At 37.9% G+C, this 72,089-nt stretch overlaps 1 protein-coding gene across 1 annotated transcript; it reads right to left on the bottom strand.

Moving 5' to 3' along the window:
- Positions 1-27,963: 27,963 nt before the first annotated feature.
- LOC139037539 (complement factor H-like) lies at positions 27,964-67,560 on the bottom strand. The gene is made up of 8 exons (XM_070474535.1): positions 67,314-67,560; positions 65,532-65,708; positions 60,744-60,920; positions 59,768-59,953; positions 59,478-59,657; positions 56,935-57,114; positions 50,050-50,232; positions 27,964-28,376 (listed from the first exon to the last, which is right to left on the bottom strand). The coding sequence occupies exons 1-8, from the start codon at positions 67,543-67,545 to the stop codon at positions 28,180-28,182; spliced, it is 1,512 nt and encodes a 503-aa protein (XP_070330636.1). The 5' UTR covers positions 67,546-67,560; the 3' UTR covers positions 27,964-28,179.
- Between the last annotated feature and the right edge of the window lie 4,529 nt (positions 67,561-72,089).

Below are 72,089 nucleotides of genomic sequence, written 5' to 3'. Positions count from 1 at the left end.
TCGCCTTCTCCCAGAGTCCACAAGTCTGTTCTATACATCTGAGTCTCTTTTTCTGTTTTGCATATAGGGTTATCGTTACCATCTTTCTAAAGTCCATATATATGTGTTAGTATACTGTAATGGTCTTTATCTTTCTGGCTTACTTCACTCTGTATAATGGGCTCCAGTTTCATCCATCTCATTAGAACTGATTCAAATGAATTCTTTTTAATGGCTGAGTAATATTCCATGGTGTATATGTACCACAGCTTCCTCATCCATTCGTCTGCTGGTGGGCATCTGGGTTGCTTCCATGTCCTGGCTATTATAAACAGTGCTGCGATGAACATTGGGGTGCACGTGTCTCTTTCGGATCTGGTTTCCTCAGTGTGTATGCCCAGAAGTGGGATTGCTGGGTCATATGGCAGTTCTATTTCCAGCTTTTTAAGAAATCTCCACACTGTTTTCCATAGTGGCTGTACTAATTTGCATTCCCACCAACAGTGTAAGAGGGTTCCCTTTTCTCCACACCTTCTCCAGCATTTATTGCTTGTAGACTTTTGGATAGCAGCCATCCTGACTGGCGTATAATGGTACCTCATTGTGGTTTTGATTTGCGTTTCTCTGATAATGAGTGATGCTGAGCATCTTTTCATGTGTTTGTTAGCCATCTGTATGTCTTCCTCGGAGAAATGTCTGTTGAGTTCTTTGGCCCATTTTATGATTGGGTCATTTATTTTTTTGGAGTTGAGCTGGAGGAGTTGCTTGTATATTTTTGAGATTAATCCTTTGTCTGTTGCTTCGTTTGTTATTATTTTCTCCCAGTCTGAGGGCTGTCTTTTCACCTTGCTTATAGTTTCCTTTGTTGTGAAAAAGCTTTTAAGTTTCATTAGGTCCCATTTGTTTATTTTTGCTTTTATTTCTAAAATTCTGGGATGTGGGTCATAGAGGATCCTGCTGTGATTTATGTCGGAGAGTGTTTTGCCTATGTTCTCCTCTAGGAGTTTGATAGTTTCTGGTCTTACATTTAGATCTTTAATCCATGTTGAGTTTATTTTTGTGTATGGTGTTAGAAAGTGTTCTAGTTTCATTCTTTTACAGGTGGTTGACCAGTTTTCCCAGCACCACTTGTTAAAGAGGTTATCTTTTTTCCATTGTATATCCTTGCCTCCTTTGTCGAAGATAAGGTGACCATAGGTTCGTGGATTGATCTCTGGGCTTTCTATTCTGTTCCATTGATCTATATTTCTGTCTTTGTGCCAGTACCATACTGTCTTGATGACTGTGGCTTTGTAGTAGAGTCTGAAGTCAGGCAGATTGATTCCTCCAGTTCCATTCTTCTTTCTCAAGATTGCTTTGGCTATTTGAGGTTTTTTGTATTTCCATACAAATTGTGAAATTATTTGTTCTAGTTCTGTGAAAAATACCGTTGGTAGTTTGATAGGGATTGCATTGAATCTATAGATTACTTTGGGTAGTATAGCCATTTTGACAATATTGATTCTTCCAATCCATGAACACGGTATATTTCTCCATCTGTTTGTGTCCTCTTTGATTTCTTTCATCAGTGTTTTATAGTTTTCTATGTATAGGTCTTTTGTTTCTTTAGGTAGATATGCTCCTAAGTATTTTATTCTTTTTGTTGCAATGGTGAATGGTATTGTTTCCTTAATTTCTCTTTCTGTTTTCTCATTGTTAGTGTATAGGAATGCAAGAGATTTCTGTGTGTTAATTTTATATCCTGCAACTTTACTGTATTCGTTGATTAGCTCTAGTAATTTTCTGGTAGGTCTTAGGTTTCTATGTAGAGGATCAGTCATCTGCAAACAGAGAGATTATTTCACTTCTTTTTATCCAATACTGTTCCTTTGTTATCTCTGTTTCTGCTTTGATTATGATGGCATGAAGTGACAAAATTAATGAGAGAAATAAAGTAGTGGTGATACTGAATCACTCTGTCCAGCACGTCTTGATTTATCTTCACATTGAGGTTTAGGGAACCATCCAAATGGTTACACTGAATGAATATGCTCCGACCATATATACTTGTCTCATGAATTCAGCACATCTCTAACTTAAATGGTCTTTCTGGGATAGCTATAAATATATTCTATTTCTGAATTCTGCATCTCTTTTTATAAAAAAGAAAATAATTTGTAAGAATTAATCATTGCAAAATAGATACTATTGTGTTGTGTAAAATGAGGGTCGGGGTACCGCATACACAGAAGGACAGCACATTAATGCTCTTCCTTGAAAAATATTACATATTAGGTTTTATAAACCCTCTCACTCATCAGGGACTGCTTGATAAGTATTAAGTCATTGAACAGCAACATATATGTCCCAATAATTCATTTATAAAGTCAACTTGTTAATATTGGATGCAATTTTATCACTGACATTTACAAAACATAATGGTACTTTTTTTGTCTCAAAATGTAAAAATATTCTTTCAGAATTAAAAAAAAAGAATGTAATAATTTAAAAAATGCTATTTTAAATAATATAATTGGGAAGCTAGAACACTGAGACACATTTTTCTTTGAGTCATAGTAACATTAAAAATCACTTAATTTTATCTACAAGTGTAGAAATCAAATTGAAACATGAAACAAAATGAGTAAACATATTCAAGATCACATAGGCTTATTTTAGGTGTCTTCATTACATATATGATATACACACATCTTATCTTACTTTACCTATAAATGATCTTAAATATTATTATATGTTTAATTATTCTGATTCATTTTAAAAATGTGTAAACTTATCATTGAACGTTTGTAAAATCTATGAAATTTGTGACATTGCTTAATGTGTGTTAGTCACTCAGTCCTGTCTGATGCTTTGTGACCTTATGGAATGTAGCCAGCCAGACTCCTCTGTCCATTTGAATTCTCCAGGCAAGAATACTGGAAAGGGTAGCCATTCCTTTCTCCAGGGGATCTTACTAAACCAGGGATCAAACCTGGCTCTCCCACATTTCAGGCAGATTCTTTTCATCTCAGTCACCAAAGATTGCTACATATTATCAAAAATTGCACTATTCTTATTTGGAATGTTCCTATTTTGGTAAGTAATTTGAAAAATTCAGAATTGGAATTTAAGAATTAGAACCTCACCAAAAAGAAAGATCATACTATCTAAAAGTCTAAACCTTATCATAAAAGTATATATAAGCTAACTAGTTTTAAAAGTGATGCCACCAAAAACAAACAAACAAACCACTCAATAAATTTGGTTCGGCTTTAGGTCAACTGTTGAGCTTTGTAACTTAGCTGAGAGATTACTCTTGATGAGAACCTTTGGGATTCCTTTCCTAAAATTCTATTCCAAACTTCCACATAACAATAATTTTATTGTTATGTGATTTAGTTTACATATTTTTGGCTTATATAATATTCCTATTTTAGCATATTGTGTAAAATGGTGCTTTAAAAACAACAAAAGATCTTAGCCTTAGGCTATTTTCCAACTGCTGTCTTAACAGAGTGACTGTAAAAAGCCCGTTTGCATCTTAAAAGCCTTTTCTTTTACTTAGAATTGTTAGTTGCTTAATCCTGTGTCCGAATCTTTGCCACCTCATGGACTGCAGCCCTCCAAAATTCCATGGAATTCTTCAGAAAAGAATATTGCTGTGGGTAGCCATTCCCTTCTCCAAGGGTTCTTCCTGACTCAGGAATCCCATCCAGGTCTCCTGCATTGCATGTGGAGCTCAGAATTCTGAGCATAGGCAGCTCAGAATTTTTGGAAGTGAAAGTGTAGAGTCTCAGTGTGGCTGACTCTCTCCCATGGTAGCCCGCCTGGCTCCTCTGTTCACGGAGTTCTCCAGGCAAGAATACTGCAGTGGGTTGCCATTCCCTTCTCCAGGAGATATTTCAAACCCAGGGATCAAACCTGGTTCTCCTGCATTTCATGTAGACTCGTTAACGTGTGAGCTTTTTTAATATAGGCCAATTTCTTTGCTGCCTTGGCTGCTGCAAAGGCACCGTTTCTCTGCTGATGAATGGTTCCCAGCCCATTTGTTTGTTTGTTTGCACACACGTCTTCCTACATGAATGTGAGCCTCAGTTCTTTCTATTTTCTAACTAATTGAATTCTTTTGTTCTTTGAATACACTTATTTGAAAAACATAATAGAAATATTTTTACTTTTTGGTTCATTATTTGCCTTAATTTATTATTATTATTTTTTTCCCCATACCAGAATGAAAGGTCTTAAAAGGCATTCCCCCTTTCCCGTGCTTGCATCTTTCACCATTCTCTCTTAGTCTTCTTCTGGCACATATTAGGTCTTTGCTGACAGCCTGAAAAGTGAAATTTAGCTGGACTCTGGACACTATTGCACAGAAAACTAATCAAACTGATCACATGGACCACAGCTTTGTCTAACTCCATGAAACTATGAGCCATGCCTTGTAGGGCCACCCAAGACGGACAGGTCGTGGCAGAGAGTTCTGACAAAATGTGGTCCACTGGAGAGGAGAATAGCAAACCACTTTAGTATTGTTGCCTTGAGAAGCCCATAAACATTATGAAAAGGGAAAAAGATAGGACACTGAAAGATGAACTCCCCAGGTTGGTAGGTGCCCAATATGCTACTGGAGAAGAGTGGAGAAATAACCCCAGAAAGAATGAAGGGATGGAACCAAAGCAAAAACAACACCCAGTTGTGAATGTGACATATGACTGGTGATGGAAGTAAAGTCTGATTCTGTAAAGAACATTGCATGGAAACCTGGAATGTTAGGTCCATGAATCAAGGCAAATTGGAACTGGTCAAACAGGAGATGACAAGAGTGAACATCGACATTTTAGGAAATTAGTGAACTAAAATGGACTGGAATGGGTGAATTTAACTCAGATGACCATTATATCTACTACTGTGGGCAAGAATTCTTTAAAAGAATTGGAGGAGCCATCGTAGTCAACAAAAGAGTCTGAAATGCAGTACTTGGATGCAATCTCAAAAGCGACAGAGTCATCTTTGTTTGTTTCCAAGGCAAACCATTCAATTTCACAGTAATCCAAGTCTATGCCCTGACCAGTAATGCTGAAGAAGCTGAAGCTGAATGGTTGTATGAAGACCTACAAGACCTTCTAGAGCTAACACCCAAAAAAGATATCCATTTCATTATAGCGGAATGGAATGCAGAAGTGGAGAGATACCTGGAGTAATAGCAAATTTGGCCTTGGAGTACAAAACGAAGCAGGCTAAAGGCTAACAGAGTTTTGCCAAGAGGATGCACTGGTCATAGTAAACACCTCCTTCCAACAACACAAGAGAAGACTCTACACATGGACATCACCAGATGGCCAATACCGAAATTAGATTGATTATATTCTTTGCAGCCAACGATGGAGAAGCTCTAGTCAGCAAAAACAAGACCGGGAGCTGACTGTGGCTCAGGTCATGAACTCCTTATTGCCAAATTCAGACTTAAATTGAAGAAAGAAAGGAAAACCACTAGACCATTCAGGTATGACCTAAATCAAATCCCTTATGATTATACAGTGGACGTGAGAAATAGATTTAAGGGACTAGATGCGACAGACAGAATGCCTGAATAACTACGGATGGAGGTTGGTAATTTTGTTCAGAAGGCAGTGATCAAGACCATCCCCAGAAAAAGAAATGTAAAAAGGCAAAATGGTTGTCTGAAGAGGACTTAAAAGAGTCCAGAAAAGAAGAGACACTAAAGGCAAAGGAGAAAAGAAAAGATAAACCCATTTAAATGCAGAGTTCCAAAGAATAGCAAGGAGAGATAAGAAAGCTTCTCAGTGATCAATGCAAAGAAACAAATGAAAACAATAGAACGGGAAAGACTGGAGATCTCTTCAAGAAAATTAGAGTTACCAAGGGAACATTTCATGCAAAGATGGGCACAATAAAGAACAGAAATGGTATGGACCTAATGGAAGCAGAAGATATAAGAAGAGGTGGCAAAAATACACAGTAGAACTATAGAAAAAGGATCTCGATGACCCAGATAACCATGATGGTGTGATCACCCACTTATTGGCTTGTTGTCAAAGCTTTGCACATAACTCTTCCCTTGACTTAGGACACTCAACATCTACTCAGCTTACCAAAGACAGAAGCCCTGCTTTTAATCCTGGAAATAACACAGCTGACTGGAAAACAGAAAACAGATCCATGTTATTGCCCTCAGAACTTGTCAACGTCAGAAAAGAAAAGCTCCTGTCAGGACCTGCGAAAATTAACATTCTAGGTAGAAGGTATAAACAGAAACTCAGGAACAAAATAGTTGAAGAGGTTGTAAGACTCTGTCTTTTTTGTACTGAATGAGTCTTTGGACTTTAAAACTTCCCCTCCTTCCATTTTACATTAAAGTAAAAGGAAGCATTATTCTTTAAAGATGACTCTAGATAAGTCAGATTTGGTAAAACAAACAACCAACCAACACCCCCACCCCCCCCCCAAAAAAAAAAGAACCAGCACACTTCTGACAATTACAGTGAATTTTTTATCTTGTGGAAAAGAGCACTCACCATAACATTCAGGTTTCTCAGACCAGCCGTCTTTACCACACACTCTGGGGCCTGTGGTGTGTCCATTTCTGTTCTCATACCCATTGAGACATTCATATTCCAGCCTGTTATTCAGTCTGAACTACTTGCCATCATTTTTACCTCTGGCATTCTCAAATACTGGTCTGTCACCGTATTCTAAGGGATAATGGGACCAAGATTTCATTTAATTTTATTCAGTGGGCAAACTGCTTGAGGCTCATCTCAAAGAAAAAGTGGCTTCACCAATTGCTATGTGCTAACAATAAAAAGAATAGCAAGGAGAGGTAAGAAAGACTTCCTCAGTAATCAATGCAAAGAAATAGAGCAAAACAATAGAATTGGAAAGACTAGAGATCTCTTCAAGAAAATTAGAGATAGCAAGGGAACATTTCATGCAAAGATGGGCTCAATAAAGGACAGAAATGGTAGGGACCTAACAGAAGTGGAAGATATTAAGAAGAGGTGGCAAGAATACACATAAGGACTGTACAAAAAAAAGCTTCATGACCCAAATAATCACGATGGTGTGATCACTCACCTAGACCCAGACATCCTGGAATGTGAAGTCAAGTGGGCCTTAGGAAGCATCACTACAAACAAAGCTAGTGGAGGTGGAATTCCAGTTGAGATATTTCAAATCCTGAAAGATGATGCTGTGAAAGTGCTGCACTCATTATGTCAACAAATATGGAAAACAGCAGTGGCCACAGGACTGGAAAAGGTCAGTTCTCATTCCAATCCCAAAGAAAGGCAATCCCAAAGAATGCTCAAACTACTGCACAATTGCACTCATCTCACATGCTAGTTCAGTAATGCCCAAAATTCTCCAAGCCAGGCTTCAGCAATATGTGAACCGTGAACTTTCAGATGTTCAAGGTGGTTTTAGAAAAGGCAGAGGAACCAGAGATCAAATTGCATACATCCTCTGGATCATCAAAAAATCAAGAGTGTTTCAGAAAAACATCTATTTCTGCTTTATTGACTATGCCAAAGCCTTGAATGTGTGGATCACAATAAGCTGTGGAAAATTCTGAAGGAGATGGGAACACCAGACCACCTGACCTGCCTCTTGAGAAACCTGTATGCAGGTCAGGAAGCAACAGTTAGAACTGGACATGGAACAACAGACTGGTTCAAAATAGGGAAAGGAGTATGTCAAGGCTGTATATTGTCACCCTGCTTATTTAACTTATATGCAGAGTGCATCATGAGAGACACTGGGCTGGAAGAAGCACAAGCTGAAATCAAGACTTCCAAGAGAAATATCAATAACTTCAGATATGCAGATGACACCACCCTTATGGCAGAAAGTGAAGGACTAAAGAGCCTCTTGATGAAAGTGAAAGAGGAGAGTGAACAAGTTGTCTTAAAGCTCAACATTCTGAAAACTGAGATCATGGCATCCAGTCCCATCACTTCATGGCAAATAGATGGGGGAAACAGTGGAAACAGTGACTTTATTTTGGGGGGCTCCAAAATCACTGCAGATGGTGACTGCAGCCATGAAATTAAAAAACGCTTACTCCCTGGAAGAAAAGTTATGACCAACCTAGACAGCATATTAAAAAGCAGAGATATTACTCTGCAAACAAAGGTTCATCTAGTCAAGGTTATGTTTTTTCCTATAGTCATGTATGGATGTGAGTGTTGGACTATGAATAAATCTGAGCTCTGAAGAATTGATGCTTTTGAACAGTGGTGTTGGAGAACACTCCTGAGATTCCCTTAGACTGCAAGGATATCCAACCAGTCCATCCTAAAGAGATCAGTCCTGGGTGTTCATTGGAAGGACTGATGTTGACGCTGAAACTCCAATATTTTGGCCACCTGATGCGAAGAGCTGACTCATTTGAAAAGACCCTGATGCTGGCAAAGATGGAAGGCAGGAGGAGAAGGGGACAAAAGAGGATGAGGTGGTTGGATGGCATCACCAACTCAGTGGACACGAGTTTGGGTGAACTCCAGGATTTGCTGATGTCTAGGGAGGCCTGGTGTGCTGCAGTTCATGTCTCAAAGAGTTGGACAGGACTGAGTGACTGAACTGAACTGAAGTGAATGATAAAAAAATAAGCTAAGAATACCAGTGATGTATCACTGTCCCAAAATAATTACTCAAGATAAGAAAAGGTGTATTTCTACACAGCATTTTTCTCAACCATTAATGTCTCTGAATTATTTATTTTATGAACATTTTCCTGAATTTAGCTATACTTATGCATTTTTCTGATACTAGTGATAAAATACACAATTACAGATGTACTCTCCTCATAACAGCATTTTCTGAATTAATATGCCAAACTTATTAGCAGTTGTGGCATATTTATCAGAGAAAATGTAATTGAAGAAAAGAGTAATTTTCAACAAGAGTAAATTTTTAAAGACTCTGTAAAATTTTTAAGTTCACATGCAGATTGTCCTTTCCCAACTATATTTCTGATGACTGCATAGCCTTTTGTTCTTATCAAAGTTGAATGCAGATGTAATTCTATTATTTATAACTATTTACAAGAAAATAAATATTAATGAACAATATCAGTTTTCACTAACACCATAAGAGTACTGTTAATAAAGTTTTAAACATTTTACCTCAAATTTCATAATGTGTTTTAAACAAAACTATGCTAGTAAATAATAATAATAGAGACCTTTTTCATAAAAAGAGTGTTAGAATGGATAACTATAATATATTAATATAAAATGAGTCTGATATTGGGCAACTTTTATCACTTTGGAAGTATAGTGCTTGTAGCAAACATAGACATTGGAAAAAATAAAATGAAACAGCAGAAATGAACGTCTTAAATATCTACTTCAAGTTAAGTGAATACACAAAATATCACTTCCAAAATATCACTGTGTGGCTTTGGGATGAATAGAATAAACTCAGCAAATTGTTCTTAGAAAATCTTCATAAACCTCTGTGTGGTGCTACAGGAAAAACTTTCAGAACAGAAGAATTTGGTTCCTTCTAGAAGTGTTTCTGTCTCCACTGACTAGATGTTCATGAAGATTTTCTAAAAGAGAATTTTTCACAAGTGTATCTACCCTAAAGTTTCACACATATAAATTCTAGGTCATATTATTTGAAGTTTATGCACTATGGACTCATATCTTTGCTTAAAAACAACTTTTATGTTTAGTAGGAAAGACTCTAGCATAAGTCTCCTAAAATAAAAGCAAATGCAATCATCATAAAAGTCTCAAGTAAGAACAAATGAGTTTATCCCAGAATACAGGTAAGGCTCCTAGCAAAATTAGGTTTTAGTCATGGGATGATTTAAAGTGAAAAATCCTTGAACTAAAGGGTACAGTGACATTCTACTCTACTAGTAATTAATCATAAAAGGGAGAAAATGATACACATTTTCCAAAGTTTTGTAATTGATCCTTTCACACAGTCATGGAACCACATCAACACTTCATATGACTCTGTCCCAGCAAAAAAGAAAAAAGAAAGGATAAAAAGAACAAAGTTAAAGAATACTTCCTTACAATTATCATGAGAATAAAGAAGGCTAAGATAATGAATTTCTTCTTAATGCATACAGGTTGAGTTGACCATCCATTTTGCAGACATGTAATTAATCCTGATGTCTTACCATCTGTTGTTACATATCCTGGATAACACTTATATTCTGTTTTGTTTATTTAGGGTATATGTAAAGGCAGATTCAGAAAAAAAAAATCCATTCTCAATTCATATCTTGTATTTTGAACATGTTTCTAAAAGGGAGAAAGCATAAAGACAAGGTGAGCATATATTTAAAACACATTTCATGAGGACACAAATAACATAATGATACAGAAAAAGAAAGCATTTTACAAATGTAAACCAAGAAAAATTCTAACCATCTGAGTCCTTCTGCAAGGGAAAAAAAACTATGAGTTTCAAATGATATTAAAAGAAGACATTTTATTTCTATTTTTTAGAACAAAGCAAGATTTAAAGTACTCAGAATCCCCCTAGGAAATTATTAGAAATCTGTCTGTCTAAATAATCTGTAGTCCCACAGCATGCCAGAGCTCTACCAGCAATGGGTTTCCTTTCCTGGGACTTGTTGAAAGTATTCCCTAGTCTAGATCTCTTAAGGAACCCAGAGCACACATCGGGTGATGATTACGGAATCTCCTCTATTTAGCTCTGAAAATTTGAAATGTTGTCATCAAAACTGAGTGCTTAAAGCCATATAAGTACTTGAAGTTCAATGAAGACGGGAAACATCAATACCTGGATTCATTCTACTAAAGACAAAATGATGATCCTTCAAACTATGAATAAAGAAGCTTAGAAAAGTACATTTCTACCACCTACTAGATCTCTTCATAGAACTCAGCTTAATTTATTAAATAATTCATGGGTAAAGATGAAATCAAAAGAGAAAACTTTGAATATTTTGAATTGAATGAAAATAAAACCATGATAAGTAAAGTTTTATAAGATTTATGAGATGACACAAGAGTGTACTGAAGGGAATTTTAAAATTACATAGCAATAGTAGAAAATGATACTGAAAATGAATAATTGTTTTTACTCAAAATTAAGAATAGAAAAGCAAGCAAGCCCAACACATGTAACTTTGAAACAATGCAGCAATATTAGCAAGATAGTGGAATAGGCCACCTTGACCTCTCCTTATCTCCACAGACACAATGAATTAACAGATGTATGTCTATCAGCTCCTTTTATCCAAAATATAAACACTAGATGAGAAGCTCCTGCATTCAAGGCAACTGAGAAAATGCCAAAATCCTAACTGGTAGGGAAAACTAAGACACACCCTCACAGTAAAATCCATCCAGCAGAACACCATACAATCTGAAGAGAACACTCAACTCCCAGCTTCTCCTGGAGGAGCAAAGAGTTTAATCCACAGTCTAGGCTCCAGTTTTCCAACTGCTAGTCCCGGGTTCAGCATCCAACTTGCCTGCCTGTGGGAGGCCCAGCATTTCCAGTCTCCTGGGATTACAGAAATGAAGAGGCAGTTATGAATTGTTGTGCCATCATTTCTTATAGGTTGTCCCCTAGCTTAATGCAGTGTGTGCAACAGCCAGTTTTCTCCATGGAAGGAGTCAGATGGCACATCTGGACCTTCACCTTTTCCAGCTGCTCCTTGGGGAATTGGCTTCTAACTAACCTGTCCCTGAGAACTGATGAAGCCCAAAATTTGCATGGTGCCTGCAGACTACAGAGAGCTAAATCATGGTTCAGAAGGCACAGGGTTTGAAGTAGAATGAAGGCATTTACCACAGCTCTTCTTCCCCGCTTATGGCAGAGTGAGTGAAGTGATAACCTCTAGTTCCCATCTTCACCAACTATTCTGACTTGTAATTCACCTGTCTCAGGACAATCCTGGGAGTTGGCATACTCAAGAGCGCTGGAGGATTCTAACTACAAAGACAGCAGTTTGGATGAGCAGAGAGGTTAGAGAGGCACCCAGAATCTCTGCCAGGCTGGTTGATTAAAGCCTTCTACTTTAGAGGCCAGTCTGTGAAGACTAGGAGAGTCAGTCAGTCTGTCAGTTCAGTCGCTCAGTCGTGTCTGACTCTTTCTGACCCCATGAATCACAGCATGCCAGGCCTCCCGGTCCATCACCAACTCCTGGAGTTTACTCAAACTCATGCCCATTGAGTAGGTGATGCCATCCAGCCATCTCATCCTCTGTCATCCCCTTCTACTCCTGCCCCCAATCCCTCCCAGCATCAGGGTCTTTTCCAATGACTCAACTCTTCGCATGAGGTGGCCAAAGTACTGGAGTTTCAGCTTCAGCATCAGTCCTTCCAATGAACACCCAGGACTGATCTCCTTTAGGATGGACTGATTGGATCTCCTTGCAGTCCAAGGGACTCTCAAGAGTCTTCTCCAACACCACAGTTCAAAAGAATCAATTTTTCGGCGCTCAGCTTTCTTTATAGTCCAACTCTCACATCCATACATGACCACTGGAAAAACCACAGCCTTGGCCAGATGGACCTTTGTTAGCAAAGTAATGTCTCTGCTCTTTAATATGCTACCTAGGCTAGTCATAACGTTCCTTCCAAGGAGTAAGCGTCTTTCAATTTCATGGCTGCAGTCACCATCCGCAGTGATTTTGGAGGCCCCAAAAATAAAGTCTGACACTATTTCCACTGTCTCCCCATCTATTTCCTATGAGGTGATGGGACCAGATGCCATGATCTTAGTTTTCTGAATGTTAAGCTTTAAGCCAACCTTTTCACTCTCGTCTTTCACTTTCATCAAGAGGCTTTTTAGTTCCTCTTCACTCTCTGCCATAAGGGTGGTGTCATCTGCATATCTGAGGTTATTGATATTTCTCCCAGCAATCTTGCCTCCAGTTTGTGCTTCTTCCAGCCCAGGGTTTCTCATGATGTACTCTGCATAGAAGTTAAATAAGCAGGGTGACAATATACAGCCTTGACATACTCTTTTTCCTATTTGGAACCAGTCTGCTGTTCCATGTCGAGTTCTAACTGTTGCTTCCTGACCTGCATACAGGTTTCTCAAGAGGCAGGTCTAGAAGAGGATATTTAATCTAATACACAGGTATGAATGCAGTTAGTCAATAAAAATGATAAAATGAGAAATATGTTCAAAAGAGAATAAGATATCCATTGCTTTTGCTCCTGACCTAACAACAGAAATTGTACATTCATCTACGGAGAAACCTGCCTTGGAGTGAGGTGTAGGACTCAGTACCATACACCAAGATCCAAGATGGCAGAGGAGTAGGTGGACATGGAAAAATACACCTGCAGACACAGAAGATCTTGCAGAACACCAACTGAGAGCCATCAGGAGTACCTGACCACAGGAAAAGAATGTATAGAACCACCCAAAACTCTGTAAGACAAAGGAAGGAAAGTGAAAAAGAGGGAGTGAACAGAACTGGATCTGCACCTGCATAGAGGGAGAACTGAAGCAGGGGTCAGAGTCCTACATAGGGGCAACTGTTCGTGACAGAGGTGAAGCATTTGAGGCTGTTGGAAAGTGAAGCAGCTGATCTGTGAGAGTCTGAATGGAATGACAATCATACAGTCAATACTGGCTGTGGCCATACGTACCCCAGACAGGGACCCAAGTCACTTAGAAAGTGCAGCAGCTCCGAGCTGGAACATAGAGATTGAAAAGTAATCCCAGGGCAAGGTCTGCTCTTGACTGTGGGGAGATGGCCTGAGGGGACCTGAGGAAGGAGATCACAGTGGGAAATGCTTATGAGGAGAAAGCCAGGCAAACATGGAGGCAGGGCGATAGTGCTGAGTGACACACATGGGGTGGAGCCATATTTATAGCCTCTTTGTCTCCCTACACATCAGTACCAGACAGCGGAAAGGCCCCAGAGAGGGTGGCCCTTTAAGTATCTGATGCGCTGAGCATCAGAGAAGGACCCCAGCAAGGGTGGCCCTATAAGTGTCCAATGCACCAAACAATAGAGAAGGACCCCAACCAGAGGGTCCTGTAAGACCTGAAGGGGTCAAGCAACAGAGAAGGACCAGCCAAAGAGGTCTTCTGACCCCAGCTGCCAAGGTAGGAAAAGATTCTAATAAGACCAATATTTGGTCATCTGATGTGAACAGACAACTCCCTGGAAAATCTCCAGGCTGAGAAAGATTGAGGGCAGAGAAGAAGAGGTTGTCAGAGGATGATATGGGTGGACGGCATCACTGATGCAATCAACATGAACTTGGGCAAACTCTGGGAGATGCTGAGGGACAGTGAGACCTGGTGTGCTGCATTCCTTGGGGTCACAAAGAGTCCAACACGACTCGGTGATTGAAGAACAACAAGGACCACAGCTCCTGTGGTGAGGAAGTTGGTGTCCTTGAAAACTTGGTGCTATCAGGATTCCCAAGATTCAAGCAGCTGTACCACTTCCATGCATGATCCTCACTGGGGCAGAGCCCCCAGAAGCTAGAAAAAACCGTAGTACTGCCATACTTTCTGTGACAATAGCCACCAGCACCCCTTTATACAGTATTTCCAGGGCCCCCATGATCCTAGCTCCCATGCCACTGTGATACTCAATCCCCACAGGAACAGAGAAACCAGAGGCTAGGGGGGAAAAAAAAAAACACAAACAAAACCTGCATTCCAGGGAACTGCACCACCTCCTCACCTGGTCCTCCCTGGGGCAGACTCAAGTCCTGCAGGGCAGCCTCAGGAGCAAACCGCTTGGATGATTCATATGAAGAGGTGGAGACAAAACCACAATTGAAATCTAGGGGCAGTGCACCTAAGGAAGAGAACCCCAAACATTCCCACCAGTGGTACAAGCTGAAGATTGAATCCACATGGTCAACTGGCAGACTTTGTATCTATGGAATATATAAAGGACAATGAGAGTTCCTGCAAAAGAAAACACACTAGCACTGCCAGATGTGGACATCAGAGCAAGAACACACAGGAGAAGGACCAGATTAGAGTCTGAGCTGCCCCCACAACAGGTCCAGAGAACAGGCCACTATTGGGGGGCATCCTAGGGAGGTGAGGTGGACTGTGACTCACAGTGAGGGAAAGGATGCTGACAGCAGACTCAAGAAAAACATTTATTATTCTTATATTTTAGCTTGTTGGATAGTTGCTTCCGGAATTTGTTTTCCTTTTTTTTTTTCTTTTCCCACCCTCTGTTGCTGTAGTTTTTTATTTTAATAGAAACTATTAAATCTATTCATACTTTTGAAATTTTTTTAATCACACATTTTATCTCCTTTAAATACTTCTGTCTCTACATTGGTCTTTTGCAATTTTCAGGGGTTTTTCATTTCTTTTTCTGTTTTAATTTTTAAGTTTTTAACAAAATTTATTATTACTATTTTTCTATATATATTCTTTTGTTTATTTTCTTATGCTTTTCTTGTTGTGGTTACTCATATATATATATATTTTTTCTTTATCTATCTCTATTTAAATTTGCTTTTCTGTTCTTTCTTTCTTTCCTTCCTTTTCTCACCATGTTTTTTAGTGTATTTTGATTTCATTGCTTTATTCCCCAGTTGGCACATTGCTTTTTTTTTTTTTTCCAGTTTATGGTTTTGTTTTCCAGTTTATACTTTAGTTAGTTTTGTTTTTAGCTAGTTGATTTCATTTTTGCTTCCTTTGCTAATCACGTCAATCTCTTCTACTTTCCTTTTTTTTTTTTTTTTGGACTATTTAGATTTTGTGCATTGGTATCTGTATATATATTATATTATTTTTGTTTTTATTGGCCTGATTTTGTATTTGCCATTTGTTTGGAGTGAGGTTTGTATCTCATTTCTTGTTTTAGTGTGTTTGTTTTAATCCCCTTTAATGCCATAACAAAATACCTGTGAAATCTCAGTTTCTTGGCCAGAGATTGGGCCCTGAGCTTTTGAAGTGGGAGGACTGACATAAAGACTCTAGGTTGCCAGAAAGCTCCTAACCCCAGGCAGTATTAATTAGTGAGGACCCCCACAAAGGCCTCCACTTGTATATAAGACCTGGCAATAACCAACCGCCAGCAGCACCCAATGCAGGATGCCTCACCCAAACAGGAGAGAAGACAAAAACAAAAAACTCAAAGGTTAGCAAATAGAATTTCTACCTCATACAGCCCTGTCCACTGGGGGTGGGGGGAACTTACCGCCTCTCAACAAAGTCCAAGTACGTGTCATACCCAGCAAAAGTTTACACAAACCTCTGGACCAACCTTAACCACTAAGGGCAGAAACCAAAAGGAGATGGAATTTGACCTGAAGCCAGGGAAAATGAGATCTCAAACACAAGAAACTGAAAAAATTAAGAGGTAGAGAAGTATTGCACAAAAGGAACAAACTAGAAATGCAAAAGACCAAGTAAATGAAGAGAAAATAGTCAAACTACCAGAAAAAGAATTTGGAATAAGGATAGTAAAGATGTTCCAAAACGTTAAAAATGCAATGGAGATAATACAAGAAGCAATCAACACAATTACCAAGGCCATAGAAGAAGTAAAGAATAAACAGAGATGTCAATACAATTACTGAAATTAAAAATACTATAGAAGGAACCAATAGTAGATTGACTAAAGCAGAAGAATGGAAAGCTGAGCTGGAAAATATATGGTGGAAATAACTGCTGAAGAGCAGAACAAAGGAAAAAAGAATGAAATGAAATGAGGATAGCCTCAGAAACCACCGGGACAATATTAAATGCACCAACATTTGAGTTATATGGGTCCTAGAGAAAGAAGAGAAAAAGAAAGATGCTGAGAAAATTTTTGAATATATTATAGTAGAAAACTTCCCCAGAGTGGAAAATGAACTAGTCTATCAAGTCCAGGAAGTACAAAGTCCCAAACAAGATAAACCCAAGGATAAACACATTGAGACACATACTGACCAAGCTAACAGAATTTAAACACACAGAAAGAATGTTAAAAGCAGCAAGGAAAAGCAACAGGTAGCATACAAGGAAAACCCGTTTGATTAACATCTGATCTTTCAACTCTGGAGGCAAGAAAGGAATGGCAGGATATATTTAAAGTACTAAAAGGTAAGAATCTACAACCAAGATAATTCTACCAACAAGGATCTCATTCAAAATTGATGGAGACATCTAAAGCTTTACAGACAAGCAAGAGAATTTAGCACCACCAAGCCAGCTTTACAACAAATATTAAAGGGACTCATAGGCAAAAATATAATTCAAAGAAATACCTACAAAAACAAACTCAAAACAATAACAAACTCCCAATATAAACTTATATATCAACTATTACTTTAAATGTAAATGGGTTAAATTCTCCAACCAACAGACACAGGTTGGGTGAATGGATACAAAAATAAGACCCATACATTTGCTGTCTACAAGAGACCCACTTCAGACCTAGAGAAACATACAGACTGAAAGCAAAAGAATGAAAAAAAGATATTCCATGCAAACGGAAATCAAAAGAAATCCAGAGTGGCAATTTTCATTTCTGACAAAGTAGACTTTAAAGAGTATTACATGAGGTAAAGAAGGACACTATATAATTGTCAAAGGATCAATCAAAAAATATATAACAATTGTAAATATCTATGTACCCAACATAGGGGCACCTCAATACACAATGCAAATACTAACAGACATAAAAGGGAAAACTGACAGCAATTAAATAATAGTAGGAGACTATAACATCCAACTTATACCAATGGACAGATCATCAATACAGTAAATTATTAAGAAAACACACACCTTAAATGAAACATTAGACCAAACGGACCTAATAGATAGCTTCAGAACTTGCTATCCAAATGCAGAATACACCTTCTTTTCAAGTGTACAGGGAACATTCTCCAAGATAGACCATCTTGGGTCACAAATCAAACCTCAGTAAATTTTGAAAAAATGAGTTCATATCAAGCATCTTTTCTGACCACAATGCTATGGGACTAGACACTAATTACAGGAGAAAAAAAAATGCTGTAAAAAGCAAAAACACATGGAGATTAAACAATATGTTTATACATAGCAAACAGGTTGCTAGAGAAATCAAAATATTCCTATAAACAAATGACAATGAAAACATGACAATTCAAGACCTATGGGATACAGCAGAGCAGTTCTGAGGGAAGTTTATAGCAATACAATCCTACCTCAAGAAACAAGGAAAACATTGATTAGACAACCTAACTTTGTACCTAAAACAACTGATAAAGAAGAACAAAGAAAAAATAGTAGAAGGAAAGAAATCTTAAAGATCAGAGCATAAATAAAGGAACAATACTAAAGATTAATAAGACTAAAAGCTGGTTCTTTGAGAAGATAAACAAAATTGACAAACAATTAACCTAACTCATCAAGAAAAAAAGGAAAAGAATCAAATCTGCAAAATTAGAAGTGAAAAAGGAGAGGTTACAATGGACAATACAGAAATACAAAGGATCATAAGAGACTATTGTGACCAACTATATGCCAATAAAATGGACAGCCTGAAAGCAATGGATATATTCTTAGAAAAGTCCAATCTTCCAAGACTGAACGAGGAAGAAATAGAAATTATGAACAAGCCAATTACAAGCACTGAAATCAAAACTGCTCAAAAGTCTTCCAAAAAATAAAAGCACAGGGCTAGATGGTTTCACAGGTGAATGCTATCAAATATTTAGAGAAGAACTTATGCCTATTCTTCAGAAACTCTTCCAAAAAATTGTAGAGGAAGGAACATTTCCAAACCCATTCTACAAGACCACCAATATTTTTATACCATAACCAGACAAAGGCATACAAAAAGAGAAAATTACAGTTCAATATCACTGATGAAAATGGATTCAAAAATCCTCAACAAAATTCTAGCAAACAGAATTCAAAAACACATTAAAAAGATGGTACACCATGATCATGTTGGGTTTCTCTCAGGGATGCAATGATTCTTCAACATACACAAATCCATCAGTTTGATATACCATATTAACAAATATATATATATATATAAAGCCATGTGGTATTCTCAATAGATGCAGAAATCGCTCTTGTCAAAATTTCACACCCTTTCAGGATAAAAATTGTTTGAAAAATGAGCAAATAAGGAACCTACCTCAACATAATAAAGGCCAGAACAAATATTATTCTCAATGGTGAAAACCTGAAAGCATTTTCTGAAAGATCAGGAACAAGACAAGGGTGTCCATTCTCACCGCTATTTTTCAACATAGATTTGGAAACCCTAGCTACAGCAATCAGAGAAGGAGATGAAATAAAATAACTCCAGATTGGAAAAGAAGGAAAACTCTCATTATTTGCAGACAACATGACACCACACATAGAAAACCCTAAAGATATCTTTAGAAAATTACTAGAGATAATCAGCTAATTTAGCAAAGTGGCAGGATACAAAATCAATACACAGAAATCACTTGCATTCCTATGCACTAACAATGAAGCATCAGAAACAGAAATTAAGGAATCAATCCCATTTATCATTGCAACATAAAGAACGAAATATCTAGGAATAAGCCTACCAAAACAGAGAAAATTTTGTACACAGAAAATTATAAGACACTACGTCAGTTGGAAGAATTAATATTGTGAAAATGATTATATGGGAAAAGGTAAACTACAGATTCAGTGCAATTCCTATTAAATTACCAGTGGCATTTTTTCACAGAACCTAAACAACAACAACAAAAATCTCACAGTTCATATGGAAACACAAAGACCCTGAACACACAATACAATTTTGAGAAAGAAGTACAGAGCTGGGGAAATCAACTTTCATGACTTTGACTATACTACAAAGCTTGAGTCATCAAGAGATTATGGTACTGTACAAAAACAGAAATATAGTTGAATGGAACAAGATAGGAAGCCCAGAGATAAACCCACACACCTATGGATAACTTATTTTTGACAAAGGAGGCAAGAATATACTATGGGTCAAAGATAGTCTCTTCAATGAGTGCTGCTGTGAAAACTGGACAGCTACATGCAAAAAAAATGAAATGAGAACCCTTCCTAACACCATACATAAAGATAAACCAAAAATGGATTAAAGACCAAATGTAAGAACCAAAACTATAAGTCTCTTAGGGTAAAACATACACAAACCTTCTATGACATAAATCACAGCAAAATCCTCTATTACCCATCTCCTAGAGTAATGGAAATAAAAACAAAGAAAAAGTGGGACATAATTCAATTTAAAAGCTTTTGTGTGGCAAAGAAAACTATAAACAAGGTGAAAAGACAACCCTAAGAATGGGAGAAGATAATAGCAGGTGAGACAACTGACAAAGGATTATTTTCAAAAATATACAAGCAGCTCATGCAATCAACACCAGGAAAACAACCTGATCAAAAAGTGGGTAAAAGGCTTAAACAAACATTTCTCCAAAGAAGACCTACAGATGGCTAATAAATACATGAAGAGATGCTCAACATCACTCATTTGTTAAAGAAATGCAAATCAAAACTCCAATAAGATATCACCTCACACCAGTTAGAATAGCCATCATCAAAAAATATACAAACAATAAATGCTGGAAAGGGCTGCTTTGTTGGTGGGAATGTAAATTGATACAGCTACCATGGAGAACAGTATGGAGATTTCTTTAAAAAATGAGGAATAAAACCACCATATGACCCAGCAATCCCACTACCAGGCATATACCCTGAGGATACCAAAATTGAAAAAGACACATGTGCTCCAATGTTCATAGAAGCTCTATTTACAATAACTAGGACATGGATGCAACATTGATGTCCATTGACAGATGAATGGATAAAGAAGAAAAACACCAATACAGTATATTAACATATATATATGGAATTTAGAAAGATGGTAATGATAACCTTATATGCGAGACAGCAAAAGAGACACAGATGTATAGAACAGTCTTTTGGACTCTGTGGGAGAAGGCAAGGGTGGGATGATCTGAAAGAATAGCATTGAAACATGTATATTACCATTTGTGAAACAGATCAAAAGTCCAGGTTCAGTGCATGAGATAGGGTGCTTAGGGCTGGTGCACTGGGAAGACCCAAAGGAATGGGATGGGGAGGGAGGTGGGTGGGGAGCTCAGGGTGGGGGACACATGTACACCCATGGCTGATTCATGTCAATGCATGGCAAAAACCACTATAATATCGTAAAGTAATTAGCCTCCAATTAAGAAAAAAAATAAACAAAACAAAACTGTGGTACATATATACAATGGAATACCACACAGCCATAAAAGGAATGCATTTGTGTCAGTCCTAGTGAGGTAGATCAACATAGAGCCTATTATACAGAGAGAAGTAAGTCAGAAAGAGAAAAACTAATATCATATACTAATGCATACATATGGACTCTAGAAAGATGGTACTGGTGAATCCATTTGCAGAGCAGTAGCAGCAGAGACACAGACATTGAGAACAAACCTATGGACACGACTGGGGGAGCAGGAAGTTGAGGGCGGGATGTATTGAAAGGGGAACATGGAGACTTACATTAACATATGTAAAGTATATAGCCAATAAGAATTTGCTGTATGACTCAGGAAACTCAAACCGGAGTTAAGGAACAACCTAGAGGGGTGGGACGGGGAAGGAAGTGGGAAGGATATTCCCATGGGAGGGGACACGGGTAACCCAATGGCTGATTCATGTTGATGTCTGGCAGAAACCAACACAATACTGCAAAGCAATTATCCTTCAATTAAAATTTTAAAAAATTAACACACACACACAATGATACCATAAACCAAGGGACCCAGGAGGAGTCTCACTCATACATGCATGAGGTAAACGGCAGAAAGATATCTACCTTGACTGTACTGCCTACAGTGGCTCATGAAACAGCTGAAGCCCCACCAGCCACAGTCCAGGGGCCCCTGGAAACACTATCTTATAAAATCATGCACAGAGCTAAGTCCTTCTGTGAAATCCAGGTTTTCACAGGAGAAGCTCTGTCTGCTTCGATCACATACCCTCCCACACTGTGACCAGCTCAGTGTGGTTACAATGGACTCAGAGTGAAAAGAAGCATTTGACAGAACGCCAGTGAGCACACACAGAAATTTGTCTCAAATCTGCGGGCCAAGATGGGAACACAAGATTAAGATGTAGTGCTACTTTCAGGAAACAAAAGACAGACTGTCAGCACCACTTTTAGTGCATTCACTATCTAGACAAGACATAGAAGCCCAGAAATTCTGACAAAAGAGGGATGAGATGTGTCAGCATGTGCCACTAAAGAAGATCTGAAATAGCTGCAGAGTCTCTAGCAGGGTTGAAGGAAGTTGTCTCTCACCCAGTGGAAAGTAGCACTTCAATTAGAGAAACACCACAGAACTTCAAGGGACACGAACTCAAAGTATCATGACACCAACAAAGTATAAAAATCTTCACTATTCACACCAAGATATTGGAGATCTGCGACTTACCCAATGAAGACTTCAGAGTAGCTGTTTTAAATGGCTCACTGTGCTACAGAAAATACAGTAAGATAGTCAAACAAAAGCAGGAAAACAATATACAAATAAACACTAAACAATGGACAAAATGAGAAGTTTAATTAAAATGCATAAATCATAAAAAAACACAAAATTTTGATGCTGAAGGATCCAAGGATGAAATGAAAATGCATTAGAGAGCATCAACTAGAGATTGAAACAAGCAGAAGAACGAATCTGTGACATAGATGACATATTGAAGTTATCCAGTCAGGGGAGAAGAAAAACAAAATAAAAAGAAACATAAATTTAAAAAACAAGAATGAAAAAGAACAAAGAAAGGCTACATGATTTATGGTACATCATCAATAGAACCAGTCTGCAAATTATTGAAGTTCCAGAAAGAGGAAAGAAGGAGATGAGTGCAGAAAATGTATTTAAAGACGTAATGGCTGAGTAAAATGTATTTTAAGAATTAATGTTAAAAGTTCAGGAAGCTTACAGGTGACCAAACCAAATCAACATAAAAAATTCTCTACAACACACATATAATAAAATTGCAAAAATCAAAGAAAAATAGAGAAGTCATAAAGGCAGCATGAGGAAATAACAAATAAGCTAACAAAACAAAACAAAAACCATGAAACTTACTAAGAAACCTTCATTTGGCTCTAAGCATATTTCTCAGCAGAAACCTAGTGGGCAAGGAGAAAGTGGGATGATATATTCCAAGTGCTGAAAGAGAAAGCTGCCAACAATGAACACTTTATTTGGAAAATGCCATTCAGAAATGAAAAGAACATAGACTTCTCCAGACTAACAAATACTGAGGAAATAAAGCACAGACCTTCCTTGAGGGGCATATGGCAGCACACTCCAGTATTCTTGCCTGGAGAACCCCACGGACAGAGGAGCCCGGTGGGATATCATCCATAGGGTTGCAAAGATTCCGACATGACTGAAGTGACTGAGCATGCACACATACCTTCCTTACAAGAAGTACTAAAGGAATTATTGAAGATAAACTAAGAGTGCTAATTAATACCATGAAAATAGGTAATATACTGGTAAACTGAAGTGCACATTTATATGCAGAACACTATAGTACTTTGATATGGAATGTTAAACATCAAACTATATAAAAGCTAAAGTACAAGAGACTTAAAATTACTGTATTTACAACTATTTGTTAATAAGTACACACTATAAAAAGAGGTAAATCAAAACATCAGAAAGATAAAATTCAGTTCAGTTTAGTCTCTCAGTCATGTCTGACTCTTTCCGACCCCATAAAGCGCAGCACACCAGGCCTCCTTGTCCATCATCAACCCCTGGAGTCCACCCAAACCCACATCCATTGAGTCAGTGATGCCATCCAACCATCTCATCCTCTGTCATCCCCTTCTCCTCCTGCCCTCAATCTTTCCCAGCATCAGGGTCTTTTCAAATGAGTCAACCCTTCCCATCAGGTGGCCAAAGTTTTGGAGTTTCAGCTTCAACATTAGTCCTTCCAATGAATACCCAGGACTGATTTCCTTTAGGATGGAGTGGTTGGATCTCCAGTCTTCTCCAGCATCACAGTTCAAAGGCATCAATTCTTTGGTGCCCAGCTATCTTTACAGTCCAACTCTCATATCCATACATGACCACTGGAAAAACCATAGCCTTGACTAGATGGACCTTTGATGACAAAGTAATGTCTCTGCTTTTCAATATGCTGTCTAAGTTGGTAACTTTCCTTCCAAGGAGTAAGCGTCTTTTAATTTCATGGCTGCAGTCACCATCTGCAGTGATTTTGGAGCCCAGAAAAATAAAGTCTGACACTGTTTCCACTGTTTCGCCATCTATTTGCCATGAAGTGATGGGACCGGATTCCAAGATCTTAGTTTTCTGAATGTTGAGCTTTAAGCCGAAAGTTTCATTCTCCTTTTTCACTTTCATCAAGAGGCTCTTTAGTTCTTCTTCACTTTCTGCCATAAGGGTGGTGTCACCTGCATATCTGAGGTTATTGATATTTCTCCTGGCAATCTTGATTCCAGCTTTTGCTTCCTCTAGCCCAGTGTTTCTCATGATGTATTCTGCATAGAAGTTAAATAACCAGGGTGACAATATACAGCCTTGACATACTCCTTTTCCTATTTGGAATCAGTCTGTTGTTCCATGTCCAGTTCTAACTATTGCTTCATGACCTGCATACATGTTTTTCAAGAGGCAGGTCTGGTGGTCTGGTATTCCCATCTGTTGAAGAATTTTCCACAGTTTATTGTGATCCACACTGTCAACAGTTTTGGCATAGTCAATAAAACAGAAATACATGATTTTCTAGAACTCTCTTGCTTTTTTGATGATCTAGCACAGGTTGGCAATTTGATCTCTGATTTCTCTGCCTTTTCTAAAACCAGCTTGAATATCTGGAAGCTCACAATTCATGTGCTGTTGAAGATGGCTTGGAGAATTTTAAGCATTACTGTACTAGCGTGTGAGATGAGTGCAATTGTGTGGTACTTTGAACATTCTTTGGCATTGCATTTCTTTGGGATTGGAATGAAAACTGACCTTTTCCAGTCCTGAGGCCACTGCTGAGTTTTCCAAATTTGCTGACATACTGAGAGCAGCACTTTCACAGCATCATCTTTCAGGATTTGAAAAAGCTCAACTGGAATTCCATCACATCCACTAGCTTTGTTTGTAGTGATGCTTCCTAAGGCCCACTTGACTTCACATTCCAGGATGTCTGGCTCTAGGTGAGTGATCACACCATTGTGATTATCTGGGTTGTGAAGATGTTTTTTGTACAGTTCTTCTGTGTATTCTTGCCACCTCTTCTTAATATCTTCTGCTTTTGTCAGGCCCATACCATTTCCGTCTTTACTGAGCCCATCTTTGCATGAAATGTTCCCTTGGTATCTCTAATTTTCTTGAAGAGATCTCTAATCTTTCACATTCTACTGTTTTGCTCTATTTCTTTGCATTGAACGCTCTCTTATCTCTCCTTGCTATTCTTTGGAACTCTGCATTCACATGGGAATATCTTTCCTTTTCTCCATTGCTTTTCACTTCCCTTCTTTTCATAGCTATTTGTAAGGCCTCCTCAGACAGCCATTTTGCGTTTTTGCATTTCTTTTTCTTGGAGATGGTCTTGATTCCTGTCTCCTGTACAATGTCATGAACCTCCATAGTTCATCAGGCACTCTGTCTATCAGATATAATCCCTTAAATCTATTTCTTACTTCCACTGTATAGTCATAAAGGATTTGATTTAGGTCATACCTGAATGGTCTAGCGGTTTTCTCCACTTTCATCAATTTCTATGCCAATTAAAAAATTATTTTAAAACAAATTATTTTGAAGATTTCCTAAAACTTTTTAGGTGAAAGTTGATTATGAACAGAGTCTGTAAATTAGCACTCATCTTTTTTTTTTTTTTTAGCTGTTCTTTCTTTCTTTTTTTTTTCCTTTTATTTTTATTAGTTGGAGGCTAATTACTTTATATCATTGCAGTGGTTCTTGTCATACATTGAAATGAATTAGCCATGGATTTACATGTATTCCCCATCCTGGTCCCCCCTCCCACCTCCCTCTCCACCCGATCCCTCTGGGTCTTCCCAGTGCACCAGGCCCGAGCACTTTTCTCATGCACCCAACATGGGCTGGTGATCTGTTTCACCCTAGATAATTTACATGTTTCGATCCTGTTCTCTTGAAACATCCCACCCTCGCCTTCTTCCACAGAGTCCACAAGTCTGTTCTATACATCTGAGACTCTTTTTCTGTTTTGCATATAGGGTTATCTTTCTAAATTCCATATATGTGTGTTAGTATACTGTAATGGTCTTTATCTTTCTGGCTTACTTCGCTCTGTATAATGGGCTCCAGTTTCATCCATCTCATTAGAACTGATTCAAATGAATTCTTTTTAATGGCTGAGTAATATTCCATGGTGTATATGTACCACAGCTTCCTCATCCATTCGTCTGCTGATGGGAATCTAGGTTGCTTCCATGTCCTGGCTATTATAAACAGTAGCACTCATCTTTACACAGAATGAAAATAAATGTAGAAAAATGATAGAACTGATATTTAAAAATCACCATTTTCTACACAACAGTGAAATAACTGCTTGCAGCCTTGGGTCATAAATAGATTCTACAACCATTATTAGAAAATTTTGGAGAAATAATGTCTACAATAATGTTAACATTTATAGCAAAGATAACTTGTCAATTGTAACTATTTCATTTAGGGTGAGAAAACCAGCGGTTACTAGCAATTCAGATTTAAATCAATTAGCACCATGGTGATGACCATGCTTCTTAGACTAAGAAGGTCACTTGACTTGATGCAGTACAAAGTAATAAGATGTCACTTTAAATATTTTAACTTATTTATATCTCTATTTTAATAATAAGTTTTTTAAGATATTTATAAATCTAAAATGATTATAGTTAACTGATAAGCTTAATATGCTGTTTAAAATGTATGAACATAAAAATCACATTTCAGACTGGTGGTGAAGGTTTCTAAAATGCTCTGTACAGCCAAATCAGGAAAACATTACTAGACCTGGAGTTCATTACCAAATCGATCTCTAAAGCTCATGTTGTGTCACTTTGCATGTTTCTTTATTTTAGAAAATATTTTGTGGTTCAAAGTTGATATACATTAAAGACAGAAAAATTCAAGAATTCATGTAAGTAAAAAGAAGTTAAACACATTTTACACCTATTATCTGTGAATTCAACTCTAGCTATACTAAATATTTTCTTACATTTCTTGCCAATATTTTTCTATAAAAATTATTCAGTGTTAAAAGCAGATTGTCTTTAGGTGTGTGTGTTTATATTTAATATTGAATTTTTTAATCACTATGTACCATGTTATAATAGTTATACAATGTGATTCTCATTGTTCATTTGAATTATTATGTGTACTTTGATAAGCATCTTTTAAAATAATATGTTATCCAACCAGTCCAGCATAAAAGAAACCTGTCCTGAATGTTCATTGGGAGGACTGATGCTGAAGCTGAAACTCCAATACATTGGCCACCTGATGTGAAGAACTGGCTCATTTGAAAAGACCCTGATTCTGGGAAAGATTGAAGGAGGGAGGAGAAGGGGACGACAGAGGATGAGATGGTTGGATGGCATCACTGACTCAATGGACATCAATTTGAGTAAACTCCGGGAGTTGCTGATGGACAGGGAGGCCTGGAGTGCTGCAGTGCATGGGGTTGCAAAGAGTCAGACATGACTGAGTGACTGAATTGAACTGAAAATATTATGTATTTCATCGTTTTTGGTTTATTCATCTATTGATAAATGAGGAAAAGTAAGATAAATTACTTATACTTACTTGCTGACATAAGTATGACATAGTTTGCTTTTATATATTTGTCAAGTGATATTATCAATATTTTGAATTTTTCCATTTCTTTCCACACCCTTTTCCCCATGTATTCTAAAACAGAGTGTCAGAAAGCCTCAGAAGTATTGGAGAAAGCTTTCAGAAAGTTAGGAAACTGATGGATGGAAGGAGGCATGGAAGTGATTGAATCTAATTTCTTGCTTTAAATGTTTCATGAACAGGACACATAACATTTTGATTTGCCAAGTTTAATGAGGTACTTTTAAGAAGTGAGTCATTGGTCTCCCATCTCTCAATTACATTGTCCCCATAATAATTAACACAAATCTGATTTATGATTCAAGATGAGTTAAAAAATACTTGATAAAATAAACAGAACTGAATTAATAAGGAGAAATCTGAATACATGTACATATTTCAATTTTACAAACTGCATTTAGCCAATGTTTTATCCACAGCTAGGATACACCACCTTTCCTTCCCGACAAGTTGTTCGAAATGTATGATCTGGTGACACTGGACGATAACCACGTTGACACACAAATTCAATATTATCTTCTGTTTTAGAGTAAAGTTTTGGATCGTGTTTCCATCTTAACTGTATGTGATGTTTTCTCATTGTTTCTTCTGAAATTACACATGCCTCTAAAGTTAAAGAAAATAAACATGAACCTTTGAGTAATATGCAAATATTTTCTACAGAATTTCAGGGTTTCAAGAAGTTTGGTTCAAAAATTCTTCCTCAAACCTTTTCCAAACCAATACACTGAAAATGTATAATGTAGGTATCATCATATTAACAAAATTAATGTTATAAGAATGAGATACTTTGTTTAGTGTAATCATTAAATGTTATAATGAAAGATCCATAATGTCAGTTGTCATATGAAGAGCTTTCATAAAGGAGCCATTGTTGCTTGAACATGAAATTTTCTAACTTTATTTCTATATACAGATATTAATACTTGGTGGTCAAGCATGCAACAGAATGGTTGTTATTTATTCCTTAAAATCCCTATTATAAACAGTTAAACATCATGCTGAGTATAAGCATTATCCCAGGATTCAAGAGAAGTTTAAAGCATTTACCTAAGCACTTTGGTATTTCTGACCACTCTCCATTCCGACATACTACGTTTCTGTTTCCCCGAAGTTCATAGTAGGCCTGACACCGGTACTCAACAATCATTCCTGGAGGATATACTGACTGCAGGAGTGAGGTAATGTCTCCATTGTCTATTGGTTGAGGAGGCCCACATTTTCCCTGAGAGTCTAAAAAATAATGCTGTTTGCTTTATTCAAAGAAAACCCCTACAATATTAAATAAATAAAATAAAAATGGACCCAAATATGTAATATCAAATCTTATGATTTCTGATAACAGAAATGATTTATAGCAGGAATTTAAATCACTTAATCAGAAATACACATTTAAGACCTTATTTTACCCCCATGGAAGCACATAGAGTACTCTAACAAATATGTCTGTTTTGCAATGTCCTGATGTTTATACATGAACCGTAAACTTCCAGATGTTCAAGCTGGTTTTAGAAAAGGCAGAGGAACCAGAGATCAAATTGCCAATATCCGCTGGATCATAGAAAAATCAAGAGATTTCCAGGAAAACATCTATTTCTGCTTTATTGACTATGTCAAAGCCTTGACTGTGTGGATCACAATAAAATGTGGAAAATTCTGAAAGAGATGGGAATACCAGACCATCTGACCTGCCTTTTAAGAAACCTGTATGGAGGTCAGGAAGCAACAGTTTGAACTGGACATGGAACAACAGACTGATTCCAAATAGGAAAAGGAGTACATCAAGGCTGTATATTGTCACCCTGCTTATTTAACTTCTATGCAGAGTACATCATGAGAAACACTGGGCTGGATGAAGCACAAGCTGGAATCAAGATTGCTGGGAGAAATATCAATAACCTCAGATATGCAGATGACAACACCCTTATGGCAGAGAGTGAAAAGGAACTAAAAAGCCTCTTGATGAAAGTGAAAGAGGAGAGTGAAAAAGTTGGCTTAAAGCTTAACATTCAGAAAACTAAGATCATGGCATCTGGTCCCATCACCTCATGGGAAATAGATGGGGAGACAGTGGAAACAGTGTCAGACTTCATTTTTGGGGGCTCCAAAATCACTGCGGATGGTGACTGCAGCCATGAAATTGAAAGACGCCTACTCCTTGGAAGGAAAGTTATGACCAACCTAGACAGCATACTAAAAAGCAAAGACATTACTTTGCCATCTGGTCAAGGCTATGGTTTTTCCAGTGGTCATGTATGGATGTGAGAGTTGGACTGTGAAGATAGCTGAGCACCGAAAAATTGATGCTTTTTAACTGTGGTGTTGGAGAAGACTCTTGAGAGTCTCGTGGACTAGAAGGAGATCCAACCAGTCCACCCTAAAGGAGATCAGTCCTGGGTGTTCATTGGAAGGACTGATGCTGAAGTTGAAACCGCAATACTTTGGCCACCTCATGAGAAGAGTTGACTCATTGGAAAAGACCCTGATGCTGGGATGGATAGGGAGCAGGAGGAGAAGGGGATAACAGAGGATGAAATGGTTGGATGGCATTACCAACTTGATGGGCATGAGTTTGAGTAAACTCCGGGAATTGGTGATGGACAGGGAAGCCTGGTGTTCTGTGATTCATGGGGTCGAAAAGAGTCAGAGACGAATGAGCGACTGAATGACTGAACTGAACTGAACTGAAGTATTCTTTCTGCCTAATAAGGATCCTGAACAAATTATAAAAGCTAACACAGGAGACTGTGAAACAAGTATAAGTCAATCTTTTGGGTTTCAAAGAGTTACATTGAAGAGAGTCCTCGGGGTTTTAATTTTGCCTTCTGTGTATCCTGAATGGGCCACTGAGAAAGCAAGCCAGAAACAGTACAAGAACAGAAAGGAAAAAAAGTCTCATGAAGCAGTTGATCTTTTGAGAAAAGACCCAGAAAAGAGTAGCCTAGCAACACACAAACAATGTTCACAATACTGACTTAGTCTAGTAATACTACATGAAGTGTGCACACTAAGTCCTTGTGTGCACCAGGACCCAGAGATGCCACAGAGACTAAGCCAGATCTCTGTCTAAGTGTCTCCCGCAGAAGTATGTGTGAGCAGTGGACTGCTACAGGGGCAGGCGCTCTGGGTGCAGTAGACCTGGGTTTGGCATAAGCCTTCTTGGAGGAGGTGGCAATTAACTCCACCATAGAGCCGCCAGAAATTACAGAGGACTGTGGAGACAGACTCTCAGAGGGCACAGACAAAACCTTGTGCCCAACAGGACCCAGGAGAAAGCAGCAGAGATCCCACAAGAGACTGACCAGACTTGTCCGTCAGTGTCCAAGAGTCTTCAGTAGAGGCATGGGCTGGTGTGGCCTGCTGCAGGTTTGGGGGCACTGAGTGCAGCAGTGCATGCATAAGGCCTTTTCAAGGAGGTCGCCATTATCTTCCTTATCTCCACCATATTTGGCCACAGGTCAAAAAGAGCGAGGGAACATGGCCCCACCCATCAACAGAAAATTGGACTAAAGATTTACTGAGCATGGCCTTCCATCAGACCAAGACCCAGTTTCCCCCTAAGTCAGTCACTCCCAATAGGAAGCTTCCATAAGCCTCTTGTCCTTATCCATCACAGGGCAGACAGAATGAAAACCACAGCCACAGAAAACTAAGCAATCTGATCACATGGACAACAGCCTTGTAAAATTCCATGAAACTCTGAGTCATGCTGTATAAGGCCACTCAAGATGGACGGGTCATGGCAGATAGTTCTGACAAAATGTGGTCCACTGGAGAAGGGAATGGCAAACCACTTCAGTATTCTTGCCTTGAGAACCCCATGAATAATATGAAAAGGCAAAAATGACAGGACACTGAAAAATGAACTCCTCAGGTCAGGAGGTGCCCAATATGCAGGAGATCAGAGAAGAAATAATTCCAGAAAGAATGAAGAGATGGAGAAAAAGCAAAAACAACACCCAATTGTGGGTGTGACTGGTGATAGAAGTAAAGTCTGATGCTGTAAAGAGCACTATTGCATAGGGACCTGGAATGTTAGGTCCACGAATCAAAGCAAATTGGAAATGGTCAAATAGGAGGTGGCAAGAGTGAACATTGGCATTTTTAAAAAATCAGCAAACTAAAATGGACTGGAATGGGTGAATTTAACTCAGATGACCAGTATATCTACTACTGTGAGCAAGAATCCCTAAGAAGAAATGGAGTAGCCATGATAGTCAACAAAACCATTTGAAATGCAGTGCTTGGATGAAATCTCAAAAATGACAAAATGATTCCTGTTCATTTCCAAGGCAAACCATTCACTATCACTGTAATCTGGGTCTATGCCCTGAAAAGTAATGCTGAAGAAGTTGAAGTGGAATGCTTTTCTGAAGACATACAAGGACTTCTAGAACTATCAGCAAAAAGATGTCCTTTTCATTAGAGGGGACTGGAATGCAAAAGTGGGAAGTCAAGAGATACCTGGAGTAACAGGCAAATTTGGCGTTAGAGTACAAAATGAAGCAGAGCAAAGGGTAACAGAGTTTTTCCAGGAGAACACACTGCTCATAGCAAACACCCTCTTCCAACAACACAAGTGAAAACTCTACACATGGACATCACCAGATGGTCAGTACCGAATTCAGATTGATTATATTCTTTGTAGCCAAATATGGAAAAGCTCTATACAGTCAGCAAAAACACAACTGGGAGCTGACTGTGGCTCAGATCATGAAATCCTTGTTGCCAAATTTATACTTAAATTGAAGAAAGATCTGAAAACCACTAGAAAATTCAGGGATGACCTAAATCATCCCCTATAATTATGATTATAGAGTGGAAGTGACAAATAGAATCAAGAGGTTAGATCTGATAAGACAGAATGCCTGAACATCTATGGACAGAGCTTCCTGGCTTTGTACAGGGGGCAGGGATCAAAATCATCCCCAATAAAAATAATGTAAAAAAGCAAAATGGTTGCCTCAGGAGGCCTTACAAATAGCTGAGAAAAGAAGAGACACTAAAGGCAAAAGAGAAAAGGAAAGATAAAACCATTTGAGTGCAGAGTTCCAAAGAATAGCAAGGAGAGATAAGAAAGCCTTCCTCAGTGATCAGTGCAAAGAAATAGAGGAAAACAATAGAATGGGAAAGACTAGAGATCTCTTCAAGAAAATTAGAGATACGAAGGACATTTCATGCAGCAATGGGCACTGTAAAGGGCAAAAATGGTATGGACCCAACAGAAGTGGAAGATATCAAGAAGAGGTGGCAAGAATACCCAGAAGAACTATACAAAAAAGATCTTCATGACTCAGATAACCACTAAGCTGTGATCACTCACTTAGAGCCAGACATCCTAGAATACAAAGTCAAGTGGGCCTTAGGAAGCATCACTGCAAACAAAGTTAGTGGAGGTGATGGAATTCCAGTTGAGCTATTTCAAATCCTAAACGATGATGCTCTTTAAGTACTGTACTCAATATGCCTGCAAATTTGGAAAATTCAGCAGTGACCACAGGTCTGGAAAATGTTAGTTTTCATTTAACCCAAAGTATGTTCAAACTACCATACAATTACATTCATCTCACATTTTAGTACAGTAATGCTAAAACTTCTCCAAGCTAGGCTTCAACAGCACATAACCCATGAAATTCCTGATGTTCAAGCTGGATTCAGAAAAGGCAGAGGAACCAGAGATCAAATTGCCAACATTCACTGGATCACCGAAAAAGCAAGAGAGTTCCACAAAATAATGTACTCCTGCTTTATTGACTACACCAAAGCCTTTGACTATGTGGATCACAACAAACTGTAGAAATTAAATAGATGGTAATACCTGACCTGCCTCCTGAGAAATCTGCATGCAGGTCAAGAAGCCACAGTTAGAATCAGACATGGAAGAACAAACTGGTTCCAAATCAGGAAAGGAGGACAGCAAGGCTGTATACTGTCACCTGCTTACTTAACTTACATGCAGAGTACATCATGCAAAATTCCAAGCTGGATGAAACACAAGCTGGAATCAATATTGTCAGGAGAAATATCAAGAACCTCAGATATGCAGATGACACCACCCTTATGGCAGAAAGTGAAGAAGAACTAAAGAGTCTCCTGATGAAAGTGAAAGAGGAGGGTGAAAAATTTAGCTTAAATATCAACATTCAGAGAACTAAGGTCATGGCATCTGGTCCCATCACTTCATAGCAAATAGATGGGGAAACAATGGAAACAGTGACAGACTTTAATTTGGGGCTCCAAAATCACTACAGATGGTGACTGCAGCCATGAAATTAAAAGACACTTGCCCCTTGGAAAAAATTTATGACCTACCTAGACAGCATATTAAAAACCAGAGAGATTACTTTGCCAACAAAATTCCATATAGTGAAAGTTATGATTTTTCCAGTCGTCATGTATGGATGTGAGAGCTGGACTATAAAGAAAGCTGAGCACCGAAAAATTGATGCTTTTGAATTGTGTTGTTGGAGAAGACTCTTGAGAGTCCCTTGGAATGCAAGGAGATCGAACCAGTCAATCCTAAAGGAAATCAGTCCTCAAAATTCATTGGAAGGACTGATGATGAAGCTGAAGCTCCAATACTTTGGCCACCTGATGAAAAGTAACTGACTCTTTGGAAAAGACCCTGATGCTGGGAAAGATTGAAAGTGGAAGGATAAGGGGACGACAGAGGATGAGATGGAAGAATGGCATCACTGACTCAATGGACATGAGTTTAGTTAAGCTCTGGAAGTTGGTGATGGATGGAGAAACCTGGCATGTTGCAGTTCATGAGGTTGCAAAGAGTCAGACATGCCTGAGCAACTGAACTGAACTTGTTCAGTCTAGAAATACACGATGGCAGAAACCTAAGGCCATTTCTTTCCATGCCTTGATCTACAGGGTCCAAGTAAGCAGCCTACATTTCCAACCACATAAGGGAACAAGAAACATCTGCCTTTTCTCCTGGTGTCAGGGGAGGCCAGGTGGGAACCTTGGACTTGCACCTTACATGACAGCAAGGGAAGCCTGATTAATGAAGGAGTCCAATAACATCCTTAGTCTCAAGATATAAAAGCTCAAGTGTCCAAAACAGTTGAAAATCATTTATCAGGCTTAAGACCAGGTAAACCTCAAAAGAGAAAAAACAATCAACAGAAGATAACACTGAGATGACACAGATATTGAAATCATTGGATGTTGGTTTTTAAAAATCCAGTCCAGTTGGTAGAACTAGAAAATAGATTATTAGAAAACCACATGGTTCAACAATATATTGCAGATGGCAGAAGGATCAATAAGCTTGAATATTAACTAACTTTGAAAATAGACTGAAAAGAAAATGGACATAGCTTCAAGGACCTGTGGGAAGATAGCAAAGAACTGTTGAAAATGAAGTTGAAAATAAAGAGTGAGAGATAAAAAAAATAATAATAATAATGGCTGAGTTCCCTGTGCCATCATTTTCTGATGGTCTAAATGGAAAGGAAATCCAAAAGAATGGGCATATGTGTATATGTGTAGCTGATTCACTTTGATGTACAATGAAAATAACCCTATATTGTATAGGAAACACACTTAAAGATTATTTTTTAAAAATAATGCTGATAATTTCTCAAATAGGGCATATGACTTAGCGACTAACCAAAAACAACAACTACATATTAAAACTGCTCAGTGAATTCCAAATGGAATGGAGCCAAAGAACTTAATGTCAAGATACATCATGGTCAGTTCCTGTTGTGTTGTTCAGTCACTCAGTTGTTTCTGACTCTGCAACCCCATGGATTGTAGCAAGCCAGGCTTCCCTGTCCTTCATTAACTCCGGGAGTTTGCTCAAAGTCATGTCCATTCTGTCGATCATGCCATCCAACCATCTCATCCTCTGATGTCCCTTCTCCTCCTGCCTTAAACTTTTCCAACATCAGGGTCTTTTCCATGAGTCAGCTCTTCTCATCAGGTGGCCAAAATACTGGAGCTTCAGCTTCAGCATCAGTCCTTCCAATGAATATTCAGGACTGATTTCTTTTAGGATTGACTGGCTTGATCTCCTTGCAGTCTAAGGGACTCTCAAGAGTCTTCTCCAGCACCACAGTTCAAAATATCACTTCTTTGGTACTCAGCCTTCTTTGTGGTCAAACATTCACATCCATACATGACTGCTTGAAAAACCATAACTTTGACAATATGAACCTTTGTCAGTAAAGTGATGTCTCTGTTTCTTAACATGCTGACAAGGTTTTCATAGCTTTTCTTCCAAGGAGCAAGTGTCTTTTAATTTCATGGCTGCAGTCACCATCAACAGTGATTGTAAAGCCAAAAAAAATGAAGTCTGTCATTGTTTCCATTTTTCCCCATTTTTGACATGCAGTGATGAAACTGAATGTCATGATCTTTGTTTCTTGAATGTGGTTTTAAGCTAGCTTTTTCAATCTCCTCTTTCACCATTATCAAGGGGTTCTTTAATTTCTCTTTGGTTTCTTCCATTAGTGTGATGTCATCTGTGTATATGAGGTTATTGGTATTATTCCTGGCAATCTTGATTCCAGCTTGTGCTTCTTCCAGCCTGGTATTTTGTATGATGTTAAACTAGCAGGGTGACAATATACAGCCTTGACATACTCCTTTCCCAATTTTGAACAAGTCTGTTGTTCCATTCCGGTTCTAACTGTTGCTTCTTGACCTGCATACAGGTTTCTCAGGAGGCAGGTAAGGTGGTCAAGTATTCCCATCTCTATAAGAGTTTTCCACAGTGTTGTGATCCAGACAAAGACTTCAGTATAGTCAATGAAGCAGAAGTAGATGTTTTTGTGCATTTCTTTTGATTTTTCTATGATCTAATGGATGTTGTCAATTTAATCTCTGGTTCCTCTGCCTTTCTAAATTTAGCTTGTACATCTGGAAGTTCTCAGTTCACATGTTGTTGAAGTTTAATTTTATGGATTTTGAGTATTACCTTGCTAGCATGTGAAATGAGCCCAGTTTTACTGTGGTAGTAAACATTCTTTGGCATTGCCCTTCTAGAGACTGGGATAAAAACTGACCTTTTCCAGTCCTATAGCCACTGCTGAGCTTTCCAAATTTGCTGGCATATTAAGTGCAGTACTTTCACAGCATCATCTTTTAGGATTTGAAATATCTCAGCTGGAATCCCATCACCTCCACTAGCTTTGTTTGTAGTGATGTCTACTTGACTTCACACTCTAGGCTTTCTGGCTCCAGGTGAGTGATCATACCATCTTGGTTATCTGGGTCATTAAATCCCTTTCTGTACAGTTCTTCTGTATATTCTTGCCAACTCTTCTTAATATCTTCTGCTTCTCTTAGGGCCATACCATTTCTGTCCTTTACTCTGCCCATCATTACATGAAATGCTCCCTTGCTGTCTCTAATTTTCTTGAAGACATCTCTAGTCTTCCCCATTTTATTGCTTTCCTCTATTTTTTTGCACTGCTCACTTAACAAGACTTTCTTATCTTCCTTGCTATTCTTTGGAATTCTACATTCAGATGGGTATACTGCTTCTTAAGGTTGGTTTTACTCACTGCCTCTTGTACAAAGTTACAACCTTCTATCCATAGTTCTTCAAGTACTCTCTCAGATCTAATCCCTTGAATCTTTATCTCTTCCACTAGATAATCATAAAGGACCTGAATGGCCTAGTGGTTTTCCCTGCTTTCTTCAATTCAAGTCTGAATTTCACAATAAGGACCTCATGATCTGAGCCACAGTCAGCTTCCAGTCTTGGTTTTGCCAACTGTATAGAGCTTCTCTATCTTTGGCTGCAAAGAATATAATCATTCTGATTTTGGTACTGACCATCTCGTGATGTCCATGTGTAGAATTGTCTCTTGTGTTTTTGAAGACGGTGTTTGTTATGACCCATGTCTTCTCTCATCAAAACTCTTTTATCCTTTCCCCTGCCTCATTTTGTACTCCATGGCCAAACTTGCCTGTTAATCCAGGTATCTCTTGATTCCTACTTTTGCATTCCAGTCGCCTATATGAAAAGGAGATTTTTTGTTTGTTTTCGTGTTTATATCTAGAATGTAATATAGGTCTTCATAAATCCAGTCAAGTTCATATACTTTGACATTAGTGGATGTGGCATAGGCTTGGATTACTGTGATTTTAAGTGACTTGCCTTGGAAATGAATAGAGATATTTCCATTGTTTTTGAGACTGCACCCAAGTACTGCATTTCAGACTCTTTCATTGGCTGAGGGCTACTCCATTTCTCCTAAGGAATTCTTGCCCATAGTAGTGGATATAATGATCATCTGAATTAAATTTGCCCATTCCTGTCCACTCCAGTTCCTGATTAATAAATCTTGATGTCATAGTCAGTACCATACTCTTTTTATGTCTAGAGCATTGTAATATATAGTCTGAAGTCAGGGAGTGTCATTCCTCCAGATCCATTTTTGTTTCTCAAGATAGATTTGGCTATTTGGGACCTTTGTTTCTCCATTCAAATTTTAAGGTTTTTTTCCTAGTTCTGTGAAAAATTGCCATTGGTAATTACATACAGATTGCATTGAATCTGTAGATTGCTTTGGGTAGTACAGTCATTTTGATAATATTGATTTTTCTAATAAAAAGTAGTGGTATATCTTTCCATGTGTTTGTGCCTTCAATTTCTTTTATTAGTGTCCTGCAGTTTTCAGATTGCAGATCTTTTGTCTCCTTAGGTTTAGGGTGCCCACTCTCACCACTACTATTCAACATAGTTTTGGAAGTTTTGGCCACAGCAATCAGGGCAGAAAAAGAAATAAAAGGAATCCAGATAGGAAAAGAAGAAGTGAAACTCTCTCTGTTTGCAGATGACATGATCCTCTACATAGAAAACTCTGAAGACTCTACCAGAAAATTACTAGAGCTAATCAACGAATACAGTAAAGTTGCAGGATATAAAATTAACACACAGAAATCTCTTGCATTCCTATACACTAACAATGAGAAAACAGAAAGAGAAATTAAGGAAACAATATCATTCACCATTGCAACAAAAAGAATAAAATACTTAGGAGTATATCTACCTAAAAAACAAAAGACCTATACATAGAAAACTATAAAACACTGATGAAAGAAATCAAAGAGGACACAAACAGATGGAGAAATATACTGTGTTTATGGATTGGAAGAATCAATATTGTCAAAATGGCTATACTACCCAAAGCAATCTATAGGTTCAATGCAATCCCTATCAAACTACCAACGGTATTTTTCACAGAACTAGAACAAATAATTTCACAATTTGTATGGAAATACAAAAAACCTCGAATAGCCAAAGTAATCCTGAGAAAGAAGAATGGAACTGGAGGAATCAATCTGCCTGACTTCAGACTCTACTACAAAGCCACAGTCATCAAGACAGTATGGTACTGGCACAAAGACAGAAATATAGATCAATGGAACAGAATAGAAAGCCCAGAGATAAATCCACGAACCTATGGTCACCTTATCTTCGACAAAGGAGGCAAGGATATGCAATGGAAAAAAGACAACCTCTTTAACAAGTGGTGCTGGGAAAACTGGACAACCACCTGTAAAAGAATGAAACTAGAACACTTTCTAACACCATACACAAAAATAAACTCAAAATGGATTAAAGATCTAAATGTAAGACCAGAAAGTATCAAACTCCTAGAGGAGAACATAGGCAAAACACTCTCCGACATAAATCACAGCAGGATCCTCTATGACCCACATCCCAGAATTTTAGAAATAAAAGCAAAAATAAACAAATGGGACCTAATGAAACTTAAAAGCTTTTGCACAACAAAGGAAACTATAAGCAAGGTGAAAAGACAGCCCTCAGACTGGGAGAAAATAATAGCAAAGGAAGCAACAGACAAAGGATTAATCTCAAAAATATACAAGCAACTCCTCCAGCTCAACTCCAGAAAAATAAATGACCCAATCCAAAAATGGGCCAAAGAACTCAACAGACATTTCTCCAAGGAAGACATACAGATGGCTAAAAAACACATGAAAAGATGCTCAACATCACTCATTATCAGAGAAATGCAAATCAAAATCACAATGAGGTACCATTACATGCCGGTCAGGATGGCTGCTATCCAAAAGTCTACAAGCAATAAATGCTGGAGAGGGTGTGGAGAAAAGGGAACCCTCTTACACTGTTGGTGGGAATGCAAATTAGTACAGCCACTATGGAAAACAGTGTGGAGATTTCTTAAAAAGCTGGAAATAGAACTGCCATATGACCCAGCAATCCCACTTCTGGGCATACACACTGAGGAAACCAGATCTGAAAGAGACACGTGCACCCCAGTGTTCATCACAGCACTGTTTATAATAGCCAGGTCATGGAAGCAACCTAGATGCCCATCAGCAGACGAATGGATGTGGAAGCTGTGGTACATATACACCATGGAATATTACTCAGCCATTAAAAAGAATTCATTTGAATCAGTTCTAATGAAATAGATGAAACTGGAGCCCATTATACAGAGCGAAGTAAGCCAGAAAGATAAAGACCATTACAGTATACTAACACATATATATGGAATTTAGAAAGATGGTAATGATAACCCTATATGCAAAACAGAAAAAGAGACTCAGATGTATAGAACAGACTTGTGGACTCTGGGAGAAGGCGAGGGTGGGATGTTTCGAGAGAATAGCATCGAAACATGTATATTATCTAGGGTGAAACAGATCACCAGCCCAGGTTGGGTGCATGAGACAAGTGCTCGGGCCTGGTGCACTGGAAAGACCCAGAGGGATCGGGTGGAGAGGGAGGTGGGAGGGGGGACCGGGATGGGGAATACATGTAAATCCATGGCTAATTCATTTCAATGTATGACAAAAACTACTGTAATGATGTAAAGTAATTAGCCTCCAACTAATGAAAATAAATGGAAAAAATAAAAAAAATTTTAAAAAAAGGTTTATTCCTAATAATTATATTTTTCTCCAAAGAAGACATATAGATGGCCAAGACACACACGAAAAGATGTTCATATAACTAATTATTAGAGAGATTCAAATCAAACTAGAGCATGATATCCCTTAACATGAGTCAAAAGATCTATCATCAAAAAATCCACAAACAATATACTGGCGAGTATGTGGAAAGAAGGTAACCCTCCTACACTGTTAGTTGATACAGCCACTATGGAGAACAGTATGTACATTCCTTTGAAAATTAAACATAGAGCTACCATATGACCCTACAATCATGCCCTTGGGCATGGATCCAGTGAAAAATTGGGTCTAAAAGGAAACACACACCTTAATATTCATTACAGCATTGTTTACAATAGTCATGATATGGAATCAACCTAAATGTCCATCAACAGAGAAATGGGTCAAGAAGATGTGGTACATATACAATGGAATATTACTCGTCCATTAAAAGAATGAAATAATGTCATTTGCAAAAATATGGATGGACTTTGAGAGTGTTACACTGAGTGAAGTTAGTCAGGCAGAGAAGGAGAAAAATCATAAGACTTCCCTTATATGTGGAATCTTAGAAGAAATTTGGAAACAGACTTATTTATGGAACAGAAACAGACTCACAGACTTAGAGATGAAATTTATGATTTCTGGGGGGAATAATGGGAGAAGAGATAGGGAATTTGGGGTGGACATGAACTCACCTAGGGCCAGAGATCCTGGATGTGAAGCCAAGTGAGCCTTAGGAAGCATCACTATGAACAAAGCTAGACAAGGTGATGGAATTCCAGGTGAGTTATTTCAAATCCTGAAAGATCATGCTGTGAAAGTGCTGCACTCAGTATGCCAGCAAATTTGGAAAACACAGCAGTGGCCACAGGACTGGATAGGGTCAGTTTTCTTTCCAACCCCAAAGAAAGGCAATGCCAAAGAATGCTCAAACTACTGCACAATTGCACTCATCTCACACGCTAGTAAGGTAATGCTCAAAATTCTCCAAGCCAGGCTTCAGCAATACATGAACCATGAACTTCCAGATGGTCAAGCTTGTCTTAAAAAAGACAGAGGAACCAGAGATCAAATTGCCAACATCCGTTGGATCACCAAAAAAGCAAAAGAGTGCCAGAAAAACATCTATTTCTGCTTTATTGACTATGCCAAAACCTTGACTGTGTGGATCACAATATACTGTGGAAAATTCTGAAAACAATGGGAATACCAGACCACTTGACCTGCCTCCTGAGAAATCTGTATGAAGTTTAGGAAACAACAGTTAGAACAGGACGTGGAACAACAGACTGGTTCCAAATAGGGAAAGGAGTACATCAAGGCTGTATATTGTCACCCTGCTTATTTAACTTCTATGCAGAGTACATCATGAGAAATGCTGGGCTAGAGGAAGCACAATCTAGAATCAAGATTGCCGGAAGAAGTATCAATAAGCTCAGATATGCAGATGACACCACCCTTATGGCAGAAAGTGAAGAAGAACTAAAGAGCCTCTAGATGAAAGTGAAAAAGGATAGTGAAAAGGTTGGCTTTGAGCTCAACATTCAGAAAACTAACATCATGGCATCTGGTCCCATCACTTCATGGCAAATCGATGGGGAAACAGTGGCTGACTTTATTTTTCTGGGCTCCAAAATCACTTCCGATGGTGATTGCAGTGATGAAATTAAAGGATGCTTACTTCTTGGAAGGTAAGTTATGACCAACCTAGACAGCATATCAAAAAGCAGAGACATTACTTTGCCAACAAAGGTCCATCTAGTCAAGGCTGTGGTTTTTCCAGTGGTCAAGTATGGAAGTGAGAGTTGGACTTTAAAGAAAGCTGAGCACAGAAAAATTGATGCTCTTGAACTATGGTGTTGGAGATGACTCTTGAGAGTCCCTTGGACTGTAAGGAGAACCAACCAGTCCATCCTAAAGGAGATCAGTCCTGGGTGTTCATTGGAAACACTGATGCTGAAGCTGAAACTCCAGTACTTTGGCCACCTGATGCAAAGAGCTGACTCATTGGTAAAGACCCTGATGCTGGGAAAGATTGAGGGCAGGAGGTGAAAGGGATGACAGAGGATGAGATGGTTGGATAGCATCACCGACTCGAAGGACATGGGTTTGGGTGGACTCTGGGAGTTAGTGATGGACAGGGAGGCCTGGAATGTTGCGGTTTCTGGGGTCACAAAGAGTTGGACATGACTGAGTGACTGAGCTGAACTGACCTGAACTGAACACACTGCTATATTTAAAGTGCATGATCAATAAGAACCTACTGTATAGCACAGAGAACTCTGTGGAGTATATTGTGACAGACTTGATAGGAAGAGAGTTTGGGGGAGAATGGTCACATTCATATGTATGGCTGAGTACCTTCTCTGTTTACCTGAATTTAGCACAACAGTGTTAATCGGATATACCCCAATACTAAATAAAGAGGTAAACAAGATACATCATGTTCAAATTCCTGAAAATTACAGAAAAAAAAATCTTATATGCAGCTTGATGGATATGCAAAACTTATTTGGGATAGATATTATGCAATACTTATTTGGAAAAAAGGATTCAATCATTGGTGGAAATTTCATCGATGAACACAGAGCCAGGAAGAGGTGAGAATATTTTCCCAATGCTGGATGAAAATGTCAACTGCAAATTCTATATCTTGTAAACTATCATTTTGAATTAAAGGGAGAAAGAAAAAAAATCCCAGACAAAGCAAAACTGAGAGAATTTGTCTCTAGCAGAACTATACTTAAGAACTTTTCAAAATAAAGCATAATAGAAAAAGAACTGAGATTTTAGAATGGAAAAAAATTTAAATAAGGATAATAAGAGTATGATTTCTCTGTTTATTATAGTTGTGCAAAACTGTTATCTGATATGGTGCTCAATGTATATAGAGAGAATACTAGAGACATTTATGTTTAAAATGTGGGGAGAACCAATAAATCTAAATGGAAGTAAACTTTCCACATTTCATCTGAGGTGGTAAAATGTCAGCAACAGTAGGGAGTGATAAACTACCTATGTGTATCTTAATACCTAGAGAGACTAGTAAGAAAACCATGCAAAGATATATACTCAAAAACAATGCAGGTCACAGTTAAATTATGTTACAATGTTCAAAAATCCTCAAGGAAGACAAGATAAGAAAAAGGTTGAGAAATGAAGGAAACACACACAAAAGAATTAAGAAAATGTCACACATTGTCCCTAATAGTTAGTAAGTCACTCTAAACATAAATGGTCATAAATACATCAATGGAAAACCTGAAAATGGCAGAGTAGACACATAAACAAGATTCAGCCATATGTTGTCTAAAAAAAAAAGTCACGTCAAACATGAAAACATGCTCAAGTGGAGAGTGCAAAAATTACACACCAGGCAAAAGTTAACTTGAAAAACTAGAAGTGGTTAATGTACTTCTTGGTTTGGATTCCCATCCTGTCTGATCTCTAAACACTGAAGTGTCCCAGTATCAAGTTTCAGACTATTTTTATGTGTACACTAATTTCCTGAATGAGTTCAGCTAGTTATTATTCAGTCACCAAGTCGTGTCTAACACTTTGCAACCCCACAGACTGCTCATGCCAGGTTTCAAGGTCCCTGACCTCTCCCGGAGTTGCCCAAGTTCATGTCCATTGAAATGGTGATGTCACCCAAACATCTCACCCTCTGTCACCTTCTTCTCCATCTGCCTTCTACATTTCCCAGGATCAGGGTCTTTTCCAATGAATCAGCTGTTCACATCAGGTGGTCAGAATACTGGAGCTTCAGCATCAGTCCTTAAAAAGAGTAGTCAGGGTTGATTTCCCTTATGATTAACTTATCTCCTTGTTTCCCAAGGGACTCTCAAGAGTCTTCTCCAGCACCACAGTTTGAAAGCATCAATTCTTTAGTTCTCTGCATTGTTTATTGTCCAGCTTTCACATCCAGATGACTACTGGAAAGACCATTGCCTTGACTACATGGACTTTTGTTGACAAAGTGATGTTTCTGCTTTATAACACACCGTCTAGGTTTGTCATAGCTTTTCTGTCTTCTAATTTCATGCTTGCATTCACCATCCACAGTGATTTTAGAGGCCAAGAGGGGGAAATCTGTCACTGTTTCTACTTTTCCTCGCTCTATTTACCATGAAGTGATTGGATCTAATTCCATGATCCTGGTTTATTTTTTTAACATTGAGTTTTAAGCCAGCTTTTTCACTCTCCTCTTTCACCCTCATTGAGAGGCTCTTTAGCTCCTCTTCACTTTCTGCCATTAGAGCAGTGTCATCTGCATATCTGAGACTGTTGATATTTCTCCTGGCAGTATCTTGCTGTGATTTATTTCAGAGAGTCTTTTGCCTGTGTTTTCCTCTAGGAGTTTTATAGTTTCTGATCTTACATTTAGATCTTTAATCTATTTTTAGTTTATTTTTGGTTATGGTGTTGGAAAGTGTTCTAGTCTCCTTCTTTTACAGATAATTGACCAGTTTTCCCAGCACCACTTGTTAAAGAGATTGTCCCTTCTCCATTGTATATTTTTGCCTCCTTTGTCAAAGATAAGGTGTCCGTAGGTGTGTGGATTTATTTCTGGGGTTTCTACTTTGTTCCATTGATCTATATTTTTGGCTTTGTGCCAGTACTATACTATTTGATGACTGTAGCTTTGTAGTGTAGTCTGAAGGCAGGCGTGGTGATTCCTCCAGTTCCTTTCTTCTTTCTCAAGATTGCATTGGCTACTCGAGGTTTTTTTTTTGTGTTTCCATACAAATTGTGAACTCACTTGGTTCTACTTCTGTGAAAAATGCCGTTGGGGCTTGATAAGGATGCACTGAATCCATAGATTGCTTTGGGTAGTATACACATTTTCACTATATCGATTCTTCTGATCCATGAATATGGTATATTTCTCCATCTATTTGTGTCATCTTAGATTTCCTACATCAGTGTGTTACAGCTTTCCATGTATGGGTCTTTTGTTCCTTTAGGTAGATTTATTCCTAAGTATTTTATTCTTTTCACCACAATGGTGAATGGACTTATTTCCTTAATTTCTCTTTCTGTCTTCTCATTGTTAGTGTATAGGAATGCAAGGGATTTCTGTGTATTAATTTTATATCCTGAAAATTTACTATATTCATTGATGAACTCTAGTAATTTTCTGGTGGCATCTTTAGGGTTTTCTATGTAGAGGGTCTTGTCATCTGTAAACAGTGAGAGTTTTACTTATTTTCCCATCTGAATATCTTTTATTTCCTTTTCTTCCCTGATCGTTGTGTATATAACTTCCAAAACTACGTTGAATAGTAGTGGTGAGAGTGGACACCATTGTCTTGTACCTGACTTTATGGGAAATGATTTCAATTTTTCACCATTGAGGATAATGTTTTCTGTGGGTTTACCATATATAGCTTTTATTATGTTGAGGTATGTTCCTTCTATGCATGCTTTCTGGAAAGTTTTTATCATAAATGGATGTTGAGTTTTGTCAAAGAGTTTCTCTGCATCTACTGAGATAATCATATGTGTTTTTTTCCCCTTCAATTTGTTAATGTTGTGTATCACATTGATTGATTTGTGAATATTGAAGAATCCTTGCATCCCTGGGATAAAGCCCACTTGGTCATGATGTATGACCTTTTAAATATATTGTTCAATTCTGTTTGCTAGAATTTTGCTAAGGGTTTTTGCATATATTTCTTCAGTGAGATTGGCCTTTAGTTTTCTTTTTCTGTGGAATCTTTGTCTGGTTTTGGAATTAGGGTGATAGTTGCCTCACAGAATGAGTTTGGGAGTTTACCTTCCTCTGAAATTTTCAGGAAGGGTTTGAGTAGGATAGGTGTTGAAAAGAAAAGTGAAAGTGAAGTCGTTCAGTTATGTCCAACTCTTTGCGACCCAATAGACTGTAGCCTACCAGGCTTCTCTGTCTATGGGGTTTTCTAAGCAAGAGTACTGGAGTGGGTTGCCATTTCCTTCTCCAGGGGATCTTCCCAACCCAGGGATTGAACATGGGTCTCCCACATTGCAGGAAGATACTTTACCCTCTGAGCCACCAGGGAAGGATAGGTGTTATTAGCTCGTCTCTAAATTTTTGGTAGAATTCACCTGTGAAGCCATCTGGTCCTAGGCTTTTGTTTGGAAGATTTTTGATTCCAGTTTCTATTTCCATGCTTGTGATGGACCTGTGAAGATTTTCTCTTTCTTCCTGGTTCAATTTTGGAAGGTTATACTTTTCTAAGAATTCATCCATTTCTTCCAAGTTGTCCGTTTTATTGACATGTAGTTGCTGATAGTAGTCTCTTATTATCCTTTGTATTTTTGTGTTGTCTGTTGTGATTTCTCCATTTTCACTTCTAATTTTATTGATTTGATTCTTATACCTTTTTTTTCTCAATGGGTTTGGCTAATGGTATGTCTGTTTTATTTATCTTGTCAAAAAACAGCTTTCAGTTTTGCTGATTTTTGCCATACTCCATTGTTTGTTTTTCATTTATCCCTGCCCTAATTTTTATGAGTTCTTTCCTTCTACTAACCCTGGGGTTCTTCTTTTTCTAGTTTCTTTAGGTGTAAAGTTAGGTTATATATTTGACTTTTCTCTTGTTTCCTGAGGTAAGCTTGTAAAGCTATAACCCTTCACCTTAGCACTCTTTTTACTGAATCCCATAGGTTTTGGGTTGTCATGTTCTCATTTTCATTTGTTTCTATGCATATTTTGATTTCCTTTTTGATTTCTTCCATTATTTGTTGGTTATTCAGAATCATGTTATTTATCCTCCGTATGGTTGCATTTTTAATAGTTTTTCTTCTACAGTTGACAACTAATCTTACCGCATTGTGATCAGAAAAGATGCTTGAAATGATTTCAATTTTTTTAAATTTACCAAGGCTAGATTTATGGCCCAGATCTATGGCTAGATTTATGTGATCTATCCTGGAGACTGTTCCTTGTGCACTTGAGAAAAAGGTGAAATGCATTGTTTGGGGGTTAAATGTCCTATAGATATCAATTAGGTCTAACTGGTCCATTGAATCATTTAAAGTTTGTGTTTCCTTGATAATTTTCTTTTTGGTTGACATATCCATATGTGTGAGTGGGGTATTAAAATATCCCACTATTATTGTGTTACTGTTAATTTCTCCTTTCATACTTGTTAGCATTTGCCTTATGTATTGAGCAGCTCCTATGTTGGGTGCATATATATTTATAATTGTTATATCTTCTTCTTGGATTGATCCTTTGATCATTAGGTAGTGTCTTTCTTTGTCTCTTTTCACGGTGTTTATTTCAAAGTATATTTTATCTCATATGAGTATTGCTACTCCTGCTTTCTTCTGGTGTCCATGCAATCTCTTTCCCAGCCCTTCACTTTCAGTATGTATGTGTCCCTAGTTTTGAGGTGGGTCTCTTTTAGACAGCATATATAGGTATCTTGTTTTTGTATCCATTCAGCCAGTCTTTGTCTTTTGGTTGGGCATTCAACCCATTTACATTTAAGGTAATTATTGATAAGTATGATCTCATCTCCATTTACTTTGGAACAACATTATTAACTTTTTCCCATTAAATGATAATGTGTCCTGGTGTGGATCTCTTTGGGTTCACCTCTTTTGGGGACTGTCTGATTTCGAGACCTGAATGTCTGTTTCCTTCCCCAGGTTAGAAAAGTTTAGCTATTATTTCTTCAAATAAGTCTCTCTCTCTATTTTAGATCCCTATAATGAGAATGGTACTGATGTTGTCCCAGATGTCTGTTAACCTATTCTCATTTTTAAAATTCTCTTTTCTTTTTCCTGTGCTATTCGGGAAGTTTGCACTACCCTGTCTTCCAGATCTCTGATTCATTCTTCTGAATACTCTAATCTACTATTGATTTCCTCTAGTGTGCTTTTCATTTCAGGTGTTGTATCCTTCGGCACTGTTTAGTCCTTCTTTATATTTTCTTATTCTTAAAATCCTGTTATGGACAAAGAAGAATTCATCCATTCTTCTCTAGAGTGCATTGAACATCTTTATGTTCATTGTTTATGTTCATTTATGTTCAACATCTTTATGTCATTACCTTGAATGCTTTATTGAGTAGACTGCTTATCTTAACTTTGTTTAGTGACTTTTCTGAGATTTTTGTCTGGTTCCTTCATTTAGAATGCATTTCTCTGTCTTCTGATTTTACCTAACTCTGTGTTTATTTCTAAGAGTTAGGTGTATTCCTGATCTAAGAGACGTGGTCTTATGTAGGAGAAGTCTATGGCCCAGCAGAATGCTCCCCTCTATAGGATACAGACAGCAGATCTAAATGCTAAAGGGGAGCCCTTCTGTTGTTTTAATGCCAACTACTCTGGGTGCACTGGTAGGCAAGGATCCCACCTCCTCCCCTGTTGGCTGCCAGACTCTGCCTCATGTAGTGGCTGCCAGCCCACTCATAGGCAGGATGAAGTGCTGACGGAGCTGGCTTCGGGGCCTAAGTGTACATGGGCTGATATCACACCCAACAGCTGGGTGCAATGCAAGTGTGGCAGCTGTGGAGCCCAGCAGAGTCTGGGGCTGGTGCTGTCATGCTGGTGAGTTGTTAAGCCTCTGGTGCTAGTAAGCTATGTATGTGTGTGTTAGGGAGAACTCTAAAGTGGCACTTGTCTCTCACAATGGCTGGCACCAGCATCTATGATCCCAGTTGTTTCCTATCTCTCTAGGAGTTTCACAAAGATAAGCAAATTAGTCTAACCCAAGCCTCTTTCCCATTGATGCCTCTTCACTGGGGCACAGAGCATGTGAGATTTCTGTGTGGCTTTAAAGAGCAGCAGCTCTGTTTCCTATGGCCCTCTGGCTTTCTTGTGCACAAGTTACACTGGACTTCTACGCCAGAATTTCTGGGGGTTTATCTTTCAGGACCATGACTCCCAGGCTGGGCAGCCCAACTGTCCCTTCATCCTTGTCCTTTTGATCATTAGGAAAAAAATATGCATAAACATAAATTTTACCTGTTATTTGCACAGTAGCCCAAAGAGTTTGTCTGTGTTTCACATCAGAGATGAGTGTTCATCAATTCATAAACTGAAACTGTGATTTACTGTTTCAAGATAAATTGGAAGAGACAGAGAGGACTTCATCTTGCAGATCCATGCAAAGCTTGTGTGCATGCTCAGTCACTCAGTCAGGTTCCTCTGTCCATGGAATTTCCCAGGCAAGAACACTGGAGTGAGTTGCCATCCGCCCCCCACCCACCTCACCAGGGGATCTTCCCCATCCAGGGATCGAACCCATATCTTCTGCATCTCTTGCATTGCAGGAGGTTTCTTTACCACTGAGCCACCACAGAAGGATACAAAATCTTAGAGGAGTGTTAATCTTCTTTAAAGAATGTTTTAAACAAACTTATGCACTACTTACCAATGCAACGTGGGATTGACTGCCATCTCCCATCCTTGCACACAATCTCTTCTGCATCTTGAATTAAATAATTTTCTTTACATAGAATTGATATTTTTTCTCCATCCTGATATTTCACTGTAGTTGTCATATCTCGAGCATTGGGAATCTGAGGTGGAGGTGGGCATTGTTGTATTTGTGCTTCTGAAAATATTAAAATTAGATTTCTTGATTAGAAAGTGTAAGTTCAAATATTAAAGGAAATTTTTTCAATAAACAGATCACAAATGATCAAATAATATGATACTCTATAATTATACTCTTAAGCTTGTTTAGCACTTAATATATCACATTTGGTTCACAGTCTCGTGGTCTTTCTTGTAGTTTCTTCCTTTTATTCTTCCTGTGGTCAATCTTGCATGATTTATGTAAACTGATTTTAATTTTTTCTAACCTTTAGGATGTTCTAAATGAATTACTCTTTCAGGTATAGGCAGTAAGGAAAAACTGATATCAGGTTCTTTATTGTTTTTTAACAGATATCTGTGATCACATATATTGTAACTGGATGGAAGCCCTCACAGAATTTTCCACCAGGGGGAGTTGATTAGCCAGAGGAGAAACTATATTTAGTTAGTGATCTATTAATTTGATGCCAATTCTCGAACAAGGTAAGAGTTAGATATGTTCACTGGGATTTAGAGTCTATTGTTTACAGTTCAGTACTCTCCTGGAGGTACAATTCACTAGCTTGCCTGCACTGTTAAGGATATATACATTGATGAATGCACCTTCTTTAATGGATTAGCAAGCCTGGCTTTTTGTACATGACCAGATCCCTTTTGTACATAAAAGATCCCTCTGTAAACTGTGTCTGAGTCCATCAAATAGAGATACCTCAGATATCCAATTCATAATCTGAAGACAAAACTTGCTCTATGACTCCTTGGTTTTGCTGTCTCCTGTCATGCTTCATTTTTATTTCCATAGAAGCACTATGCAAGTATAGGCTGGAAACTCATAAATGCTTTCAGGGACCCAACATTTTGTATTAAATTCAGGGAAATATTTGACTGAATAGACTTTATTCATCATTAGTAATATCATCAGGTTTCTATTCTGATTAAAGTCAATGGGGTATTTTGTGTGCTGTGTTGTGTTTAGTCTCTCAGTCATGTCAGACTCTTTGCAACCCCATGGACTATAATCTGCCAGGCTCCTCTGTCCATGGGGATTCTCCAGGCAGGAATACTGGAGTGGGTTACCTTGCCCTCCTCCAGTGGGTCTTCCCAACCCAGGAATCGAACCGAGGTCTCCTGCAAATCAGGTGGATTCTTTACCATCTGAGCCACCAGGGAAGACTTGGAGTATTTTATATTTCATCAGAAATATTTCTCTTATTTCTGTTTTAACTATTTTGACATTTTTGTCAATGTATTTTCAAGAATTTATTTTCTTTTGTGTCTGATGCTTAAAGATTTTTGTCCTAATAATTTTAATTTGTACTTGTTAAAAGTCCTGTGAATGTTGGGTCTATATACTACATTTCCCCATAAACTGAATATTTTGCAAATCAGCTATTTACACTTTAAAGCTTATTGTCAAAATTGACATTTTTAGTTTTTCTTTCCTTCTATGTTCTTTGGATGTATGTTCTTTTCTAGATTCTAGATTGTACTACCTATTACTTAAGTTCTTTTTTTTTTCTTTTTTGTAAAGCAAGTTTTAATCTATGCGTATCTTTGTTTTTTGTTGTGTATCATAGATTCCAAAGCATACTGTTTTCATTTTACTTAAGATATTGTCTGTCAGTAAATCATAGAAATTTTTTTTTTTAATTTTTCAAGTTTTGTGATATGGGTGAATAAGTTGCTTAGCTAGCTCTTTCTTAATTATCAATTGCTTTTAATTTATAGAGAATAACTGGAGGACACTAATTACATGAAACTGATTAGGAATTCTTTTATCACATGAAAATAATCAAGTGTTTTAAATTAATTAACTATATTCCAATAAATAATGGAGACTTCCAGAGAAGGCATATAATTAAAACTATGAAGACCTATTTTATAACTATTAAAAAGGTAATTCACAAGGACTAAGCCATTATAAATATATGATGTATCTAAGAATATATCAGAATACATGAAGCAAAGATATGCAGAACTGAAAAAAGAAGTAGACAAATCCACACCCCTTGTTAGCAATTCTGAGAGCCTTTCTACTCTGACAGATAGAACAACTATCAAAAACTATTTTAAGACATAGGTACATTTTTAGAACACTATGAACAATGCTAACCTGATCTAGAAACTAGAATACGCATATACTTTATATGAAATGGAAACATCACAAAGATAGACAATATGTTGTGCAACAAAGAAAGAATAAAATTCAAAATATTAAAAATTTGCAGAGTGTGTTCTATGACAAGTGAATTAGATTAGAAATAAATAAGAATAACTTATCTATGAATCACCCATGATAATCATCAAATTGCATACAGTAAATATACACAGCTCTCTAGATGAAAATCATACCACAGTATGACAGCTAATGGAGAATGAATTGTTTAGAAAATCATAAATATGTGAGAATTAAACAACAAATTTCTAAACAACTGTTATGTCAAAGAAGTCACTAGGAATATTAGAAAATATTTCACATAGAGTTAAATGAAAATAAAATTGATACATATTTATAAATTTTTGAGGCACAGGTAAAGCAATATTTAAAAGTGAAAAAGGGTAGTTTTACAGGTTTAGATTTAAAAGCAGAATGGATTTATGGATTTGAGGCAAACCTATGGACACTTTATCTTTGACAAAGGAGGCAAGAATATACAATGGAAAAAGGACAACCTTTTTAACAAGTGGTGCTGGGAAAACTGGTCAACCACTTGTAAAAGAATGAAACTAGAACAATGGATTAAAGATCTAAATGTAAGACCAGAAACTATAAAACTCCTAGAGGAGAACATAGGCAAACACTCTCCGACATAAATCACAGCAGGATCCTCTATGACCCACATCCCAGAATATTGGAAATAAAAGCAAAAATAAACAAATGGGACCTAATGAAACTTAAAAGCTTTTGCACAACAAAGGAAACTATAAGCAAGGTGAAAAGACAGCCCTCAGATTGGGGGAAAATAATAGCAAACGAAGCAACAGACAAAGGATTAATCTCAAAAATATACAAGCAACTCCTCCAGCTCAATTCTACAAAAATAAATGACCCAATCAAAAAATGGGCCAAAGAACTAAACAGACATTTCTCCAAAGAAGACATACAGATGGCTAACAAACACATGAAAAGATGCTCAACATCACTCATTATCAGAGAAATGCAAATCAAAACCACAATGAGGTACCATTACATGCCAGTCAGGATGGCTGCTATCCAAAAGTCTACAAGCAATAAATGCTGGAGAGGGTGTGGAGAAAAGAGAACCCTCTTACACTGTTGGTGGGAATGCAAATTAGTACAGCCACTATGGAGAACAGTATGGAGATTCCTTAAAAAACTGGAAACAGAACTGCCATATGACCCAGCAATCCCACTTCTGGGCATACACACTGAGGAAACCAGATCTGAAAGAGACACATGCACACCAATGTTCATCGCAGCACTGTTTATAATAGCCAGGACATGGAAGCAACCCAGATGCCCATCAGCAGACGAATGGATAAGGAAGCTGTGGTAGATATACACCATGGAATATTACTCAGCCATTAAAAAGAATTCATTTGAATCAGTTCTAATGAGATGGATGAAACTGGAGCCCATTATACAGAGCGAAGTAAGCCAGAAAGATAAAGACCAATACAGTATACTAACGCATATATATGGAATTTAGAAAGATGGCAATGATAACCCTATATGCAAAACAGAAAAAGAGACACAGATGTACAGAACAGAATTTTGGACTCTGTGGGAGAAGGCGAAGGTGGGATGTTTCGAGAGAACAGCATCGAAACATGTATATTATCAAGGGTGAAACAGATCACAAGCCCTGGTTGGATGCATGAGACATGTGCTCGGGCCTGGTGCACTGGGAAGACCCAGAGGGATGGGGTGGGGAGGGAGGTGGGAGGGGGATCGGGATGGGGAATATATGTAAATCCACGGCTGATTAATTTCAATGTATGACAAAAACTACTGTAATGATGTAAAGTAATTAGCCTCCAACTAATAAAAATAAATGGAAAAAAAAATAAAAGCAGAATGGTTTGAATCAATGCTTTCATTTTCTATCTTAAGAAATGAGAGAGTAAAATTAAAATCAAGCCATTAGAAAAAAGGAAAATTAAGTCCACAAGAGAGAAAAAAATTGAGAAAGATTAACAGAAAAGAGAAATCAGAAAATTAACAAAGTTGAAAATCAAGAATATTAACATGATAAAAATTAGACAAGAGAGGAAATGGAAGAAACTAAGGGTGTTAAAAATGTTTATTTGAAAATGTTAATTTTGAAAAACAAAACTCAGATCACAAAATAAAGGTGGGAAACAACTCTCAATACCAAGAATGAAAGAGCTGATACCACAAAATATACTATAGGATTAAAAGAAAAATAGAATGTTAAGTGACTATTAGAAATGATTTTACATCAATCAATTTCATAAGTTAGGTAAAATAGAGGTATTTCTTGAAAAATGCAACCTTCACACAATGATAAGACAATGTAGAAAATGTGAATAGCATACTCCCTATTAAAGAAATTGAATTCTTCATCAAGGGAATGTTTTGAAGAAGCAAACTGCATATCAGATCTCACATGTGCTCAAGCGTGTCCAACTCTCTGCAACTCTATGGACTGTAGCCTGCCAGGCTTTTCTGTCCATGGGATTCTCCAGGCAAGAATACTGGAGTGGGTAGCTATTCCCTTCTCCAGGGGATCTTCCCCACTCAGGGGACTGAACCTGGGTCTCCTGAATTGCAGGCAGGTTCTCTACTGTCTGAGTCCCCAGGGGATTCTACTGGTATGTCTAGAAAAATTGAAGCAGAAATAAATAGAGACATTCCATGTTTATGATTTCAAAATTCAAAATGGTAAAGAAGTCAATTCTCTATAATTCATTTCTCATTACAAAGTCATCCCTTTCGATATACAACCCAATATTTTATCAAAATTTGTAAGTTTCCCCTGAAATTTCTATGTTCAAAACCGGAATAACTAAAGTAATTTTGAGTGAGAGGAACATACTTGGAGACTATTATCAGACTTTCAGCCTACTAAAAAGCTAGTTACAAAGGTAATTTGGCAGCAGTGAAGATTGTTAAATGACTGAATAGAAAGTTCAGAAATAAATCAACATTTTCATAGTTAACTGATTTTCACTTCAAAGTCTTTTCCACACATATTGCTAAAATAATTGACAATCCATCCATAAAAAAATCAACTCCTACTTTATGCAATCCTCAAATGTTAACATAAGACAGATAACATACTTAAATATACTCATGTAACACTATAAAGTTTCTAGAAGAAACGGTAGAACATATGTACTTCACTACCTGTAAATGTTACTTGTTTCCTTAAAGATGCAGTTGTGTAGCAAGCTCTTTTAATTTTATATTTGCTATTAATTTAGAATAATTTACAAACATGAATTCCTTGAAATTTGTTGGGAATTCCTTCATCATGTGAAATAATAAATTGTTTTAATTTAACTATATTTAATAAGCTAATATAGATTTCCAGACAAGGTGCATGACAAAAATTAAGAAATATTTTATAATTATAAAAAAGTTAACTCACAAGGACTAAGCAATCATAAATATATAATGTATAATATACAATGCTGTGCTTAGCCACTCGGTCATGTCCCACTCTTTGTGATCCCATGGTCTGCAACCTGCCAGGCTCCTCTGTCCTTGGGGCTTCTCCAGGCAAGAATACTGGAGTGGGTTGCCTCCATGGGATCTTCCCAACACAGGGATTGAACCAGGTCTCCCCCACTGCAGGTGGATTGTAGACTGATCTAACAGGGAAGCCAAGAATCCTGGAGTGGGCAGCCTAACCCTTCTTTAGGAGATATTCCTGATCTAGAAATTGAACTGGGATCTCCTGCATTGGAGGCAGATTCTTTACCAGCTGAGCTACCAGGGAAGCCCATAATATACATTATGTATTGGCATGGCAATTACTTAGATGCTTGTTGTTTAATTCCCAAATAGTTATGTTTTTCTAAATAATGTATCCTCCATTAACAGTTTTATTGTAGTATGATTTTTATATAGGGATCTCTGTATAGGAGGAAGAATTATGAGGTTGAATATTAGACAGTAGATCTGGTTTTGTATTGATTTGAAGCTTCTTTCTAGATATTCTAGGCTTGTAGAAATTGGTAAAAATATTGAGGATAGGGAGTCAAGATGTCACAGAGTCGGAGAAGAGAAACACAGATATGAAAAGTGGAAAATTGAAATGAACCAATTCAACTGGAATTCATCGTGTCAACATGACTCAAGACTTTTCAAGATAGTTAAACAAATAGAGAAATAGATGATTAGATAGATACATAAATATAGATACATAGATTGATACATAAATAGATACATGGATAAATGCATAATAGTTCAGCATAGGCATAAGCACATTTATGTGTAATACACAAAATCAGAAGTAATGGCTTTCCCGTGGAAATGAGCACATCTACTGCCCAGATGTTAATTTAAAGTCACAAAGTCTCTGAGTGGTTTGTCACATAGCTGACTAAGGCACATTATACAAATAATATTTAGACACAGTATTTTGATTAGCTTCTAAATTACCTTGCAGATGGAAAACTATTTGTAATGATAAATAGCTAAATTTCCTTGAAGGACACAAAGATACTACTTTTACAAGTTAGAAAGAAATAGCATACAGTTTTTAAAACATTACAGACAAGAGATTACCTTCTTTGCAGGTTACTTTAGGATCCCATTTTCCATTTATACAGATTGAGTGTTTGAGTTCTGATTTTCCTCGGCATTGGTAACTTTTGTTGGTGTTGTGGTCATATTCAGTCTTATATGATGGTTTTCCCTCAGTTGGAAATAATATTGACCCTTTACACTTCTTAAGTTCATCTGTTGCTATAAAATGAAAACATTCCCTTGAAAAGACTAATTCTAAGAACCAAATAGCTAATAGCAAAAACTAGCTATGGAGTCACTAATATAATGAAATTAGAATTTGTGCCTACAAATTCCACCAACCAAGTTATTACTGACCAAAGTACATGAGATGAACAATTATACATGAGCCTGAGTCCTGCATCCAGTTTTTGAAATTTCAGAGAAAATACCCATCCTAAAGTTTTCTGCCTTTTGGACTGGAATACTTTTGTATGATCTATATAGCTAATACTCACCACATGAATAAATTTGGTCCCAACCTTGACATCTATGCAAATGTTCACAATAATTTGTTTATTGACCTTAAGCACCTCTGCATTATTTTTAATTCACAATCTTAAAACATTAAAATAAAAACAATTATCTGTGGACATAGCATACCAAGTTACTACTTTATATATATTTTTTCAAGGAATGTAATGAAACATAATAAGAAAACTATATCCAAGGTGTTTTGTAAAGAATCTGAACTTTTAAGCAAATCTTTTAACTGATCACCAAAAGTGAACAAATACTTGGAATAAGAAGATGGGTACTAAGAATTACAACCGATTTCTTGTAAATACACTTAGAGTCTTTGGGCCAGTATGTTATGTATCAAATCATTCTATAATCCAATATAATGCCATGATTACAATTTTTTTTCCAGCTCCAGGGTAAGTTAAATATGGAAAAAAAGTTTTTATATAGGTACCTATTTCAAAAATCCAGTGCAGGTGGAGGTTCTTTTTGAATTTGACAAAATATCAGTATAGGTCTTTGGCAGTATATGTTAATGATTTGTTAATGATAAAGGTTAAGTGAAATGAATAAAATAAGGAAAAGTCAAGTAGGTAGTCAAAGAAAAGTGATGATTTCAAAATGAAACTCTGAAAAAATAAAATAAGGAGCTGAATTCAAAACACACTGGAGGATTGAGAATTAGCCCTGTTTTTAAGATTTGCTCAGAGTGTTGAGGGACACAAAGCCAGTAGTATATTTCAAGGAATGGTGACTGAGGAAGATGCATACTCGAAATGAGAAGTGGCTGCTGGCAGCATCCTTTGATGGGCTGGTTTCTGGGAGGAAAGCAGACTTATATTTTTAGGAGAAAATAAACATAGTAGGAGAATGACAAGTTAGACTAGACAGAGTTACAAAATAAACCTTGAGAGAAGAAAACTGGAATAAGGTCTATTATAGCAAAAGGGGACTACATTAAACTGAATACAGGTAGAGGATTAACCTTTGCAAGGAAAGCTCTGAGGTCAGAAGAACAATAATTGAAGCAGACATTTTGACATGAGGTAAAATGACAGTTAAATGAGGTGAGTTCATTTGAGGAGATAGAAGAGGACAAAGATGAGGTTTGGTCTTGAAGAACTGGCAATACCTAGGACAGGAATATGTTCACAAAAATGTAGGGATTAATAAGAAAAAAATTTTTGTTTAACTAAATAAACTACTGAATGTCTCCCATCTGTCAACTGGTCTTTTGAGTATGGGTCTTTTGACATACTGTCGGCCAAGAAGACCACTATCTGCCCTGCCCTCACTCAGGGCCTGAGCCTAAGCCCTACCTTCTTCTTGGAATAATTAATGACTAGAAATATAATGAGTTAGGCCTGGACATCCAGGGCTCTCTTTGAATGCAGAGCCCAGGAAAACTCCAGAAAAGAGTCTATTCCAAGAGAAAAATGAAAGAAGGCAGCTAAGATGGATTCTCCTGGTCAGTCATCAAAGACTCAGTCATCCAAAGGTCAGGATGAGTCTCTCACAGGGAAATGTGTCAGGGCAGGTTCCCGGCCCCACCCAAAGTGCCTCCCATTACAGTTACCTACTAACAGGGAGGGCTTGAGCCCACTCTCCCCAGCACAGAAACTTCTCTTTGCAGAATTTGAAACAGACTGAGAAATTATCATTGTTAGAAGCTTTGAGAGAGGCAAGATTCCTACAGAAATGTATCAAATGGGTATTCCTCAACTCTAATTCCTGGTTTCAAATGTTCTAAAAGAAAGAGCACCATATAAAAGCAAAAATGGCATTTCTGCAATGACAGTTGTATTTTCCTGGTAACTAGTACTCACATTTTAATCACATGAGTACCTATCAGTAAGATTAGGCTTCACACTTGTCAAGATAAACAATGTTAATATCAGGACAGAAAGATGCATAAAATTCTATTGCTAGTTTATATTTTTCCTCTTTAGACACATATTGAAGTATAAAAGTCAAATGTTTGGGATCATTATAATTTAAGATCTGACATTTTCAAGGATGACTCTAAATTTCAACAGTATGGTTGCAAATACTAAATGTCAATTTGAGATGTGTATTCTGACCAATGCACTGAGGAGGCTGGGTCCACTCTCCACTAATACACGTGATAAATCTGGGTCCAATCATTGTAAATGCTTCTCTGCAACTGAACTCTACCGAGTCACCATGCTGATAGGGAGGGACAGAAGGCTTGACATCGCCGTGATCAAGGTCAGGTATATCTCCACAGGTACGCTCCTCCTCTGAAAATCCACAAAAATATGTTTGTCTTTAAAATATTATTTAAATGTGTATATGGATACAAATAAAAGTATTGATTTACCTTTAAATATTACTAATTTTAATACATTACCAATACACACAGGTAAAGCTGTCCATTCTCCATCAACACACTGAATTTTATGAGAACCCTTCATCAGAAATCTGGGGTTGCAAGCATATTCCACGACCTCATTGTGTGCATACTCTTCTTTGTGTATTTCTTTCCCTTTCCCATTGAGAAGTTGAGGAGGTGGAGCACATGATTTTACTTTCCTTTCTGTAGAAATATTGCATGAAATTATGGATTACATTGTCTGTTTTATCACTGAAAAATCCAGCTAATGCAGAAATTTATTTTGCTAAATGATCTTTTGTTTATTATATAATATAGTTCAGCATTCTTAAACAATGAAATAAGAGTAGTGTTTACACCAGACTCATGTTTACCAATTCTATTACTCATCTTGAACTAGCATATTGAAGTCTGTGTTTGCTCAGAAAGCATGTTCATTATCCAGACATGCTAATAGATATGCAAGCCAATTACTCAGTCTGGGTGTATAAATTATAGCAATACTTTTATTCCACAGAAACACTGCATGAAAACTTTTTGAAAAAATATCATTTGAGAGAAGCATTTGAACAGTTTAACTTTGATTCATGTGATTTGATACCTGTGACTGAACTGACTATAAGCTACTTGAACACTGTATATATTTACCTGAGGACATTAGAGGTAAAGCCCACATTATATAAACTCTCCAGTATTTATGGTGGAATTGCAGGAAAAAGGAAAACTGACAAGAACTCCTGCCAGCGTCAGGTTCCTCATGCATTTCTGTGAATTCTCCACCACAGATTTCAAGAAGCACCTGGAGGTTAATTTCTTAAATAAGGAAAACTGAGGTATCTACTACCCAGCACATGTCCTTGGTGGGTATATCTCTGGCTTAATGCATTAGATTATAGATGCACTGGAAGTGGACAGAAAATTAAGAGAGGGAAATAAAAAGGTTGATATCTGAAATCCCAACTCTTGCTCCAACAACTGTCAGATAAATATTTACCTTTACACGTTGGAAGTTTAGGGGACCATCCAAAGTGGTAGCACTGAACTGAATCTGCTCCAACCATAATACGGCCTTGACTGCAGGAGAATTTCAGCACATCTCCAACTTTAAATGTTTCTTTCCTGGGATAAGCATCTAAGTATGTATCCATTTCTGGAATACTGCATTCTCTTTCTATTGAAAAGACAAATAATTTAGAGAACAATTAATCATTGCATAATAAATATTATTTGTGTCACAGAAAATGAGGTGCTGGGTACTGCATCCACAGAGGGACAGCACATTAATGCTCTTCCTTGAAAAACATTACATATTAATTTTTATACACCCTCTGCACTCATCTGGACTTTTAAAAAATATTAAGGTATTGAACAGCAACATATATGTCTTGATAATTTATCTGTAATGTCAACTTGTTTATACTGGATCTGATTTTATCACTGACATTTACAAAATATAATGCTACTTTTTTGGTCTCAAAATGTATAAATATTCTCTCAGAATAAAAAAAAAATACAATTTTAAAATTGAATACAAATGAAAAAATGGTATTTAAAAAAATATAATTGGGAAACTAGAACACACAAGAGAGACATTTCTCTTGCATTTGAGTTACAGGTACAATAAAAATCACTTAATTTTATCTACAAGTGTAGAAATCAAACTGAAACATGAAACAAAATGAGTAAACATGTTCAAGGTCACATAGGCATATTCTAGGTGTCTTGATTAGGTATATGACAACACAAACATCTAAACTTATTGTATCTATAAATGATCTTAACCATTAATATATGTTTGATTATTCTGATTCATTTTAAAAATGTGTAAACTTATCATTGAAAATGTGTAAAATCTATGAAATTTGTGACATTGCAGTGTGTGGATTAGTCGCTCAGTTGTGTCTGACTCTTTGTGACCCCATGGAGTATAGCTGGCCAGGCTCCTCTGTCCATGGAATTCTCCAGGCAAGAATACTGGAGTGAGTAATTCATTCCCTTCTCTAGGGGATCTTCCTAACCCAGGGATCAAACCCAGGTCTCCTGCATTGCAGGCAGATTCTTTACCATCTGAGCCACCAGGGATTGCTACATATTATCAAAAATTGCATTATTCTTATTTGGAAACTTCCTATTGCTAAATAATTTATAAACTTCAAAATTGGAATTTAAGAATTAGAATCTCACCAAGAAGAAGGATCGTACTATCTGTCTTCAAACATTATCATAAAATTATATATAAGCTAACTAGTTTTAAAAGTAATGCCCCCTCCCCCCAAAATCAATAACTTTGTTTCTGCTTTTGTTTTAATGTTGAGTTGTGTAGCTTAGATGAGAGGTTACTCTTGATGAGAACCATTGGGATTCCTTTCCTAAAATTCTATTCCAAACTTCCACATAGCAATACTTTTAATGGTATGTGACTTTGTTTACATATTTTGTGCTTGTCTTATGTAAAATTCCTATTTTATCATACTGTGTAAAATGCTGCTTTAACAACAACAAAAAGATCTTGGCATTAGGCTGTTTTCCAACTGCTGTCTTCACAGAGTGACTGTAGGGAAGCCATGATCATCTTAAAAGCCTTTCCCTTAACTTAGAATCGTTAGTAGCTCAGTCGTGTCCAACTCTCTGTGATCCCCTGGACTGCAGCTCGCCAAAATCCCATGGAATTCTTCAGGCAAGAATATCGCAGTGGTTAGCCATTCCCTTCTCTAGGGGATCTTCCCGACCCAGGGATCCAATCCAGGTCGCCCGTGATGCAGGTGGATAGTTTACTGTCAGGTGGCTCAGAAATTTTGAAAGTGAAGGTGTAGTCTCTCAGGCATGTCTGACTCTTTTTGACCCCACGGACTATATAGCCCAGCAGACTCCTCTGTCTGTGGAATTCTTCAGGCAAGAATACTGCAGTGGGTTGCCATTCCCTCCTCCAAGAGATCTTCCTGACCCAGGGATCGAACCCAAGTCTCCTGCATCGCAGGCAGATTCTTTACCATCTGATCTTTTTAAAGATAAGCCAATTTCTTTGCTGCCTCAGCTGCTGCAAAGGCATGTGTCTCTGCTGTTTAATGGTTTCCAGGCTTCCTTTGCATAGACATCTTCCTACATAAACTTGACCCTCAGTCCCCCTTTATTTTTAAGCAATTGAATTCTTTTGTTCTTAGAATACACTTACTGGAACAATATAATAGAAATATTTTTACTTTTTGGTTCATTCTTTGCCTTAATTCATCTTTTTTTTTTTTTTCATACTGGCATGAAAGCTCTTGAAAGGCATACCACTGTCCTCCACTGTATCGTTCACAATTTTCTCCTAGCCAAATCTAGCACGTACTAGGTGCTTGCTGACAGCCTGAAAAGTGAAATTACCTGGGCTCTGGACACTGTTGAACAAGCCAGCCCATTTCTATAACAAGCTCCCGCTGTGTGTCTGTCTGAAATCTCTGTGTTCAATCTTTGCTGCACTGCCCAGTGTTCCTTCTCCTCCTCCCACATGCACCATTCGGTCTCACATGACTATGTCTCCTTCCGAAATGAGAACAGGAACCATCAGCACCTGCTTCTTTCCAGCATTGGATTTACACACCCATTTTCCTTCCTTCTCCTGACAGGAAGTTGCAAAGAATCCAGCTGTCACCAAGTCCAGGGCTTTCTCAAAACTGCTGGTTCCTCTCCCACCTCCTTCACAGGGAGCCTGTGGTCAGTCTCTGCCTGCTTCCCTCTCTGGCTCATCCTCTTCAAGGTGCATTACACTCTCATCTTTCCCATTAGAACAATGCTCTATTCAGTGCATAATTTGCCAAGCAATATATCCTAAAGCTTTTGTTCTCTGCCACAACCAAGCCTTTTGATGGAGTTATGTCCTCATGCTGTATTGCATTTCTTACTAATAATTTATTTAGCAGGATGTAAGTAGGTTTTTCCCTGTCTACTCCATCTGAAACTCTCTCTGTTACAATTATTGTTGGCCTCCATGTAGCCAAATCCAGCATATTTTAGTCTTTTAACCTGACATATTAACTGAATTAGAAATATTCATTAGTATAACTATTCTAATGTAAGTTAGATTACAAGTTCCTTGAATAAACTGAATGGCAGGCATTATGACAAGAAGATTACATGAATAGTTTATTTTAATAACTAAAAGATCTTTTGAAATATTAGAACATTTCTAAATATTAAATCATTTTACAGATTCAGAGGAGTGAACAAATTTCAAATAGGTCATTGGTCTTAGATATATACTTAGATAATGGTGGAACTGGATATAGAAACATTTCAGGCTGATTCCACAGGAATTACTGTTAGTCAATTTATTATTCCTTGTTTTTATATCCTTTTCTTCTGTCCTCATCTATGAAACAGTCATTCTGACATTTTTTCCCCTAAGTTTTCTGGGTCCTCCTTTCTTTCTGTCCACTTTGCCATCTATTCTTCTTCTCTCAGACACCTCAGTGTTGGAAGCTCCAGGACTCAGTCTTGAGCTCTCTTCTATTTTCATTCTACATCCTTTTCCAATCTGATGTCATCATTTACAGAGTGATAATCTCACATGTATATCTCCTGGCTAAACCCATGCATTCAACACTGTAGTTGACATATCCAATGTTTATGGTCCCCGTCGGTCCAAACACAATGTGTTCAGGTCAAAGTTGTGATGCTTTTGCCAAAGTGTTCTTTCTCCTGCCAGTACCACCTACAAAGTCATTTCCATTTGCCTGCTTGCTTATGAGAAATAAAATTTTCTCTCATTGAGTAGAATCCACCCACCTTGATATTTTCCAAATATTACTTTGTTGCCAAAGCTTTGCACATAAATTCGTCCCTTGACTTGGGACAGTCAACATCCACTCAGCTTACCAGAGACTGAAGCCCTGTTTCCAACCCTGGGAAAAACACATCTGATTGGCAAAATAAAAGAGATCCATGTCATTGTCCTCTGGTGCTGTTGTTAAGTCGCTTCAGTCGTGTCCAACTCTGTGTGACCCCATAGATGGCAGCCCACCAGGCTCCTCCGTCCCTGGGATTCTCCAGGCAAGAATACTGGACTGGGTTGCCATTTCCTTCTCCAATGCATGCATGCATGCTAAGTTGCCTCAGTCGTGTTCGACTCTGTGCGACCCTATGGACAGCAGCCCACCAGGCTCTTCCATCCACAAGACTCTCCAGGCAATAATACTGGAGTGGGCTGCCGTTTCCTTCTCCAGTCATCGATCTCAGAATTTGTCAAAGTTAGAAAATAAAAATCATCTGTTAAGAGCTGCTTAAATTAACATTCAAGGTAGGAGGTATAAATGGAAACTCAGGAGCAAAACACTTGAACGGTTGCAAGACCCTGTCATTTTGGTATTGAGTGAGTCACTGGACTTTAAAACTTCCCCTCCTTCCAGTTTACATTAAAGTAGAAGGAAGCGTCATTCCTTATAGATGATTCTGCTGCTGCTGCTAAGTCACTTCCGTCGTCCGACTCTGTGTGACCCCATCCCTGGGATTCTCCAGGCAAGAACACTGGAGTGGGTTGCCATTTCCTTCTCCAATGGATAAAAGTGAAGAGTGAAAGTGAAGTTGCTCAGTCATGTCTGACTCTTCGCGACCCCATGGACTGCAGCCTACCAGGCTCCTCCATCCATGGGATTTTCCAGGCAAGAGTACTGGAGTGGGGTGCCATTGCCTTCTCCGAACAGATGATTCTAGATCAGCATAATTTGGTAAAAATAAAACACTGACAATTACTGTTAAATTTTGTTTATCTTGAAGGAAAGAACATCTGGAAAAGAGCACCTACCGTAGCATGCAGCTTTATCGGACCAGCCGTCTTGACCACATACTATGGAGCCTGCGGTGCGTCCGTCTCGGTTCTCATACCCATCAAGACATTCGTAGTCCAGCCTGTCGTTCAGCCTGAACCACGTGCCATCACTTTTGGCTCTGGCCTTCTCAAATACTGGCCTGTCACAGGATTCTAAGGGATAATGGGATTGCGATTTCATTTCTAATATTATTTAGTGGGCAATTTGATTGAGTTTCATCTCAACGGAAAAGGGTTTCACCAATTAGTATGCACTAATCATTAAAAATAAGCCAAGAATACCAGCATATACCACTGTCCTGAAATAATTACTCAAAATGAAAAAAAAAAAGGGGGATTTCTATGCAACATTTTTCTCAACACTTAATGTCCCTGAATTATTTATTTTATGAACATGTTCCTGAATTTAATTATACTTATGCATTTTTCCAATGCTAGTATTAAAATAAGCCATTACAGAAGTATTGTACTATTTTCATAACAGCATTTTCTGAATTAATATGCCAAATTTATTAGCAGTTGTGACATATTTGCAGAGAAAACTTAATTGAAAAAAGTAATTTTCAAAAAGCAAGTAAATTTTTAAAGATTCTATAAAATTTTTAAAATTCACATGCTAATTTTCCTTTTCCAACTATATTTCTAATGGTTGTATATTCTTTTATACTTATCAAGGTTGAATACAGACATAGTTCTATTATTTATAGCTATTTACAAGAAAATATATTAACAAACAATCTGTTTTCACTAACACCATAGACTGATGTTAATAAAGGTTTAAATTACTTACTTCAAATTTCATAATGTGTTAAAGCAAAATTATACTGGTAAAATATAATAATAGAGACATTTTCCGTAAAAAGCATGTTAGAATGGAAAATTATCATATATCAAAATAAAATGTTTGATATGTGGAACTTTTTCATTTTGAGGGTGTAGTGCCTGTAGCAAGTATAGACAATGGAAAAAATAAAATGAAAGCAGTAGAAATGGATATTATAAATATCCACTTCACTTGAAGTGAATATGTGAATCATCACTTCAAAAATATCACTGTGTAGCTTTGGGATGAATAAGACAAACTCATAAATTGTTCTTAGAAAATCTTCATAAACATCTATGTGGTGCTACAGGAAAAACTTTCAGCACAGCAGAATTTGGTCCTGTCTAGAAGTGTTTCTCTGTCTCCACTAACTAGATGTTTATGAAGATTTCCTAAGAGAGAATTTTTCACAAGGATATCTATCCTAGAGACTCAAACATGAATTATATATCATATTATTTGAAGCTTATGCACCATGGCCTCACATCTTTGCTTAAAAACATAACTTTTAGGCTTAGGAGCAGAGACTCTGGCTTAAGAGTCTCCTAAAATAAAAGCAGATGCAATCAGCATAAAGGTCTCAGCTGAAAATAAATGAATTTATCCCAGAATAGAGGTAAGGCTCTTAGAAAAATTAGATTTTAGTCACAGGATGTTTTAAAGTGACAAAACGTTGAACTAAATAGTACAATGATATTCTACTCCACTGGCAATTGATCATTAAAGGCAAAAAAAATTAAAAAAAGAGAAAAATATATTTTCCAAAGCTTTGTAATTGATCTTTTCAAATACAGCCATGGAATCACAAAACACTTCATATGACCCTGCCCCAGCAAAGTAAAAAAGAAAGAAAAAAGGATAAAAGAACAAAGTTAAAGAGTACTTCTGTATAGTTATCATCAGGATAAAGAATAATAAGATAATGAATTACTTACTAATGCATACAGGTTGAGCTGACCATCCATTTTGCAGACATGTAATTAATCCTGATGTCTTACCATCTGCTGTTACATATCCTGGTTTACACTTATATTCTGTTTGCTTATTTAGGGGATACGTAAAGGCAGATTCAGACAAAAATCCATTCTCAATTCTTACATCATATTTTGAACATGTTTCTAAAGGGAGAAAGCATAAAGAAAAGGTAAGCATATATTTGATACACATTTCATAAGGACCCAAATAAGGTAATGATACAAAAAAGGGTAGTCATTTATGACTATAAACCAAAAAAACTTCTAATCATTTAAGGTCCCCTGTAAGAAAAAATAAAAAACAACAAAAGCCAGAAACTATGAATTTCCAGAGATATAAAACCAAAACACTTGATTTCTATTTTCTAGAACAAAGCAAGATTTAAAAGACTCTGAATCCCTTCTAGGAAATTATTAGAAATCTGTTTGTCTAAAGGATCTGGAATCCCACAGCATGTCAGAAATCTATTAGCAATGGGTTCCCTTTCCTGGGACTTGTTGAAAGTATTGTCTAGTCTGGATCTCTTAAGCAATCCAAAACACAGATCAAGTGACGATCACAGAATATTCCACCACAGTGACCCCAGCCATTGTCTCTGAGAATTTGAAATGTTGTCATCAAAACTGGGTGCTTAAGCAATATCAGTACTTAGAGTTCAATGAAGATGACAAAGATCGATACATGCATTCATTCTACTAAGGACAAAAAGATGATCCTTCAAACCATGAATAACTAAACCTGGAAAAGTACAATTTTGTCACCTACTAGATATCTTCATAGAATTCAGCTAATTTTTTTAGTACTTCACAGATTAAGAAGAAGTCAAAAGAGAAAACTTTGAATATTTTGAATTGGATGAAAATAAAACCATGATAAGTAAAGTTTTATATGATTTATGAGATGACACAAAAGTGTGCTGAGGGGAATTTTAAAATTACATAGCAATAATAGTAATGATGAAGACTGAAAATCAATAATTGCTTTTACTTAAATTGGAAAATGGAAAAGCAAACAAGCCCAACACATATAACTTGGAAACAATGCAGTGATATTAGTAAGAGAGTGGAATAGGCCACCTTGACCTCTCCTTCTCTCCACAGACACACTGAATTAACAGCTATTTGTGAATCAGATCCTTTTATTCAAAATAAAAAGAGTAGATGAGAAGTTCTGCATTCAAGGCAAGTGAGGAAATCCCAAATCCTAAGTGGCAGGGAAAACGAAGACATTCCCCATGCAGCAGAGCACCGTACAATTTGAAGGGCACACTCAACTCCCAGCTTCTCCTGGAGGAGCAAAGAGTTTGATCCTAATCTAGGTCTCTGATTTTGCAACTGCTAGTCCAGGGTCCAGCTTCTGATTAGCCTGCCTCTGGGAGCCCTAACATTTTCAGTCTCCTGGGATCACAGAAATGAAGTGGCAGTTATGAATCTGTACCAGCACTTCTCACAGGTCGTCCCCTAGCTTAATGCAGAGTGAGCAACTCCGAGTTTCTCCACTGAAGGAGTCAGATGGCACATCTGGATCTTGTGCTTTTCCAGCTCTGCCTGAGGAACTGGCTTCTAACTAACCTGTCCCTGAGAGCTGATGAAAGCCAAAATTTGCATGGTGCCTCCAGACTACAGAGAGCTAAATCATGGTTCAGAAGGCACAGGGTGTGAAGCAGCATGCAGGCATTTGCCACAGCTCCTCTCCCCAGTTCAGGGCAGAGTGAGCGAGGTGATAAACTCCAACTGCCTGCTCCACCAAGTATTCTCACTTGTAGATCACTGCATACTCTAGACTCCTGGAGGAGGCTGACTACAAACCCAGAAGCTTGGACAAGCAGAGAGGTTAGAGAGGCACCCAAAATTCTGGCCAGGCTGATTGAAAAGGCTGAATTCTGGGAAAGTTCTACTTATGAGGCCAGTCTGTGAAGACTAGGATAAGTGGATGTTTAGTCTAATGCACAGATATAAATACAGAGAGTCAAGAAAAACAATCAAGTGCGAAGTATGTTCAAATGAGAAGAACAAGATATCCATTGCTTTTTATCCCGACCCAACAACAGAAATTGGACAACAATCCACAGCAAGCCTGACTTGGAGGGAGGTGTGGGCTCTATACCATACACTGAGATCCAGTATGGTGGAAGAGTAGGTACACGTGGAGTACATCTCTCTCCACAGATACGTCAGGAATACACCTCCAGACACAGAAGATCTTGCAGAACACCAGCTGAGAACCTGACCACCGGAAAAGGATATATAGAACCATGCAACACTCAGTAGGACAGAGGAAGGAGGGTAAAACGAGAAGAGTGAGAAGAACTGGATCTGCCCCTGGGGTTGGGGACCTGGAGCAGGGACAGAGCTGCAATGGGAGGGAAGTGTCTGTGACAGACGTGAAGCACTGAGGCTGCTGAAGAGTGAAAGAGCTGATCTCTGAGAGTCTGAGGGGAGTGAGGGTCACACAGAGGATCCTTGCCACAGCCACACACACCCCAGACAGGGACGCAAGTCCCCTAGAAAGTGCTGCAGCTTGGAGCTGGAACAGAGATTGGAAAGCAGTCCCAGGGCAAGGTCTGCTGTTGACTGAAGGGAAATGGCCTGAGGAAACCTGAGAGGGGAGAGCAGTGGGAAATGCTTATGAAGGAAAGCCAGCTAACCTGGAGGCAGGGTGATACTGCTGAGTCACACACAGAGGACGGAGCCATCTCTGACCCTCTCTCTCTGCACATATCAGCACCAGACTGCGGAAACAAAGCAGGGAGGGTGGCCCTTTAAGGACCTGACATGCAAAGCAACACAGAAGGACCCCAGCCAGGGTGATCTTTAAGTCCCTGATGCGATGAACAACAGAGCATGACCCCAACAGGGGGGCCTGTAAGCGCCTGAAGGAGTTCAAGCAACAGAGAAGGACCAGCCAAAGAGGTCCTCTGATGGCCAGGTGCCAGAACCTAGGAAAAGACTCTAATAAGACCATAGCTCCCTGCAGCTGAGTCTCTTGGTTTCCCTGCATGCTTGGCACTGCCAGGGTTCCCATAATTCAAGCAGCTGTGTCACCTCCATGCTCAGTCCTCCCTGGGCAGAGCTGTCAGAAGCTAGAAAATCCCCACTAGTCACATACCTCTTGTGACAATAGCCACAGCTATGTATCTGGTGTTGCCAGGGTTCCCATTATCCAAGCTCCTGTTCCACTCCCATGCTCAACCTCCACAAGGACAGAGCAACCAGAGGCTACAGAAAACCCTAAGGGCACCACATTTCCTGCTGTCCTAGCCCCTGGCTCCCCTGAGTACGAGGTCCTGCCAGGGTCCCTGCAATCCAAGCAACCGCACCAACTCCACATTCCGTCCCCCCTGGGGCACACCCAGGTCCTCCAGGGGAGCCTCAGGAGCAAACTCCTGTGGACGACTCACATGCAGAGGTGGAGATAAAACCACAAGTGAAATCCAGGGGCAAGTGGCTAAGGAAGAGAACCAAAACATTCCCACCAGTGGTAGAAGCTGAAGGTTGAATCCAGATGATCAACTGGCAGACTTTGTATCTATGGAATATATAAAGGACAATGAGAGTTCCTGCAAAGAAAACACAGTAGCACTGGCGATGTGGACATCAGAGCAAGAACACACAGGAGTAGGACCAGATTCGAGCCTGAGCTGCCCCCACAACAGGTCCAGAGACCAGCCCAGAACTGGAGGGCATCCTAGGGAGGTGAGGTGGACTCTGACTCACATTGAGGAAAAGGATGCTGACAGCTGATGCAATAAAATATTTATTATTCTTATATTTAACTTATTCAGTAGTTGCTACTAGGTTTTTACCTTTTTTTTCTCTCTCTATTGTTCTAGTTGTTGATTTTAATGCCACTATTAAATCTATTTATGATCTTAAGCTTTTTAAATCACACTTTTAATTTCCTTTAAATACTTCTTCCTCTGCATTGGTCTTTTGTTGTTTTGTGTTTCTTCCTGGTTTTAATTTTTGAAGTTTTTAAAAAATTTTATTATTATTTTTCCACATATATTTTTTGTTTGCTTTTCTTATTCTTTTCCTACTGTAAGTTATTCTTTAATACATATGAAACTTATTTATCTACCTCTATTAAATTTTCTTTTCTGGTCTTTCTTTCTTTCCTTCCTTTTCTCACTATGCTTATTAGTCTGTTTTGCTTTAGTTGCTTTATTCCCCAGTTGACACATCACTTTGGGTTTGTTTTCCAGTTTATGCTTTTAGTCAGTTTTTTTAATAACTAGTTGATATCATTTTTGCTTTCATTTGCTCAATGGATCAATCTCTTCTACTTTCGTCTTCTTCTTCTTAATTTCTTTTTTATATTGTTGTGTTTTTGGGTTTTTTTTTTTCTGTGTGTATATACATGTGTATGTATCCCATTATTTTTCTGAGTACTTGCCTGATTTTGTATTTGCCATCTGTTTGGAGTTTGAATTTTGTTTCTTGTTTTACTGTGTTTGTTTTAATCCCCTTACAAACCACCTGTGGAATCTGACTTCCCTCCCAGATAACAGGCCCAGAGCCTTTGGAGTGGGAGCGCTGCCAAGACTCTAGACTGCCATAAGACTCCTACCCCAGGGAGTGTCTGTTAGTGAGAACTCCCATAAAGGCCTCCGCTGTTCACACCTGCATCACCCAACTGCCAGCAGCACCCAGTGGAGGAGGCCTCACCCAACAACCAACACGATGAAAGACAAACCCAGTCATCAGCAAACAGGATTCCCCTCATGAAGTCCTTCC

Source organism: Odocoileus virginianus, chromosome 11, assembly GCF_023699985.2.
Source record: "Odocoileus virginianus isolate 20LAN1187 ecotype Illinois chromosome 11, Ovbor_1.2, whole genome shotgun sequence".
Lineage (NCBI taxonomy): Eukaryota > Metazoa > Chordata > Mammalia > Artiodactyla > Cervidae > Odocoileus > Odocoileus virginianus.
Note: the sequence above shows the minus strand (reverse complement) of the source record. Positions and strands in the feature narration are given on the sequence as shown.

Excerpts from the sequence above, each read along its gene's own strand:
- LOC139037539 (XM_070474535.1), bottom strand. The coding sequence starts at position 67,545 with ATGTGTATCAAATATATGCTTACCTTTTCTTTATGCTTTCTCCCTTTA. Across the intron at positions 50,233-56,934 it reads TAAAGTAACCTGCAAAGAAG|AAGCACAAATACAACAATGC; the intron begins GTAATCTCTTGT and ends TAATATTTTCAG. Across the intron at positions 28,377-50,049 it reads GTCAATCCCACGTTGCATTG|AGGCATGTGTAATTTCAGAA; the intron begins GTAAGTAGTGCA and ends CTTTAACTTTAG.